Source organism: Moschus berezovskii, chromosome 18 (genome assembly GCF_049115385.1).
Source record: "Moschus berezovskii isolate FMDL1 chromosome 18, NW_MosBer_1.0, whole genome shotgun sequence".
Lineage (NCBI taxonomy): Eukaryota > Metazoa > Chordata > Mammalia > Artiodactyla > Moschidae > Moschus > Moschus berezovskii.
Genome location: NC_142477.1, coordinates 49376043 through 49448131, shown reverse-complemented (window position 1 = coordinate 49448131; position 72089 = coordinate 49376043). Strand labels below are relative to the sequence as shown.

The 72089-nt window shown below is 41.5% G+C and overlaps 1 protein-coding gene across 2 annotated transcripts; it reads right to left on the bottom strand.

Annotated features, from left to right (window-relative positions):
• Positions 1 to 35546: 35546 nt before the first annotated feature.
• Positions 35547 to 47531, bottom strand: ISL1 (ISL LIM homeobox 1). 2 transcript variants are annotated; one of them, XM_055422071.1, is made up of 6 exons: positions 47276 to 47531; positions 46262 to 46451; positions 43293 to 43552; positions 41211 to 41497; positions 39840 to 40007; positions 35547 to 37852 (listed from the first exon to the last, which is right to left on the bottom strand). In XM_055422071.1, exons 1-6 carry the CDS (start codon positions 47301 to 47303, stop codon positions 37736 to 37738), a joined length of 1050 nt encoding a protein of 349 aa, XP_055278046.1. In that variant the 5' UTR covers positions 47304 to 47531; the 3' UTR covers positions 35547 to 37735. The 2 variants fall into 2 exon arrangements, with proteins under 2 accessions (XP_055278046.1, XP_088683807.1); XM_088827681.1 differs by having other exon boundaries at positions 35547 to 37109.
• Between the last annotated feature and the right edge of the window lie 24558 nt (positions 47532 to 72089).

Sequence of the window (72089 nt, the reverse complement as noted above, 5' to 3'; positions counted from 1 at the left end):
AATTAAAAAAATACATTAAAATTTTTTTTCAGGTTCCAAACAGAAGCCCCAAAGTCTATGTAATAAGGGAAGTTATTCCCTTAGCTATATAATGAAAATGGCTAATAATTCTAAACTGCAGCATCACATTAATAACTAAACAAGATAAAGTTACTAAAGTATTTACTTGCAGATCACGACACAGGCATGAATAAATTTGAGAATTAGGTTGAGGCAAAACATACTCAGGATCTACCAATAGAAAAGTCTCTCAGACGTCACTTGAGAAAAGAAGTTTTAGCCATCTTTTGTTTTTACAAATCCAGCTATCTATTTTCCACCCTACAGAAGATTAAGAGTAGCAAATCAAAACAATGGTCAGAGAAAGCTCCAAGCAACCATTGTAATGGTTATCCCTCACCCCCACTTTTCCTCTTTGATAACTATACATTGCTTTTTTGATGCTAAAACTGAAACTCCAATACTTTGGCCACCTCACGTGATGAGTTGACTCACTGGAAAAGACTCTGATGCTGGGAGGGATTGGGGGCGGGAGGAGACGGGGACGACAGAGAATGAGATGGATGGATGGCATCACCGACTCGATGGACATGAGTTTGAGTGAACTCCGGGAGTTGGTGATGGACAGGGAGGCCTGGCATGCTGTGATTCATGGGGTCGCAAAGAGTCGGACACGACTGAGCGACTGAACTGAACTGAACTGAATCTGTTTCTGTTTGGCAAATGAATTCAGTTGTGTCAGTTTTTGATGCCACATTTAATAAATAAACATGAATTTGTTTTTCACATTATCTTTTCATTTCTGATGTCTAGTGTTAGTAATACATATGACATTCTCAGTGTTCTGAATCAAATAAGACAGTATTGATGTAGGTACCAACAGACAACTCATCTTGTAAACAGATGAGGTAAACTTACGGTATCAATAAATACAGTACAGTACTGTAAATGCTTTTTCTCTTCCTTATGATTTTCTTAATAACATTTTCTTTTCTCTAAGTTACTTTATTGTAAGAGCACAGTATATAATATATATAATATACAGAATATGTTGTTAATCAACTGTGTATGTTATAGGCATAGGTTCTGGTCAACAGTAGGCTATTAGTAGTTACGTTTGTGGCGTATCAAAAGTTACATGCAGATTTTCCACTATTTAGCGTGTTGGTGCCCCAAACTTCCAAATCCTTCAAGGGTTAACTGTATTTGTTATTGTTGCCAAATCAGAAGCAAGTACCATAAGAGCAAGACACATTTAGCGTTATCTTGCTGAAACTGAGGAAGTACATATACAATCTATTTTTTAAAAATAAGCATGAACCTCCAATGCAGGTCCTCCATGCAAATAAATCCCTGCACATTATATAGACTTGAGGGCCTCAGATTATTAAATAACTATTTTGCAAGATTATTTTAAAGACTAAAAAAAAAAAGCAAAAAACTGAAGTGCCCATAACACTGTAATATAACTGTATTCATTCAATACATTCTGTATAAGGGGGCAGAGAGGTATACAATTTAGAATGATTTTTTCACTTAAAAATTTTCCCATTTTAATGTTTTGCATTAAAAAAGGCTTCAACTATTTTGAAACTTTATTTATATGAATTCCTCATTTTTGTAACTCTAACTGTGTTAGTCACTAGTCGTGTCTGACTCTTTGTGACGTTATGGACTGACTATAACCCGCCAGGCTCCTCTGTCCATTGAATTCTCCAGGCAAGAATACTGGAATGGGTTGCTATTCCCTTCTCCAGAGGATCTTTCCAACTCAGGGATCAAACCTGGGTTTCCTGCATTGCAGGCAGATTCATTGCTATCTGAGTCACCAGGGAAGCCCTCATTCTTGGACAATGCCAAATGAAGCATTACTACCTGTGAGTTAGAAATGCATACATCATTTGCATGCAAAATGCATCCAATTATTGTAATAAGTAGGTTTGGGGAAACAGGCTCTTATGCATACTGCTGAGGTGAGAGGAAACTATCAGTCTACCCAAAAGACAAGTTGATAACTTATATCAAAAGGTTCAAAATGATGCTCACTCTTTCATCCAGGAACTAGTAAACATATAATAGGATTAATAAAAAGATTATATTTATTATATATATTAATTAATATATGTTAATAAAGATTACATTTATTATTTTATTAATAAAAAGAATTCACCTATTAGAGATATTAGAAATATCCTAAAGCTTTGTGAATAGGAAAATTGCAAGCAAACTGTAATTACGGTTCATTCAGATGAAAGAGTATATATCAATGGATGCAATCCAAAAAGTACATGTAACTGTCATAAAAACATGATCATAATTTAATGCTAAGGGGAAAGGAACAAACTGCAAAGTGCATACTATACACTGTATGATAGGGTATATGATGCTGTTAAAGTGCAGCACTGAACATGTCAGCAAATTTGAAACACACAGCAGTGGCCACAGGACTGGAAAAGGTCAGTTTTCATCCCAATCCCAAAGAAGGGCAGTGCCAAAAAATGTTCAAACTACAGTACAGTTGTGCTTATTTCACATGCTAGTAAGGTTATATTCAAAATCCTTCAAGTTAGGCTTCAGCAGTACGTGAATCAAGAACTTCCAGATGTACAAGTTGTGTTTAGAAAAGGCAGAGGAATCAGAGATCTAATTGCCAACATTCCTTGGATCATAGAGAGAGCAAGGGAATTCTAAAAAAAAAAAAAAAAAAACTGCTTTATTGACTATGCTAAAAGCTTTGACTGTATGAATAACAACAAATTGTGGAAAATTCTTAAAGAGATGGGAATACCAGACCACTTTACCTTCTGAGAATCCTGTATGCATATCAAGAAGCAACAAGTAGAACCAGACATGGAAAAATTGGTTCTAAATCAGAAAAGGAGTACATCAAGCTATATATTGTCACCTTGCTTATTTAACTTATATGAAGTCATTTCAGTTCAGTTGAGTCACTCAGTCATGTCTGACTCTTTGTGACTCCATGGACTGTAGCACGCCAGGCCTCCCTGTCCATCACCAACTCCCAGAGTTTACTCAAACTCATGTCCATTGAGTCGCTGATGCCATTCAACCATCTCATCCTCTGTCATCCCCTTCTCCTTCCGCCTTCAATCTTTCCCAGCACCAGGGTCTTTTCAAATGAGTCAGTTCTTCGCATCAGGTGGCCAAAGTATTGGAGTTTTAGCTTTAGCATCAGTCCTTCCAATGAATATTCAGGACTGATTTATTTTAGGATAGCCTGGTTGGATCTCTTTGCAGTCCAAGGGACTCTCAAGAGTTTTCTCCAACACCACAGTTCAAAAGCATCAATTCTTCGGGACTCAGCTGTCTTTACAGTCCAGTTCTCACCCATACATGACTACTGGAAAAACCATAGCTTTGACTAAGCAGACCTCTGTTGGCAAAGTAATGTCTCTGCTTTTTTAATATGCTGTCTAGGTTGGTCATAACTTTCCTTCCAGGGAGTAAGCATCTTTTAATTTCATGGCTGCAGTCACCATCTGCAGTGATTTTGGAGCCCAAGAAAATAAAGTCAGCCATTGTTTCCACTGTTTCTCCATCTACTTGCCATGAAGTGATGGGACCAGATGCCATGATATTTGTTTTCTGAATGTTGAGCTTTAAGCCAACTTTTTCACTCTCCTCTTTCACTTTTATCAAGAGGCTCTTCATTTCTTCAACTCTCTGCCATAAGGGTGGTGTCATCTGCATATCTGAGGTTATTGATATTTCTCCTGGCAATCTTGACTCCAGCTTGTGCTTCATCTAGTCCAGTGTTTGTCATGATGTACTCTGCATATAAGTTAAATAAGCAGGGTGACAATATGCAGCCTTGACATACTCCTTTTCCTATTTGGAACCAGTCTGTTGTTTCATGTCCATTTCTAACTGTTGCTTCCTGACCTGCATACAGATATCTCAAGAGACAGGTCAAGTGGTCTGGTATTCACATCTCTTGAAGAATTTTCCACAGTTTATTGTGATCTACACAGTCAATGGCTTTGTCAATAAAGCAGAAGTAGATGTTTTTCTGGAACTCTCTTGCTTTTCTGATGATCCAGTGGATGTTGGCAATTTGATCTCTGGTTCCTCTGCTTTTTCTAAAACAAGCTTGAACATCTGGAAGTTCACAGTTCACGTATTGTTGAAGCCTGACTTGGAGAATTTTGAGCATTACTTTACTAGCATGTGAGATGAGTGCAATTGTGTGGTAGTTTGAGCATTCTTTGGCATTGCCTTTCTTTGGGATTGGAATGAAAACTGACCTTTTCCAGTCCTGCGGCCATTGCTGAATTTTCCAAATTTGCTGGCATATTGAGTGCAGCACTGACACAGCATCATCCTTTAGGATTTGAAATAGCTCAACTGGAATTCCATCAACTCCACTAGCTTTGTTTGTGGTGATACTTCCTAAGGACCACTGGACTTTGCATCCCAGGGTTTCTGGCTCTAGGTGAGTGATCACAGTGTCGTGATTATCTGGGTCATGAAGATCTTTTTTGTACAGTTCTTCTGTATATTCTTGCCACTTCTTAACATCTTCTGCTTCTGTTAGGTCCTTACCATTTCTGTCCTTTATTGAGCCCATCTGTGCATGAAATGTTCCCTTGGTATCTCTAATTTCCTTGAAGAGATCTCTGGTCTTTTCCATTCTATTGTTTTCCTCTATTTCTTTGCATTAATCACTGAGGAATGCTTTCTTATCTCTCCTTGCTATTCTTTAGAACTCTGCATTCAAATGGGTATATTTTTCCTTTTCTCCTTTGCTTTTGGCTTCTCTTCTTTTCACAGCTATTTGTAAGGCCTCCTCAGACAGTCATTTTGCTTCTTTCCATTTCTATTTTTGGGGGATGGTCTTGATCCCTGTCTCCTGGACAATATCACAAACCTCCACCCATAGTTCATCAGACACTCTATCAGATCTAGTCCCTTAAATCTATTTCTCACTTCCACTGTATAATCATAAGGGATTTGATTTAGGTCATACCTGAATGGTCTAGTGGTTTTCCCTACTTTCTTCAATTTACGTCTGAATTTGGCAATAAGGAGTTCATGATCTGAGCCACAGTCAGCTCCCAGTCGTTTTTGCTGGCTGTATAGAGCCTCTCCATCTTTGGTGACAAAGAATATAATTAATCTGATTTCAGTGTTGACCCTCTGATGATGTCCATGTGTAGAGTCTTTTGTGTTGCTGAAGAGGGTGTTTGCTATGACCATTGGGTTCTCTTGGCAAAACTCAATGCAAAGTACATCATGAAAAATGATAGGCTGGATGAAATCCAAGCTTGAATCAAGATTCATGGGAGAAATATCAATCAACAGCCTCAGATACTCAGATGAAACCACTCTAATGGCATAAAGTGAAGGGGAACTAAAAAGCCTCTTGATAAGCGTGAAAGAGGAGAGTGAAAAAGCTGGCTTAAAACTCAACATTCAAAAAACTAAGATCATAGCATCTGGTCCCATCACTTCATGGCAAATAGAAGGAGAAAAAGTGGAAGCAGTGACAGATTTTATTTTCTTGGGCACCAAAATCACTGCAGATGGTGACTGCAGCCATGAAAAGACATGGGCTCCTTGGAAAAAAAGCTGTGACAAACCTACACTGTGTATTAAAAAGCAGAGACATTACTTTGCCAATGAAGGTCCATTTAGGTAAAGCTATGGTATTTCCAGTAGTCATGTACATGTGTGAGAGTTGGACCACAAAGAAGGCTGAGCGCCGAAGAAAATTGATGCTTTTGAACTCGAGTTCGTTCGAATTCAAGGAGATCAAACCAGTCAATCCAAAGGAAATCAACACCCAGTATTCATTGGAAAGACTGATGCTGAAGTTGAAGCTTCAATACTTTGGCCACCTGATGCAAAGAGTTGACTCACTGGAAAATACTCTGATGCTGGGAAAGATTGGAGGCTAAAGGAGAAGAGGAGGGCAGAGAATGAGATGTTTGGATGGTATCTCTAACTCAATGGATATGAATTTGAACAAACTCTGGAAGATAGTGAAGGACAGGGAAGCCTGCCATACTGCAGTCTATGGGGTTGCATAAAGTCAGACACAGCTTAGCAACTGAACAAAAACAGCAACAACAGTGTATACTTTTATTTTTATTTTTTTAAAATTTTTTAAAAAGTGTATACTTTTAAAACCTATAGGCATAGGTAAAAAATCAGATTAAAATGCTATAAGCTTGTGATAATAATTGTTTGGAATGATGATAGATGATTTTCAGTTACTCCTTTATTGTTCATTTTAATTTTCTTTTTTCTTTTTTGCCTTCACCATGCATTGCTTTCATAATAAGAATATAGAAACAAATGTATTTTCAAAGAACCTGAATATAAACAAGACCATTTCTTAGAAAACATATAAAATATATATTTAATAATCTTACATTTCTATAAGATTTTGTGAGTAATACTTTCCCATACAGTATTGTCTGAAGCCTTTGTGATATATCTATTATTCATCCCAATTAAGGATGAAGAAACTAAATTACTTCAACAAAATCATCCCACTGATAAATGACAAGTGTGTCATTAGTTGCTTCAGTCGTCTCTGACTTTTTGCAACCCCATGGATTATAGCCTACCAGGTTCTTCTGTCCATGGAATTCTCCAGACAAGGGTACTGGAGTGGGTAGCTCTTCCTTTCTCCAGGGGATTTTTCCAACCCAGGGATCAAACCCAGGTCTCCTACATTGCACGCAGATTCTTTACCATCTGAGCCACCAGGGGAGGTTCTGTCTTAAATGCAGTTCTGAGTTTAAGGCCATGGCCTTTTCCAACTGCACTGAGAGCTGCCTTCCACTTAATCCCTGCATGGCAGTAAAAGAAGCCAACCAAGTATTAAAATATAGTAACCAGCATTTCTGCTCCAGAGGCTGGTAGGAGCAAGCCAGTATATCATTATTTTTCATTTAATTGAGCTTTTTTAATGACAAATTTTGACTGCAAACTCTTTCCAGAGTGAAGAGTTCAAATTAAAATGTCAGTTTTGATTCAGTGAAGATGCTTTACTTTCAAAATATTTAAGGAAAATATTTTCCTTAAAACCAGGATGATTGGATGTTAGGGGATATGAATATCATAACAAGTTCCACCATTTAGTAAAAAGATTTCAGGCCTCATTAGAGATCCTGAAACTTTGTAACACAGGAAAACATTCATCTCATTAAAAATATACACATGCATGTATAATATATTTACCTAAATATTTAAAACGTATGACTCGATGGACATGAGTTTGAGTGAACTCTGGGAGTTGGTGATGGACAGGGAGGCCTGGCGTGCTGTGATTCATGGGGTCGCAAAGAGTTGGACACGACTGAGCGACTGAACCGAACTGAACTGATGCAATAAGTTCAAGATCTGGATACTTTAGTTTGTCAATGCCTATGACAAACAATCCAAACTGCTGACAAGCAGTCTCCAACAATTATTGACAATGACAGCATCTATTAGACTTCTGGGCACTAGTAGCTGTCTCACTGATGAACTGCTATGCATACTGCTACGTCTCATTTCTTTCCATACATACATATTAACTCCTTTGAAGTTCTTTTTTTAAATAGGAGATAGATGTAGACTTTTGAGGTTCATTTTAGTCTAGATCGACATTCTTCAGACAAAACAAAATCTCTCATTATTAAAAAAAAACACCCACAATTTTTAATACCCCCAGCATCCTACACCAAAATGGTAGATCATATCACGAATAATTTTATTAGAGTCAGGCCCTGTGGGAAGTTTTCATTTGACTTTAAAACTTCACCCATAATTGGGTAGAGATCTCTTCAACCACGGTTCAAAGATCACCACGGTCTTAAGAGGAGAGGCTTTTGCACAAATTCCATTTCACTTCCCTTTCTTTCTCTCTTCCAGGATCTAGAATGATCCCACCCAATCTTTTTCTCTCTCAGCAGAATCACCATTTGCCTTCACATTTCTCTGCAATGTTCAATGAGGATAAGGAAAGGGCTTCTTTAGTTCTTCCTACTCTGAGAATTTCTAAGTACTCTTCTGCAACCCATGGAAACCAAATCAAAGCAGAAGCTGTAGTTTATTCTGCTGTCCTAGCATTGCACTACCTACCCTGCTCTCTCTCACCTGTCCTGTTAGCCTTCATCTTTATTTTTCTCTCTCTCACCACTAAGTCTCCTTGAGATTTCTCCAACTTGATAAAGGAGGTCTCCCAACAAGGTCTTTCTCATTGGGAGGGTGATAATCCAGAGTCTGGATGATCATAATCTCTGCTGCTTGCTTTGTTTTACTATGCAGACCACAGCAAGACCCTTCCTTAGACACGCACATGGTTTATTAAGGGTTTTATACATACAAGGTTTAAAAGTGGTATCCTTGCATGTATAAAGTCATTCAAAAATCACAATAAAACTATTTTAACTGATTTGATCCCATTGCCAAAATACTTAAAAACAAGTCATCTACTGAATTTAACCAGAATGCTTTGAAAGTGAAAGTGAAAGTCTCTCAGTCGTGTCCAACTCTTTGTGATCCCATGGATTCTCCAGGCCAGAATACTGGAGTGGGAAGCCTTTCCCTTCTCCAGGGGATCTTCCTAATCCAGGGATCGAACATAGGTGTCTTGCATTGTGGGCGGATTCTTTACCAACTAAGCCACAAGGGAAGCTTTAACCATTGTGGAAGATCCACTAGAAACTGAAGCAAAGAGGGTTTAGTAATGTTGAATTCCAGAAGGGTTCGCTTAGTCAATCCCAAATTCAAGTAATAATTACTTACAGAGAACTTAGATTCAAGTACTATTTGAAATTCATCAAATATTCCACCAGCAACATAAGACAAGTTAAAGAAGAGATCAGGAGAAGCATATATAAAAGAATTTAGAGAAAAAAAAACACAAAACAGTGTATAATTAAAAGGCAATCACCAAGGTAAAAGCAGAGATAGTAAAGAAATTCTTATAAGTGAAATACTAGACAAAGATGGTTTGGATGAGGATATGGAACTCAAAATGAACTATGTGGAGTAAAAAAAAAAATAACATTTCAGGAAAGGACACGAGAAAGGACACAAAGCTGAAACTGATAACCATGTAAGGGACTAGAACTAAACATTTTAAGTAGTAGATGACTTGCTCATATATCTGTTTCAAACAGTCTCACATGGGGAAATTCAAAGTAGCCATAAATCTTCCCTTCCAAGAGCTAAAGTCTGTCTCTTTACTGCCTGGATCAGAGTTGTCATTATGGCTTCCTTTGGCCAGTAGAACCTTACCAAGCATGCCACAGCAGAGAAATGAGTGAGAAACACTTGCATCTTGGAGCTTGCCTTTTATTATACTGGTATCCGTTATGACCAACCTAGATAGCATATTAAAAAGCAGAGACATTATTTTGCCAACAAAGGTCATGGCATCCCATCCCATCACTTCATGGTAAATAGATGGGGAAACAGTGGAGACAGTGTCAGACTTTATTTTGGGGGGCTCTAAAATCACTGCGGATGCTGATTGCAGCCATGAAATTAAAAGACGCTTACTCCTTGGAAGGAAAGTCATGACCAACCTAGACAGCATATTAAAAAGCAGAGACATTACTTTGTCAACAAAGGTCCATCTAGTCAAGGCTATGGTTTTTCCAGTGGTCATGTATGGATGTGAGAGTTGGACTGTGAAGAAAGCTGAGCGCCGAAGAATTGATGCTTTTGAACTGTGGTGCTGGAGAAGACTCTTGAGAGTCCCTTGGACTGCAAGGACATCCAACCAGTCCATTCTAAAGGAGATCAGTCCTGGGTGTTCATTGGAGGGACTGATGCTAAAGCTGAAACTCCAATACTTTGGCCACCTCATGCGACGAGTTGACTCACTGGAAAAGACCCTGATGCTGGGAGGGATTGGGGGCGGGAGGAGAAGGGGACGACAGAGAATGAGATGGCTGGATGGCATCACCGACTCGATGGAGGTAAGTCTGAGTGAACTCTGGGAGTTGGTGATGGACAGGGAGGCCTGGCGTGCTGTGATTCATGGGGTCGCAGAATTGGACAGGACTGAGCGACTGAACTGAACTGAAACTTACAAATTAGCCTCTTCAAATGAAAATAAAATGAGCTATAATATATAACCAATTGCTGCTGCAATCAAATGGATAAACTGACTGTGGGCTTCCCGGTAGCTCAGCGGTAAAGAATCTGCCTGCAGTGCAAGAGACACAGGAGACACGGGTTCGATCCCTAGGTCAGGAAGATCCCCTGGAGGAGGAAATGGTAACCCACTCCAGTATTCTTGTCTGGAGAATCCCATGGACAGATGAGCCTGATGGAAAACAGTCCATGGGGTCACAAAGAGTTGGACATGACTGAAGTGACTAAGCATGCCTGCAAACTGACTGTAACCCCTAGTGGCATATACACTAAGAATAAAAAGATAACAAAGGTTCCAGTAATAATATTATTAGAAAAGATGTGTTTGTTGTTAATCTGAAACTTTTGTGTGATTACTACAGGTCAAAGCAAATGACTTATTATAAAGTATTCTTCTAACATTCCTCATATCATTGAAAACTGGGATTCAGGAGAGACTTAGGGAAAAAACATACTGACATAAAACAAACCCTGTGGTGCTGAGTTTGAATGGAATGTATCTATAGATCTTTGAGGTGAGAGTATCTAAGAAAATAAAATCTTCTCTGGCACTTTCCTTTTAAAAGGCTTAGAAATGTGGCCTAAAAGCAGTGCAAACTACCAGTATCCAGCATGTAACTTTAAAATATGGTTTCCCAATGAAAGATATCAAAGCTCCACCTCAGGTTTGGGACAGGAAGTATCCTAGATGATCCTGACACATTCTGTCATACTAGAAAGCAAGTAATATTTTAAATACTATTGAGGTCATGTCAGAAGAACTCTGGAGCCAAACTGAAGAAGTCCCCACCAGGCAAAGAAAGAATTGAGAATCAGTAACAATGAAGTGACTTAGCAGCAGCAGCAACAGTAACATTGTAATGGACTGGATTATGCCAAACATGTTTAAATTCAGAGTAATACTAAATAAACTAAATAACTGAATTTACTGTATGATGCTAATGAACAAATTCATTATTTTTAAAACTGGTAAATGAGGAAAAGAATCATGTATCCTGCTTTTCCTGTCTAGACTGTACCACTTTTTAAGCAACTAGCAGATGAAAGAAAATGTCTCTTTATAGAAGTATTTCAACAAGTTAATGAGAGATGATAGAATATCCTCATTTTGCAATTTCTGTTAAATTAATGGATCAAGGCATTGCTCATCAGTGGTTGCTAACATATTAATAAGAGAAGCAAACAGATATTAAGTGCTCTGAATGAAAGAACACATCATTGCCTAGATATCGGTCTTGGAAAAAAAAAAAAACTGGAACAGAAATCTTTTAAAATCTCTGGATCCAACTATAAATAACTAGAAAACATGCTAAATATGTTTCATATGCTAGTATGCAGAAATGGTATGGACCTAACAGAAGCAGAAGATATTAAGAAGAGGTGGCAAGAGTATATAGAAGAATGATACAAAAAAGATCTTCATGACCCAGATAACCACAATGGTGTGATCACTCACCCAGAGCCAGACATCCTGGAATGTGAAGTCAGGTGGGCCTTAGGAAGCATCACTATGAACAAAACTAGTGGAGATGATGGAATTCCAGCTCAGCCATTTCAAATCCTAAAAGATGATGCTGTGAAAGTGCTGCACTCAATATGCCAGCAAATTTGGAAAACTCAGCAGTGGTCACAGGACTGGAAAAGGTCAGTTTTCATTCCAGTCCCAAAGAATGTTCAAATTACTGCATGATTGCACTCATCTCACACACTAGCAAAGTAATGCTCAAAATTCTCCAAGTCAGGATTTAATATTACATGAACCAAGAACTCCCAGAGGGTCAAACTGGATTTAGAAAAGGGAGAGGAACCAGAGATCAAATTTCCAACATCTGCTGAATCATAGAGAAAGTAAGAAAATTCCTGAAAAACATTTACTTCTGCTTCATTGACTATGCCAAAGCATTTGACTGTGTGGATCACAAAAAACTATGGAAAATTCTTAAAGAGATGTGAATACCAGATCACCTGACCTGCCTCCTGAGAAATCTGTATGCAGGTCAATAAGCAACAGTTAGAACCAGACATGGAACAATGGATTGGTTCCAAATTGGGAAAAGGAGTAAGTCAAGGCTATTTTTGTCACCCTGCTTATTTAACTTACATGCAGAGGACATCATGCGAAATGCCAGAATGGATGAAGCAGAAGCTGGAATCAAGATCACTGGGAGAAATAATAACCTCAGATGTGTAGATGACGCTACCCTTATAGCAGTAAGTGAAGAAGAATTAAAGAACCTCTTGATGAAGGTGAAAGAGGAGAGTGAAAAAGCTAGTTTAAAACTCAACATTCAAAAAACAAAGATCATGGTATCCAGTCCCATGACTTCATGGCAAATAGATGGGGAAATAATGCAAACAGTGAGAGACTTTATTTTCTTGGGCTCCAAAATCACTGCAGATGGTGACTGCAGCCATGAAATTAAAAGACGCTTGCTCCTTGGAAGAAAAGCTATGACAAACCTAGACAGCATATTAAAATCAGAGACATTACTTTGCCAACAAAGGTCCTTATAGTCCAAGCTCTGGTTTTTCCAGTAGTCATGTATGGATGTAAGAGATGGACCATAAAGAAAGCTGAGTGCAAAAGAATTGATGCTTTTGAATTGTGGTGATGGAGAAGACTCTTGAGAGTCCCTTGGACTGCAAGGAGATCCAACCAGTCCATTCTAAAGGAGATCAATCCTGGGTGTTCATTGGAAGGACTGATGCTAAGGCTGAAATTCCAATACTTTTGCCACCTCATGAGACGAGTTGACTCACTGGAAAAGACTCTGATGCTGGGAAAGATTGGGGGCGGGAGGAGAAGGGGACAACATAGAGTGAGATGGCTGGATGGCATCACTGACTTCATCACCGACTCTATGGACATGAGTTTGAGCAAACTCTGAGAGTTGGTGATGGACCGGGAAGCCTGGCATGTTGCAGTCCATGGGGCTGCACAGTCAGACAGGACTGAGTGATTGAACTGATGGTAAATGATACCATAGGAAAGAAACCAGCAAAATGCAGAGTAAAGAAAATTTTGTAGAACAATCTAGTTTTTTGAACAGAGAGAGAGTAATGGAGAGGGAATATGATATATTAAAAGAGATATACCAGCCAACATTATTGTGATGCTATTGTTCAGTCACTAAGTCATTTCTGACTCTTGTAGACCCAGAGCAGCACACCAGGCTTCCCTGTCCTTCACAATCTCCCAGCATCTTATCAGAGTCATATCCATCGAGTCAGTGATGCTGTCTAACCATCAAAATTCTAATTCAAACAATCGGTAGAAAATTGTACACAAACACTCACACTGATGAAACAGTTACCAATTAAAACACAACTGGCTATTTCATGATATTATAAAAGTATGGTATCATTGTATGTCCTTATTTAGCAATACAAACTGAAATGTTGCAGCTTCCCTGGAAGCTCAGCAGTAAAGAATCTGCCTGCTAATGCAGGAGACACAGGAGATGTGGGTTTGATCTCCGGAAGATCCACTGGAGGGCATGGCAGCCCACTCCAATATTCTTGCCTGGAGAATCCCATGGACAGAGGACATAGGGTCACAAAGACTCAGACATGACTGAAGCGACTGAGCACACACGCACTGAAATGTTACGGATGAAATTTTATGATGTCCAAGATCTGCCTCAAAACAATACAGAAGACGGGGAGTGGTAGGGGTACAAGTGAAATGAGACTCAGTGGAGGAGAGTTTACAATTGTAGAAGTAGGGTGATGGGGTGGTTGCAGAGGTGTTCACTATCTTGCATTGCCTACTTTTGTATTTATTTAAATCTTCCCATAAAAAAAGCAAAATGCATATATACATTGATACAAAGGCCCCAATCTCAGAAATTCAAATGTAATTGGCCTGAGGCTCAGGTAGGAGAGGGAGAGAGAGAAGAAAAAGAGGAAGTAGAAATAAAGAGGGAGGAGAAGAAGAAGCAGGGGGAAGAATAGAAGAGGAAGAAGAAAGAAAATTACAGAAAGGAAAGAAAGTGAGGAGGAAGGGAAAGAGGAAGGCAAGTAGGAAGGAGGAGGGAACTCTCCCCGTGACCCTATTGCAGGAGCATCCTGGGCAAAGAGCTACTTGTCTACCCTCCAGCCATCCCTTTACTTCCAGTCCCCCAGCCATCGCTCAGTTTCTCAGTGGATCGTGGCAAAGAACCTGCCTGCCAATGCAGGAGATAAGAGACACGGGTTCTATCCCTGGCTCAGGAAAATCCCCTTGAGGGAGGCATGGCAACCCACTCCATTATCTGTACCTGGAGAATCCCATAGACAGAGGAGCCTGGCAGGTTACAGTCCATAATGTCACAAACAGTTGGACATGACTGAAATGACTTAGCATACGTGTGTTAAATATGCTGATTCCTGGACCTCCTCTCAGGTTGGGGAGGGGCCTGGGAGCATGGACAGTTCATAAGCTCCACAGGTCACTGGCTGTCAACTTAGGGTGAACTCCTCTGTGCTCATCAGAGCAAGCCTTCTGTTGTTTCCTGCAGACGTGGCTCTCAGGCTACTGGTTCTGAACCTTTATTCTGCTCAGCCCTTTCTCCATCTGAAATGCCTTCTCCTTCAGTCAATTCAGTTCAGTCACTCAGTCCTATCCAACTCTTTATGACCTTATGGACTGCAGCACGCCAGGCCTCCCTGTCCATCACCAACTCCCGGAGTTTACCCAAACTCATGTCCATTGAGTCAGTGATGCCATCCAACTATCTCATCCTCTGTCATCCCCTTCTCCTCTTGCCCTCAATCTTTCCCAGCATCTGGGTCTTTTCAAATGAGTCAGTTCTTCGCATCAGATGGCCAAAGTGTTCAACATCAGTCCTTCCAATGAACATTCAGGACAGATTTCACTTAGGACTGACTGGTTGGATCTTCTTTCAGTCCAAGGGACTCTCAAGAGTCTTCTCCATCACCACAGTTCAAAAGCAATAATTCTTCGGCACTCAGCTTTCTTTATAGTCCAACTCTCACATCCATAAATGACGACTGGCGAGACCATAGCTTTGACTAGATGGACCTTTGTACACAAAGTAGTGTCTCTGCTTTTTAATATGCTGTCTAGGTTGGTCAGAACTTTTCTTCCAAGGAGTAAACACCTTTTTATTTCATGGCTGCAGTCACCATGTGCAGTGATTTTGAAGCCCAAGAAAATAAAATCTGCCGCTGTTTCCACTGTTTCCCCATCTATTTGCCATGAAGTGATGAGACCAGATGCCATGATCTTAGTTTTCTGAATGTTTTGCTTTAAGCCAACTTTTTCACTCTCCTCTTTCACTTTCATCAAGAGGCTCTTTAGTTCTTCACTTTCTGCCATAAGGGTGGTGTCATCTGCATATCTGAAGTTATTGATATTTCTCCCAGCAATCTTGATTCCAGCTTGTGCTTCATCTAGCCCAGTGTTTCTCATGATGTACTCTGCATATAAGTTAAATAAGCAGGGTGACAATATACAGCCTTGAGATATACTCCTTTTCCTATTTGGAACTAGTCTATTGTTCCACGTCCAGTTCTAACTGTTGTTTCCTGATCTGCATACAGATTTCTCAAGAGGCAGGTCGGGTGGTCTGGTATTCCCATCTTTTTCAGAATTTTCCACAGTTCATTGTGAACCACACAGTCAAAGGTTTGGCATAGTCAATAAAACAGAAGTAGATGTTTTTCTGGAACTCTCTTGCCTTGTTCATGATCCAACGGATGTTGGCAATTTGATCTGTGGTTCCTCTGCCTTTTCTAAAACCAGCTTGAACATCTGGAAGTTCATGGATCACGTATTGTTGAAGTCTGGCTTGGAGAATTTTGAGCATTACTTTACTAGCATGTGAGATGAGTGCAATTGTGTGGTAGTTTGAGCATTCTTTGGCATTGCCTTTCTTTGGGATTGGAATGAAAACGGACCTTTTCCAGTGCTGTGGCCACTGCTGAGTTTTCCAAATTGGCTGGCATATTGAGTGAAGCATTTTCACAGCATCATCTTTTAGGACTTGAAATAGCTCAACTGGAATTCCATCACCTCCACTAGCTTTGTATGTAGTGATGCTTCCTAAGGCCCACTTGACTTCACATTCCAGGATGTCTGGCTCTATGTGAGTGATCACACCATCATGATTATATGGGTCATGAAGATCTTTTGTGTACAGTTCTGTGTATTCTTGCCATCTCTTAATACCTTCTGCTTCTGTTGCTGCTGCTAAGTCACTTCAGTCATGTCTGACTCTGTGCAACCCCATAGATGGCAGCCCACTAGGCTCACCCATCCCTGGGATTCTCCAGGCAAGAACACTGGAGTGGGTTGCCATTTCCTTCTCCAATGTGTGAAAGTGAAAAGTGAAGTCACTGCTTCTGTTAGGTCCATACAATTTCTGTCCTTTATTGAGCCCATCTGTGTATGAAATGTTCCCTTGGTATCTCTAATTTTCTTGAAAAGGTCTCTAGTCTTTCCCATTCTATTGTTTTATTCCCTTTTCCTTATCTTCATCCAAATCCTAGTCTATGAGAAGTAAAGTTGCCCAGTCCTATGTGATTCTTTGCAATCCCATTGACTGTAGCCTACCAGGTTCCTCCAGCTGTGGCATTTTCCAAGGAAAAATAATGGATTGGGTTGTCATTTTTTTTCTCCAGGAGATCTTCCCAACCCAGGGATCAAACCCATGTCTCCCACACTGCAGGCAGACACTTTACTCTCTGAGCCACCAGGGAAGCCCCTCCTCTATAACCCAGTTCAACCCCAACCCTAACCCTATAACCCAGTTCAAAAGTCACCCATCCATGAAGGCTAATCCCTTCAGCTGAAGTGATTCCTTCCTCTTTTGGAGTCAATTTTCCCCCACTACACAGGTTTGTATCAGTTTATATACCCCTACTCAATAATAAGCTGCTTTGCATCAAAGGGCCTTTTTTAAAACATACTCTTATAATCTCATTGAATTTAGACATTGTTTTTGAGTTCAATAAATGTATATGAAATCAGTGAAGCAATGAAAGCATAATGGCTGATGGTAGCCAGAATACTTATCTATACACTCTCTTCTCTTCAGGACTAGTTACCATCCCCATTCCACCCTCAATATACAAAGAAGTGCCTCTCGAGGAAAGGTGGTACTAGCAGGAAGGCAGTTCACGATAAATGACTATCAGCATCTCTCTAGAATCAGCTATAAAAGCTTGATGGTGGTTTAATCGCTAAGTCATGTCCAACTCATAAGACCCCTCAGACTATAGCCTGCTAGTCTCTGTCCATGGAGTTTTCCAGGCAAGGATACTAGAGTACGTTGCTGTTTTCTCCTTCAGGGGATCTTCCTGACCTAGGGATCAAACTTGGGTCTCCTGCATTGCAAGCGGTCTCCTGCATTGCAGGTGGATTCCTTACCTACTGGACCACCAAGGAAGCTCATAAAAGCTCGACTACTTCCTAAATCAAAATTCCATGCTTATCATTTTTACCAACTAAGGAAACTGGTTTAAAGAAATATATTTCAAAGACTATTTAGTGTATGGTAACTGTGTCCAAATATCCTGATGCCTTGTTTTATAAAAACTTAAGTAAATATGCTTTTCTGTATAAATGTGCTTCAATTTTAGGAGACTTCTAAAGAAAAGGGATATGGATTTGTAAAGACTTCAGATTCTCAAAGGAAAGAAAAGAAAACATCTTTTAAACTTTGACTGGGAGAGTTATCGTTATAAATTAATGCCTGGCACTCACTGAGTACCTACCATGCTCAGCAGTTTATCTGATTTCTCTCACTAAGTCTTCTCTGAGTTAGGATTATCCATGGTTTGTCAAGAAGAACAGTGAGATACGGAGAGTTTGAGTAACTGCCTGTGGTCACCCAACTGGCAGAGTGGAATTCACGGCCCCATACACTTGATTCTTTCCTCCTACAGATCTCGGCTTTCTTAGAACTCTGCTGACTATTGAGAGTAAAATGACAAATGCTGGGGAAAGGGATGAGGAAGAGGAGGAAGAGTGGACTAGAGAATGAGAGAGGAGATGAATGAACAGAGGGCGTTAGTGTTCAGTTATATTCAGTCGTGTCCGACTCTTTGTGGTCCCATAGTACTGAAGCATGCCAGGCTCCTCTGTTCATGGAATTTTCCAGGCAAGAAAAATGAGGCAGGTTGCAATTCCCGTCTCCAGGGGATCTTCCTGACCCAGGGATTGAACTTGCATCTCCTGCACTGGCAGGTGGATTCTTTACCACGGAGCCACCTGGGAAGCCCACTGAGGGTTTTGCTGTGAGATGAATCTTGGTTCATATCTGTACTGAACTCCTCTGATCTTCAGCTTCCTTCTCAGTAACAATATGGACCATCTGGAGCTGCTGTGAGGAGTGTTTAAGATGGTGCATATGAGGATCCTGACTCAATAAATGGAAATGTTGGTTAAAACAGCCAGTATGGTCAACTTTGGTCTTGTCATGAATAGAGTGTCCTTGTAGATCTCTCCTCACTAGAGTATCAACTAATTCAGTGAAATGAACTGAGTGATATTTCATCCTTCACAGATTCTACTGAAATCACATTATATCACCTAATTTGTTGTTGTTTTGTCAAAAATATCTTAAAGCATTATATATATATATATATAATATTATATTATACACTTTATATATTACATATATTTATATATAATATAGTATATTACACATTCTTTATATATATTTATATTATAGATAGATATATTATTATAGTATATAAATATATTATACACTCTTTATATATATATATAAAGGGTCACCCTCATTTAACCCCAAACTCATGAGCTGAAATGCTCTTAGCAACCTCATTCCACGTGATCTATCATTTGCTCCACTCTGTGCCCAAGTCTTGCCCAAGGGGATAAGGCCCGGAAGGGTCAGTTCAGTACACATAGTACACCTGTCACAATCAGCCTCTCTAGCAATCCTTCTGCAGCCTCCTTTGCTTCACCCAGGGATAATGATGGTCATTATTTCCCTCAAGTAATCCTTTCTAGCGGCTCAGACCTGGCAGAAGGGAATGGTTCCTGGAGGGACACTCCACTTGCCATTCCCCATCTGTTTTTTCCTCCCTGATTTAAATGGTTTTACCTTAAACTAAGGAGTAAGTGTCTACCTCTTAGGAGTCCAAGAAAAAAAATTCTTTGCTAACTCCTCCTGTAACATCTGTGTGTGTGTGTGTGTGTGTGTGTGTGTGTGTGTGTGTATGCGTATCCTCAGTTGTGTCTGACACACAGGCTCCTTGGTTCATGGAATTTCCCAGGCAGGTCTACTGGGGTGGGTTGCCATTTCCAAGCCAGAGGATCTTCTTGACCCAGGAATTTAACCCAGATCTGTGTCGCCTGCACTGGCAGGTGAATTTTTGACCACTGCGCCACCTAGGAAGTCCCACCACCTGTTTAGGAGGTACTTATGAGGTTTAACAGAGTGGTCTGAGTCCATGGTTGAATTCCGAGGTGATTCGATACTTAGAGATGCAAAGTCTTCTGCCTTTAAATCAGTGTGGACTTTGAGTAATTGAGTCAATAGAGATACTGAGGGAGAGTCCACAATTGCTGATGATTTATCATTTTGTTTACCAATGATAGCCACAGACATTATTCATAGAAAATTATTTACCATTTCTACACTGTTTGTGAGAAACATAAATTACTAACAAAAATAAATTTGTATTTGTCGGTTTCTGTGCATAATCTTTAGTTTTCGAAATAAAATGTTCCACTAGCACCTTCCTGGACCTGAATTGAAGAAAAAAACTAATAAAACTGAGTGTTTATTTATAACTGAGGAATAATTTTGCAGGTGTGTTGACAGAATGATTCAGATACCAATACGAGCATATCTATTTTTTCTGGCAAATAATATAGTTCTCCAAACTCCAGGATGGCTGAAAATCTCTTGCTCTCTGGGGGAATCTTTCACAAACTAATGTATGAAGATATTTTATTCTCCCTTTTATTCACAGAGAGCTAGGTTTGGAGAGCTGACCCTTTTAATGTATACAACATTTCTTAAAACTTAGGCCCGTTTATGTTTTTCTAAAAGATATGCTCCAATGTTCACACTTTTAATAATATGGCTATTTTTTACATACATACAGAAAATATGAGACATAAATATGATATTAAAAGTAGAGTCTTCTTGTTATGGAACCAGCACTAAAAAAGGATTTTTATTGTTAAAATTTTCCTGAAAGCACTCTGCATTTATAAGATTAAGCTGCTGTGAGGTCTGCTTTATCTATTCCTGAAATTATTTTGTCAGTCTCTTTAACTATCTAAGTATCTTTTACAGTTAGAATTAAAAACCCAAACCTATCGTTAGGATTCTTATAAATCCTCTGTAGAAAATCTGTTTACCAAGGAAAAGAAACAGAACAATTCTCAAGCAGAGGATGTCCTACAACCGGAAATGATGTAGAAATAATGTAAATGACACATTTTTCCAAAATGTACATTTTCTCTCTTAGAAGGATACAGAGGAAAACAATTCTAGCTCAACATGCAGGGAAAACTTGGTCAAGCGCCCAATACACTGGCTTAAGCTTTCTTCAGTGCTCCTGTACTGTTCTTCACTGGTTGCTGAGTAACATTAGCATAATCCTGAATTATTAAGAAAATTAGAGGTCAGATTTGCTTTACAGGAGAATTCACCCTAGCTGAATCAGGCCTGAGAGGGTGGTAGCATTCCAGATGTGAGCCTGGTGGTAGGTATAAAGTGCACCCCATGTAGAGAATTTGCACAGTAAGGAAAAAGACAAATTACCCAGAGCTATTACTGTCATTAGTTCCATCAGCCTGGGAAGCCCTCCCACGGCATTTTCAGTGGCGTGTGTGGAGCAGGCCTGGGGCTTATCACATCTCGCAGGGGGTCGTCTTCTGCTGGGCATAGTCACATAGCTTGACATTTCAGTTAAAAAAAAAAGAAAAGTCTGGGCCTTCATTCTCCATGCAGGCTTCTGTTTCTCAGCTCCACAACCAGTAGCTCAAAGGAAGGGAGCCAGCCCAGTGAAGGTGCAATCATTTATCTGATGGCGGAATTGTTAGCCTACACTGAGGCGCACACTATTCTTTCACACAATCAGATTTCAGCCAAGGAAATAAGCCTGTGCCACTGCATTGTACCAGACGCTCCTCTGGGGCTTGTTTCATTAACCTCTTGAATATTTTGCCATAATTAGGAGTCTATGCCACAAGAAAGGTGATGAAATAATTAAGCACACACAATAAATGTTAAATGGACTACTGCATTAAGACTGTGTAATGGTCACCAATGAAAATGGCTTAAAGAAGCACTGATGGAATAGGGCCATTTTCCCAAGGTATTTTTGATTCTGAAAGTACACATAACTTACTATGGGATATTCAGCAGAAAGGGTAGAAAACAATGTATATAAATATATATATATGATATTGATATAATCTGATATTCACTCATACTTTAACATATATACAGTAAATATAGGTATACATATACATTATAATCATAACTATATAAGAATCTGTGCTTATGGGAAGTTATATGTAAAAAGGGAATAGGTTGTGCTAGGTAGGGTGGTATAATTTTTTAAAACTGTCTTTTAGTCATTTGCTAAAATCCTTTTAATGTTGCATATTCTCCTCAGTTAAAGGAGGCCACAGATGTTTATGTATACAAGGATTCTCATGAAGGAAAATATAACCAGAGAAAGGAAAGCAAGTGTAAAAAATAAAAATAAGAAAAAAACACAAAGGCTCAGTATCTATTTCAATAGGGAACAAAGAAAAAGACGCAAAGAACCAAGTACATTCATTCAAGGGAAGAATACTTTTCTCACACCCTTCAGAATACAATAATCATCCTACAGAGCAGGCACACGTCAAACTAATCTAACAAGCCATTCCTCAGTTCAGTTCAGTTCAGTCCAGTCGCTCAGTCGTGTCCGACTCTTTTCGACCCCATGAATCACAGCACGCCAGGCCTCCCTGTCCATCACCAGCTCCCGGAGTTCACTCAAACTCATGTCCACAGAGTCGGTGATGCCATCCAGCCATCTCATTCTCCATCGTCCCCTTCTCCTCCCGCCCTCAACCTTTACCAGCATCAGAGTCTTTTCCAGTGAGTCAACTCGTCGCATGAGGTGGCCAAAGCCATTCCTAGACATGTGGAAACAAGTTCTGAGAAGCTAAGTAACATGTCCAAGGTCTAACAGCAAGTGTTCACATCCAAGACCGCTGCCTGATTCTGTCTTTGCTCTTCATCGTACATCTCTCTCTCTTCACATCATCATCATCATTTTATTAAGGTCCAGTCATGACTTCGAAATAGGCCTCTTTTTCTGTTCTTCTCTAGCCCTCAATAAAACAGTACGATTCTCATCTGACTTTAGCGGGTCTGATATTCACTTGTACTTTAATGTATAAACAGTAAATAAATATTTGAGTACCTTCTCTGCAATGGGCTTGTTCTGGGACTACAAGGCTGAAGAAAACAGACACTCTGGAGGCTTACACTCAAGTGGGAGATACAAGCATGCAAGGACGCAAGTGTAGTCTATGATGGGAGCACAAAGCTGGGGCATATGACATCCTTCTCTTGAGGAAATGACATCTGAACTCAGAAACTGAGGGGTAAAGAGGGATTAGACTGATGAGGGGTGCATTATCTAATCTACTCTCATAGCTCAGTCACTAAAGAATCTGCCTCCAGGGCAGGAGACCGTGGTTCAATGCCTGGGTTGGGGAAATCCCCTGGAGAAGAAAATGGCAACCCACTCCAGTATTCTTGCCTGGAGAATCCCATGGACAGAGGAGCCTGGCGGGCTACAGTCCATGGGGTTGCAAAGAGTTAGACCTGACTTATTGACTAAACCACCACCATGGTGCATTATAGGAAATAATTCCTATAAAGGGCCAAAGTGGGGGACAAAAAAAAAAGACAAAGCCAAACAAATATGGTATATCCTAGAAGCTGAAATTGACCCAGATAGCTGTATCTGGCATCAGTAATATCCACACTTTGTTGTTCCTAAACAGTATTCTTTTTGACGATCTGGAGGGTTTGTTTTTCAAGGAAGAAAAAATTATTCATGATGTCAAAAAGCAACATTTAAAGCTTGTTAGATTTTTCCTCATTCCATGTCAACAATACAAACTTCTTGTGAATTAGTACATCTAAATTGAGTTTTGTTATGAAAATTACATACGCAACTTAATTTAAATATCATTGTGCCTATTTTGGAAATCCTGAGACCTTGGGCAAGTTTTCTTGACGGGTCATTACCTTCCTCTTCTGCAGAAAATGAACTTATCTTAACTGTGTGTGGATGAGAAAGGGGAGCAATATAAGACTAGCACCTAATCCGGTGCCTGGTACATAGAAGACATCACTAAATAACAACTATAGTAGAAGACTGTGGGACTTCCCAGGTGGCTCAAGCTGTAGAGAACCCACCTGCGAATGTAGGAGCTACAGGAGACTCCGCTTTGATCTCTGGGTTGTGAGGATCCTCTGGAGGTGGAAATGGCAACCCACTCCAGTATTCTTGCCTCTGGAGAATCCCAGGGACAGAGGAACCTAGTGAGCTCCGTCCATGGGATGCAAAGAGTCAGACACAACTGAAGCAAATGAGCTCACACATACAGTAGAATACTTTAGAAAGCCAGATACCCATAAAGTATCATTTTAGTGACAAGAAGGAGGAAAGGGGGGGAAAAAAAAGAAGGAAGAACCACTTGCTTTTCTGCCTCACACTTTGTTCCCAATACCAACTATTTAAATATATGATTATTTTACTAACAGCAAACTTCAACCTCGTTAATAACTCAAAAGCCCTCCTGTTCTCTTACTCCATATGCATTCATGTTGCCTATAAGAATATGTGCTATAAAAAAAAATATGTGCTACAGATCAATAGCTACAGATCGGAATGGAAGCCTTGATTCATTGAGGGTAAGGCTTCTAGGCACAGTTAGAACATGCCTAAACTTCACAGGATGGGTCACAAAAGATCTCATTCACTGCCTGTGTCATCTAGCCACAAATCTGGCTTATGCACGGCTTGCTATAGAGCTAATTGAATGCCAAGAGGTTTGGGGACTCATGTAGAGAGTCTAACTTTCGTGAATTTATTGGCATGTTTCCTTCTGAGAGTTTATTGCATTGTGTCAAGACCAAGACATTTATTTAACTCTATAACTTTCTAGACTATGATGCTCATACAGTCTTGCTAAGCAATAGTGAGCGATTCAGAGCTGCCATTCTGAGATGGTGGGTAGTGGGGAAGAAAACAATTCTCATTAACTCTTAAGCATAAAAATAGATTTATCATCATTCATTTTGAAGAAAAATGATTTTCTCTCTAATCAATAGGTTCCAGAAAGCCACTTTTCTGAAAACGAATGTAGTTTGGATTGCTGTGGCATTTTTTTTCCACAAATAGAAACAACCAAGACTATGTCTTTGGAAAAAAAGACAACTAATATCAGGTGATATCAAATTAATTTAGTTATAAGAGGTAAATTACATTTACATTATTAATATACTTTTTACATGATATACATTTTATAAAGTTCATCAGATGAACACAAATGATATTTCATTCAGAAGAAAACAGAAGATTATATTGGAAAGTATTTTATATGCCAATTCTGGATTCCACAAAGAAAGGAATAACTAAAACCTTTACAGTTATGGAGGTGTCTTCATTTTATTGTTTGATGCACTTTAACACAATCTCAAAATCAGAGGTCAGGGTTGGGGAGAGATGGGATCTCTCTCATTTTAGGGGAAAACAGTAAGAACTCACCAAGACTTAACATTTTCAAGACTGACTAATTCAACTATCCCTACTAAAGTCCTTTGCTCTGTCTTTACACACTTTTCCATACTATATCTTGTGCATTTACGCATCAGATGAGCTTTCTTATTTCCTCTATGTTGGCCCTTAGAATCACATAAGTCTTTCTCTTCTTCCTCCATTCATTCCTTCCTTTAATAAAGATTTTATGTTTTACCTTCTTGTGTATACTCCAAGTACTGGATTAAAAGTATTTAATCTTTTAAAATTATCTAACTATTAATACATAGTATGTTTTTATGTTAATAGATTTAGACTTTACTTTTCCCTCCAAAGTGTCTACATTTTATGCACATCTGTAGTGGTACATATACACCATACCATTTCTCAGAGAGCAAAATAAAACTAACAGAAATATATATTCTTGGTAGGCAACCACTCCATGAGAGGCAAATTATGGCAGATATTACCACTGGCTTTCTCTTCCCACAGACACCTCTGTGATGCAAACCAACATACCATCTGATTCTGTGGTGTTTTCAGACTGGCAAAACATCAGCTGGATGATGAGTTACACAACAAAATATATGAAGGCTTTGCTTCTTGCCACTTGAGTTTCTAAGGCCCAAGTATTTTTTTCCCTTACTTCAGGTGATTTTTAAACCTGTTGCTTTTTTCCAAAGTCCTTTCAGCTGAGTTTTCAATAGCATGATAATATACAGTCCAAGGAATCCTACTTTCTGATGAAACATCATCTATCCTAGCCTAGTTGTCAACAAAACCAAGCAAATTATTAACCCCGCAAAGAGTTTTACAACATGCCAATATGCCTTTCTCTTTCAGGTTTTTGCCTAGGTTCTTATAATTACTGCATAATGACATCTCCATGCTTACTCTCTTTTGACAGCTTAGTTCTAGCCTCTGGGATTTTAACATCTAATTGGTTTGTCTGCTTAGATTGTGGATACTTGAGTCTTCCTGAACTCAGCAAAGCCAGACGGCCAAAGGAATTAAAAACATTTTAGGTAATTCTGTCCTCCAGAGCCCTTCTAAAATAGAAGTACCAGGCTCTGGTACTTCTGTCACTCTTCACAGAACTGGTAACTGGACTCAGAGAATACTCTGGTTATCAGAGCAGCACTCTATAGAATCACTGCACTCAATAAATGTCCAATAACAATGGTGAAGAGTTAGATGAACTATATTTAAAATATTTTCCCCTTAATTCCCCTCCTAAATCTGGCTTCCATCTTTGCCTCTTTATGGTATCCAATGATCTCAATTCAGCCAAGTTCAAAGGCATTTTCTCTGTCCTTATCTTCCTTGATCTTTCTGATGTATGGGGCACAGCTTTTCATACCTGCCCCTTTGAAGGCTTCTGGCTTCAGTTCCTGAGACACTTCTATTGTCATTTAGTTTTCTTCATCACCACCCTGATCTCTTCACTTATTTCTCACGTTGCTTTGTCTTTTTTCCTTATACCTTTCCAGTCACTTTTCTTCCAAACATATCTCTGATGAATTACTGTTTTCCTTGTGTCTTCTGGCATTTTTTAAAAAATTCTACAGAAATTCTTTTGTTTTCACTAAGTTATGTAAGGTAATAATTTATAGCTACCTCTCTAACATTGATCCATTTCTTTCTGTACATCAAGGGCACATTAAAACTCAAATATACAGTTTCAGTATACTGAACTGATACAGTACATATATTATCTCATTTTGATTTTTTCCAGTGCTCACTATCTCTTCAAATGTCACCTCTTCTGAGAAGTTGTACTTGATCATTCTACCTCAAATTCTGTCTCCCTTTCTAAAATATGCTTGATTTTTCTTCAGAGCACTTATTATTGCCTTCACTGTAGTATGCATTTATTTGTATGTCATTTGAATGCATCACAAAAATATAAATTTCATGAAAGCTTCATGTTTATCGCTATATAGCCAACATATAAAACAGTACCTAGGATGAAGTAACTACAAGATCAGAATTATAATGGGTTAATGAATGAGTGAATGACTCAGTAAACAAATACATGATTAATTTAGAATCTGTCATTCAGATTCAGAACTTTAGAACCATCCTTTGATTTCTCAATACCTCAATGCTCTAGCCTATATCCTATTGTATTAGGGTAAGGCTAGGCTGAAGTAATAAATAGACCTAAAAATAACTTAGTGGCTTAAAGAAGATAAAAAATTACTTCTCACTTATAGTTTGAGCTATTTCAGACTCCACTGGGAAGCTGGGCATGCCAGACACTGAAATTATTTAGAACATTAGTTATTTCTATCATGTTGAGCCACCATACCCATAGGGCACTTTCATCATCTGTCCTTTCAAAGCTGGACTTTCTTGGGCTCCAGCTAGTTAGGAGGAAAAAGAAAACATGAATGAAGCACATCCCCAAGCCTAGAATAACCTACATTATTTCTGCTTAGATTCCACTGGTAAGGATGCAATCATGTGTCCCCTCCCCCAGCACACACCTGTAAGGGAACCTGGGATATGAGCCTATTATTCAAGAGCTTATGAAAGGGGATAAACACATTCTGATGAGACAATTGCCAGCCTGCTCCACATCAGTTAGTTTCTCAGAATATTTTTCAGACCAATTCCTTCTGTTCTCTTCCTGCCAAATCAAAAAAGTCCATCCCCTGCCTGAACCACTGTGATCCTTGACTTGTTATTTTTCTAGACTTTCGTCTTTCACCTCACAAGCTTATCTCATTCCTAAATCCAAATGACTTTTTAAAATTATAACCGCCATTTTTAATCTGTTGTCTCAAAATGCTGTGGCTAGCAATTCTCACATACATCAAATCAGAATTATTTGCTATGGATTTCTGTGCTCATCATCCTCCAGCTTCACTAAGTAAAGAAGAAATGAATCCAGCATATATGACATTTGCTAGTCCACACTCATGGGTCTGTTTCTCCTAAAGGTTCTAAGAAAGAAGTCTTAAATTTTCAGTTATATAACATCACAATATTTTTTCTTCTTCAAGGCCCTGGATCTAAGCGACTTTCAGATCAGTGTTTGATGATGGAATTGAAAAGTCACAAAGTAAAACTGCAACCAAGACTTGCCTTGAAAGCAAACCTGCATCACTAGAATTTAGCCTAAGCAATTAAATTCCCTCAAGCAGTAGTTTCTCTATAATTCTTGTGTAAAAGCACATTTTTAAGGCAAAGGTTCTCACTATGTGATCTGGGGACCTCTTAGGAGGTATCTCGGAAACTTTTTCAGGGGTCTATGAGGTCAAAAGTCTTTTCATAATAATAATGCTAAGACATTTTTTACCTTGCAACGTTCATTTTCTTATGAGGACATGAACTTTTCCAGAGGCTACAGGATGTATGATATGACCACAGTTGGAATGAGGAAGCAGATATAAGAATTAAGCTGCCTTCTTTAAGCCAGTTATCTAAAAGGTTTGCAAAAACAGACAACTATATACCACTCTTCTCACTAGATTTTTTTGCTTTGTAATCTATACTTCTTTTTCATTAAAAAGTAATTTATTTGATCCTATGGCATATTATTTTAAGTAATAAATATTTCAAAATTATCACTTAAAATTTATAAAGTAAACAATGACAAATATAACTCACATAAACCAAAACTTTTTGAGATCCTCAATAATTTTAAAGAGTTTAAAGGAGTCCTGAAATCAAAAAGTTTAAGAGTTCCTTATTTAAGGAGATTAGGGACAGTGTTGCTAGTTGTCAACTGAACTCACCACCTTCGCCATTCGGCATCTCATGTCACTTCCTGGAAGTACGGGAGAGTGGACCTCACTGAAAACGTGTATAAAAGTTTCCATTTTCTGATCTAATGTAATCCTCACTAAAGCCATCGAGGACAAAGTATTGCTTCTTTGATGTTCTGCTCTTACACATATGAGGGAAAGACAAGGGAATTGAGAATTGCGCTGAGAAACAGGTAGAGAGGTCATTACAAAAACAGGCTCAGCTCAGCGGCTCTCATGCATAACTAATGACTGTAAAGTGCTTTACAGATAGAAAAGTGTCATGTCACGGCAGAAACAACCACTATGCATCTCGTGCTCTAGGAGAAACAGCCTCCTTCCCTGATACTTCCTATAAAGAAGACTTAAAATATTCTTTGTCAGTACAATGATTCTAGAAGAGTTTAACTTGAATATAACCAAAACAACATTCACAATGAACAACATTCATCATTTATATACTCTCTGACCATCATTCAATTCTGTAATGTTACAGATTCTATTCTAATACAGCCACTTGGCTTGGCCCTGAGAAAACTCTATACTACAGCCAAAGGCTGCCATAATACACATTACAAATGCACACATTTATCCACAAGAATGATTTCACAGAGTCCATCACCACTACAAAATGAAAACAAATAAACAAAGCATCACTCAAATTCCAGTAAATAATTCATTAAAAACAAGTTCCTATATGGTGAGTAAGAAGTATTTCTAGGACCAGCTTTGGTCCTAGATCTTAGTGGTAGAGAAGTTATATGATTTGCCTGGCAGGAAAATTTCTAAACTATCAGGTAACTAATAAGGGTTACTCCCAGAATTCTAAAAAATGGGGGAAATATTTTCAGGCCTTTAAAAAAAAAAAGGTGTTTGTTTTTAAAGTCAATTCTAATCTTACCACTTCATATGCTCATTTTCACCTGTGAGATTAATATATTATGTAGGCCCATATGTGATTGAAATTACTTCTTCGGTCGTTTTGGCCTTGACATACTTGCTATAAAGACATTGCTGGGTGAAATATCTCCAAGCCCTGTTTTGCAAATGACACAAAAGGGCATTTTCCATTAACATTAATGAGACCTATGAATCCACTGATGGGATAATAGAACTAAAAGGTGAATTTTTATTGGTGATATACAATCCTTCATCCAAGTGTTCAACTTCTGGTAAATAGGCAGATAATTTGGTCATGCATAAAATGCCACAGTGACAAGTATCTCTGAAGTTGCAAAGTCTTCAAAGATACAGCATAGTCTTAAAATAGGAAATGTACTTTGATACAAAAATAGAAGTCTAAGCAATAAGTCTCTAAAGTATTTCCATACATTACTGAAGAAAGTAAAAGAATGATTTCAGAATTTACTCTGCATTTTTACTCTCCAAAAAATGATAATCAGTTTCATTCTCCAGAAACTGCAATAAAGTATTCTCTACATTTAATCATTTTAGACATCTGCATTCATCGTTAATGGAAGAAAATTATTGTATTTTACAAATAAAGTCACTCATTTTGTTTGATGAACTAAATCTTAAATGTTATTTAGGTTGCCAGTTTATTTTTACTTCAAGTATTTCTTCTTGAGAACTTATATCCCCACAACAAAGATTTTTGGACAACTGTTACACAATTTCAAGTAACAATCAATTATAGTCTGTGAATTTAACGTGAGATTTTAACTATTTGGCCAACAGGCATTTTCTTTTTTATTGCTTAAAATAGACTCTTTCAAAGTAATATATGCTCTCTTCCCAAATATAACTCTTTTTTTTTCTATTTCCTGATAGTTTTCTCCCAAAGTCAGATATTCCTTTTACTATGCTAAACCTATTTTTACAACAAACCTCCTGTATATAATAAAAACAAATCAATATTTGATCTAATAAGTAATTGTTGAAATTTATAAGACAAAATGTATTTTTAACTAAGTGTGGGTATTTTTTTTTTTTTACTAAAGGTAAAAAATCTTATCTAAAACTAAGTGAGACTATATGCAATCTAAATTATCAAAATAATTGCAGACCAGTACCTGCACAAGTAGCATTTTGCTAGCCATGTCTTTGATGCACCTTGAACAACTGTTTACTGTGTGATATTACAGAAATGCTGTGAAAAAATAGTTGAAACATTTTGAAGAGATTAATTGAAAAGCTATTGGGAAAAAGTAAATTCCCCCCTAAAAGTTCATTCCCACCATATTTTACCTTATCATATTCAGTGGCCTGTCTAGTATTATCTCCATATACCTGCTAAGTTTAACAAGTTTCAAACAACACATTGTATTTGTGACAGTTCAAAATAAACAGCAATTCTTACCCATGAGAAAAAGGAGTCAGTGCCTGAGTTACAGTTAAGGATTATTTTCTAGAGAAAAAAAAAAAAATTCTTTTAAGCTCCCTATCTTTCATTTCACGAAAACTTTAGTTTTGTCTTTTTTCATTTGACACTTTGGTGAGACTGGGACCAGCCAGGGAAGAAGATGATGTGAACTCATCTACCTCAAAGCTGGGATATGAGGTTGTCTGTATTACCATCACATGAAGCACAGAACCAATTTTCCTGACCTCCACTGATGGTTAAGTTTTTAAACAGAGGCAGTATTATCTGTTCCATGCCAAGGACACATACACATGTACAATGTTTGCAAACTAGAATGGTGAGTAACCAGATGTAACTAGAAACTCTCCCTTCTTTTTGAAACAAGAGAAAAACCCCACAGGGAAGGACCAAAATTATAATTAACTTAATCGTACTCAATTAATTTGAAATGCAAGCCACAAAATCCTTGATTATAAATCCCCAAGCTGGGTTTTTCGTCATTCCGAAAAGGGCAAGCGCTTGTCCCAATGGTCCCCCGACTCCCAAGTGGACGGCAGTGTTAGCTGCTCTGTGGTGGAAGCCAGTTGGACGGTAAAGGCAGGATTCCACGGTGTGCCCAGTGAAGTGGTCACGAAAACACAAGAAAGTCACGCCACTTTCTGTGCTTGCTGGGAAAAGAAAGGGCGCTCGCCGCTCAGGGACACCCTGTCCAAGCTGGTGACGCATCTTTCTCGGTACATGGGGTGGGGGGGGAGAAGCTTATTACTGAACTAAATGTTTTTATCGATCGCCCTTGAGTCAGAGCCCACTGACCCCGAAGACCGTAAGTGGTGATAGCGCAGAACTGTCATTTCCAGGCAGCAGGAGGAGACACCGGAGCAGTCCAGGACACCTCTCGCTGAGATTTCTCCCACAGCCCCTCCACCCCCTCGCTCCCCGGGTTCAGATCCAGAAGCGGGCAGCTCTGGGGTCTCCGGCCGGCCTCGGCCCCGGGCGATGCGGGCCCGGGTAGCCGCCACGCGCGCGCGGGGGCCCGAGGACACCGCGCGGACGGCGGAGCTGGCGAGACACCCCACCCGGCGTCCGAGGCCCGCCGCCACGCAGAACTGCCCGGTTCGGGGGCCGAGAAAACAAACGACTGCTTCGCGGCCCTCCCCATCAAACAATAAAGCGAGCTGTAAAGCCTCAGGTGCTGTGTTTGTTGTGCCGTCTGCGCCGCGCGGTGGCTCCGGCCGGGGCGAGCCCGGCGCAGTGGCCCGGGGAGCGCCTCTTCGGCTGATTCCAGGGAAAGATAAGGAGCCGCCGAGCCACCAGCTCTGTCTAGACTCGCGACCTCACAAGTCAAGCGCCTTGTTTGGATTAGCCCTCCAGATCTGCCAACCTGATCAACCCCTGAAAGAGAAGGGGCCAGCAACACCCTTTTTTCCTCTCCGGTGCCACGATTGTCCCTACGTTAAGGGATCAAGGGCTGGCTTGCCCGCGGGAGTCACAAGGCTGGTTAGACCGGTGTTGGGTACCCCCCGCCCCACCTCCCGTTCCTAACACCCAAACCAGAGTGCAGCCCGGCTCTGCCCTGCTCTTTGGACGTGAGAAACACACCACTGGGGAGAACCCCCTAGAAAGACCGGAAAAATAAGGTGCAATTCAATCAAATCCACAAATAATATTGCCTTAAAATGAGCACCAATTTTTGCTCAGTGGAAGGGAAAGAGGGTCCTAGGCGTGCAGGGGGGCTGAGCAGAATCTCTGCTTGGGGCTGTCCTAAAGCTCAGGTCAAGGTGCCTTTCTTCCCACCTGGTGAAAAGCAATCTTACCCAACAATCCCCCTACACCCATGCCCCACCCCCAAAATCATAGGCGTCTTCTTTTGAGGGAAAAAATGGTTTTCTTTTTAGAACGCTTTGCTTATCATTGCTGAGCGCTTTTGCAGAGGCATAATTATGCAGAAAGACTTGCAAAATAAATTGTAAAAAAACCTAAAAGAATCAAGTAGCCTTTAAGAGCGGTTCCTGGGAGAGCCTGGCTTCTCCAAAACACAAGAGATTGGGTTCTCTGAGCCAACAGCTTAAGCGCCATAAAAATTAAAGGATGTGATAGTAACAATGCTCCCAGCAAACACTCAGCAGCCTCCCCTCCCGCCCCTCCCCCTCCTCCGCTCCCCGTGAACCAACTTCTCTGTCTACACTTCAGAAGTCTCCGGGAGGTGTGGAGAGATCCTCCATCACGACTTGGGACATTGTAAGCTGTGAAGTTTATGTTTGTGGCGCCTGGGCTCAAACAGCCATTCAGTGGCTTGCTCGGTTATCAAGAAAACAACAATCAGAAAAGATCAGTAAACAGAATCGGCTGCCAGCGCCCTGAATTAACTACTTGCGTTTTACTTTAAAAACAAGTTAATTGTTTTTATTTTAAATAGTTAATGAGAATTCAGGATTTGGAGTCATTTTTGAAAATAAAAACTTTAAAGACAAAAAAGGAAAAGAAAAAAATCCTCTCTTCCTTTCTCCCAGTGCCCACAAAGAAAATTTGACTTGCCATGTTGTGACATAATCTTTAATTGTTGATTAGCAGCGAGGAAGTAAATAGTCCTTAATGAATAGAACCCAAGCATAATTTGGATTATAAATCTCCTTTACAAAAGTGGACTAAACTGAACTTTGCAGATAAGAAAATAAGTACTTTCTGCTCAGATAGTTTACTTGTATTAGGCATGAGATTAGACCCAAACTGGCTGTGTTTCATCCAAACTTAGCTCTTCTGGTGGTCTGGACATAGTTTCTACTTTTTTCCCCTTTTTTTAAGGAAAAGGAAAAGGGAAAATCCACATGGGACTTTTAAAAGAGATTTCAATGAGACTGATTTTAAGGGTTAAAAATTCAAGGTGCAAGAAAAATATCAAGTACTTTGAGGTACCTTAAAAAGCACATTGTCTTTTAGTCAAAAGGTAAGACAGACCAGAAAGGAAGTTAATAGATGAGTTTAACAAGTTGATCAGAGTGAAGAGCAGACCATCACAAAAGCTTGACTTCCAAAAAAGTTGTGAACTGGGAAATGGGTACACACACCCCCACACAGAAGCTCAAATAACCGAAAGTGTTATTTCAACCTAGAAAAAAAAATCTCTTCAAATATGATTCTAACTTGAGAGGACCTTCTTTCTAAATGGTAAGAAAACCCAGGTCCATTTGATGAAAGGGAAAGACACAAATAGTAAACTGTAATACAGGATGTTATTGCTCTGAAACAATAGGGAGAAAAAATCCAGTCATTCTGAGTATAGATGTTGATATGGATTCCCTGATTTAAGGAGAGTGTCCTGGATGTTTTTTGGTTGCATTCAATTTTAGCTTGCAGAAGCTGGAGGAAATGAGTCATAATGTCCAGAAGGAAGAATTCAGAGTAATAAGGGGAGGGAGGATCAAAGATAATGGCAAACAGGAGGAATTTCATTAGAAGAGCACCACTCAAAACTCGGTCTCCAGAGGTGTGCAGGGAAAAGGAGGAGTACGTGCTGAAGATGGTTTGCAAACAAGAAGACATCTCATCTACACGTTTTAGAGAACATGCTGAGGAGTCTAGAAGGGAACACACCTTTCACATGAATAATACAAGAACTGGAACACTATCGACCAATCAATCCATTCTCAGCCAATAGGCAGCAAATATCTTGAATCTAGCAAGTGAAACAAAATCATTCAACACTTCCCTCACAAATTACTGTACTTAAATTCGAGCTGTGGACTTCAGAATAGACAGGGATAGATACAATAATATCTCCCCTTATCCCCCACCCCACACACCTAATCTTAGAAATAAATGTCAGTATGAAAATCTATCACAAAGATGTGTGCCTCACTTAAGTACCTCTACTGCATTCAAATCCTAATTTCCGCGTCTCTAAGCCCTACAGTTTTCAAGTGTCTACTAAAGGCTATGCCTGGGGAAGAGGATTTAAGTTTTCAAAGCAGGGCCTGGGCAATGGATAACTTTAGGCTCCTGACACCAGATTCATGTTGTACCTGCCATCCTTGCACATATCCCAGGTATGACGGTGAGGAAAAACTAAAATAGAAAAGACAGGTGAACACAAACAGTGAATGGGAAGTTGAAAAAGTCCAGTTTGGTGCAAGAGACGAGAGGAGTGAGACAGGAAAGAAAAGAAAAATAAAAGGAGGGAGGGAAGCCTTTCTCGATCCCTGTGAGATAAGACATAACTCCTGTTTTTCTCAACAGATGACTACAAGCCATTATTACTGCCGGCCAAATTATTACCCCTCTGTCAAAAATTAGACACAACAATCAAAGTAATCAACGGGCATGTCTAATGCACTGTAGCATTTTCAATGCAAAGTTTGTTTTCTCTCTGCCCCCACGTTAGAGCCTGTAATTAACCCGTTATGTAGAACGAGGCCAAACAAAAGCTTAATTGAAGCCCGTTTCCCGACTTGCGGCAGGTTCGGAGCGGGTGAAACCGACTTGAGAAGTGGGGAGCCGCGGGGCTCTTCCGTCTCCAGCCCGGCCTCTGCCCCACTCGCCAAGGGTCCGTAGGGGTGCACGCCATGAGACACACCATGAGGGTACGTTAGCTTTCGTGTTTATTACAAGTTGTCAGATGTTTAAAAAGGCATTACACTCGCGCGTACAAATGCATCCCGTTTCTAAAGAGACAGGGTATCATGGTGGGGGAGGGGGAAGCAGAGGGGACAGCGTTGATCCCCCAATCCTAGCTCTATACCCGCAAACGAACCGAGAAGCCTTCGAGCAAGGCCATTTCTCCGTCCCTGGGTTCTGCCTCTAGCACAGGAGCTACAGCTCAATGCCAGCGGTAAAGGTGTGAGCGCGCACGTCCACGAAACTCAGACCGCCGACGGGGCGGCGGAGCACGCGACGCCGACCCCTGCGCATAAAAGGCGGTTCCCGACCGAGCCCCAGCAGCGCTTCTCCACCCTAACCCATCACCCTCCTAAGGTTTGGGGGATCGGAGTTGGGGGAGAAAGAGAAGAGGAAGGGGCGGGAAGCAAAGAGGTTGGAGGCGGCGGTGGGAGGGAGAGGCAAGGAGAGACCCACGCTGGCTCGTCTGGGAATTGGTGAGAAAACTCCCCTCTCTTGGCCTGGTCTTCTGCGCAAATAAAGCAGCATTTCTCTATCGGCTGACAGCCGCCACTGGTAAATAATGGTCATACTTCACTGGCTAGGCAGAAAGCCTCTCTTTTAGCGAGAGCTTATACTTGAAATATGGGTCATTTCAATAATCCTAAGCAGGCGACTTTGGTAAAAAGCACTCTAAGATAAAAATAGCGACTCGATCAAAATCCTTTTTTAAGCAGGACCTTCTTCCTATTTTGGGTGGGGTGGCATGGGATAGGATGGAGGGTAGGGCAAGAAAAGAGGAGGAAAGAAAGGTGGGGAACAGGACTGAGGACATTTTCAAAAAGCCAGTAACATTATCACAGCTGAGAGTTATAAGCTTCCGACCAGTTTTCCCCAACGATTGAAATGCAAATTTGCAAGCTCCACCTTAACTATTTGCAATAAAATATCACACCTATTGTATGTCAGTTTCCCATTCACATGCAGGCCTTAATTTCAGACATTTTAATGACTTAACTTGTAAACATATAAAAGAGGGACCCTGGATCATTGCATTTATTTATTTATCTATGCCAAACATTTATTGGTGAAATAGTCCTGAAGATATAATTCTACATATGGCGCTTTCATTTCACATATTTAAGAAAAAAAAAAAAGACAAAACAAATAGAATTAGACATATAATTCAAAGACCACGGTACAACCTTTATCTTTTGCTTTTTTACTTCAGCAAACAAAAAATAATGTCAAATGACATGAAAAGTGGCAAGTCTTCTGACAATAAATAATAAATTACTTTATAATTTTTGCAATGCAAGAGCAAACAAAAAAAAAAGTTTCCTTTTTTTCCTCTTTATTTCCAGAGAGAGAGAAAACAGTCATTTTAACCAATAACTATACACATCTTTGGGGGAAAAGTTCTTGGACGGACACAAGTCAAACACAATCCCGAGACGCTTGTGGCAAAATAGAGGTAACCTTGTTGCAATGCTTTATAAGTTGGTTTTTAAATCTGAATTCAAAAACCTTTAAAGTCGCTTCAGACTTCTTGATAGAGGATGGATCTCAAAAAAAAAAGAGGGGGGAGGGGCAAAAGGAAAAAAGAAATCAGCTACAGGACATGCTAGAGACCCAGGATTTCAATTAACCCCTTGTTAAAGTCAACTAAAAACATCGCAAACCAAGCAGCTCCACCTTCTTGAAAGAACTCTTTCAGCCAAAGAGGCCAGTTTCTCTTCCTGCTCATTTGCTGGAGCTCCTGTTTGGCAAGGCAATGACCAATATAGAAACAGCACCATTCAGAATAAGATGGACTAGAAAATCTCTATTTCTGCTTTTCTCTAGATGTGCAGTGAAATGAAAATGCTTTTTTTGAGATCCTTGAATATAAATCCTCTACGTTTCAAAAACGTCTTTTTTTCTTTCAGTACTCCTAAGGTCATTGGATAGCGTTATGTTGGGTTTGGGTTTTGTTTGCTGTTTTAATTCTAGTAAAATCCCATGATTGTCTTCACAGTGTTGCTACCATATCACCTTGTCATTAAAACAGACTTCGTGCATTTCATGGAGCATTCATTTCTCGATTCAGTTTTCATTGACTGGGTCGTTAAATACTTTTGTTTCGGAGTTCAACATTATAATTTCCCACTTTCTCCAACAGGGAAAAAAAATACGTCTGAATGAATGTTCCTCATGCCTCAATTGGACTGGCTACCATGCTGTTAGGTGTATCTGGGAGCTGAGAGGACATCGACGCCACTTCACTGCCAGTGGAATTAGAGCCCGGTCCTCCTTCTGAAAAATTAACCTGCACAGAAGGTTGAGACATGAATAAAGGAGGCTATGATCGTATTCACAAAAGGATTATAAACTCATCTTGTGTGTGTGTGTAGACAGATAAGAGATATCCACATATATAATTGAATTTTAACAGGCTTAAAGAAAACCTATAAGGAAAAAAAAGTGAGAAGAAATCCTCTCACTTTCCTGTCTTCCAAGAGATCTCTGTTTTAAATGAAACTGAATTCCCAACATTATGTTGCATTAAATTATTTAAGAACTAATGTGTTTCCCACTGTAAAATGGCACTGCAACTCTACCATGCATGCTGAAAATAAAATTATCCTGCCGGCTACATGTTGCCCTGGGAGCAGGCGAGTTCTCAGTCTCCAGGCATCAAAGCCTCTCTTCTCGAGTTGAAAAATCCATAACGCAACGCTTAGATCCTGTGACGGGAGATTCAGAGGAGGCTCCAGAGAACAATGATTAACTCCTCAGAGAGTTCACAGCAGGGGCTTTCTTCCTTCTTGTTGGTCCTGCTGCCTTTTGGCCTCTTTTTCTCTTTCAATCAGGCTCTTCCTTCCGAGAGGAGACCCATATATTATAACGTCACCCACATTATAAATATCTGGCTCCTTCTCTTAAGTCCAAAGTATTGTGTTGCTGTTGGAAACCTTCTCCACTCTGCTCTCAACACTCCCCCCACTCTTTGGCTGCTCTCAGCTGACACTAAAGATTCAGAAGGTGCAAACGCTTGGCTGCCCTGAAACCTCCCCTTACTTGCCTTCTATGATCCAAATAACTGGCAAGATTAGTGTGACATTAAAAATCAGCTCTTTTTCCTAATTCCAGGGTCGACCTTTCTTCCTACCTTATTGAACTTTCCCACTGTGTCGGTCAAGGGACTTTTCAAATTTGCCTCCTTTAGACTGGCCCATTTGCAAACAGACACCTGGGCCAAGCCCTTTTTAATGCACTGCCTGTGGTCCATTACCCAACTGTTGCTACAAAGAAAGAAAATGCCCTCCAGGTAAATGTGAGGGTAAAATACTAACCTCAATTCAAGCATTATTTTCAAAGAAGGGAACAAGTATTTAGGATGGATCATGTTTTATAGAACAAGATTCTATAGGGCTGTTTATTATTTAAGAAAAAAAAAGCCTTATGAACATATGTCATATCACAAGGACATACACTTAATAATCTTAGTTATCTTTACCCTTAAGCCTTTTGTAGGTGAAAGGTAAGTTCATTTTCTCTTCTCTGGATGTGTGAAACATATTAATGCTAAGAGAGGCTATTATATTCTTATCTGATTGATAGAACTCTGGTTCCTTTTGCTATACATGCCCCACAGAATATGACTGTATGCTATTTGAACTTATACCTTAAACCCAGTCCAACATTTTAGATTAAGAGACAGTCCCAGAAAGGGATATAATTACAAAAAGCATCAGTCACATCTCTGAATAACTGAATTCTTTATTGATATATTTGAAAATTGCAACTATGGGTGCCCGCTAACCACTGATAATAAAATTGATTATGTATCACAACATTGATTATTATTATAATCACCTTGACTTAGGGCCTTAACAAGATCATTTTCTAGGAGCTGAGGAAGGAGTATTTACTAGCTGCTGATCAAAATGCCAAGGTGATCTCTAATGTCCCTTTTGACTCTACAAGTTGGAGATGTATGATGCTGCAACCCAGTACACCCCTTGCCACATGTGTCTATTGAGTTAGGTACCTTGAAGCTAATCCCTAAGAGCAGGCCTGATTGATAGAAAATTCAACGTAAATGGTCAAATTACGAAGTCTCATAGACTGGACTCACAAGAGGCCTGTTCTCCTTGCATTCCTTCCTTCCACCAGGTCTCCCTTGGCTCTCTCCAACCCTGGGGCCACAGTGGCCCCCTCCCCACCCCCAGAATCTTCAACTGTGTGACAGTTTGATCAGAATCTCCTTTCTTTGGAGATTCAGCCTCCCCACTCTGGGAGCTGACACTTACCAGTTGCTGAAAAGCCGGCTGATCGATGTCACTCTGCAAGGCGAAGTCACTGAGTACTTTCCAAGGCGGCTGGTAACTTTGCACCTCCACTGGGTTTGCCTGTAAGCCACCGTCATGTCTCTCCGGACTGGCAGCCACCATGGGAGTTCCTGTCATCCCTTGGATATTCTGTGAATAGGGCCCCCCCAAACCCAACATGTTAATGAGCAAACTCCCTCCCTCCATTGTCTGTGCAGGCTAAACAAATAGACCCTGGTATTATCTTATCTATATAGTTGCCTTTATTGACTCAGTTAATCTGCTGCACCTATGGATATTAGCCAGGGTTCATTCTGTTTTTCTGCTTCTGTGGGCTGAGCTATTAGCTATGCTGGAACCTTAGGAAGTGAAATTCTGTCTGAACTTTCTTCTTTCCCCTTATATTCAGGAGTCATCTCAGTTTCCTGTCTGCCTTCCCAAGCCGCAGCATCTCAGCAGAAAGCTGGAGCAGGATGGGCCTCCCTTCAGCCTCTAGACATGGTGGTTTTCTGGGCAGTTTCAGTGAATCAGACTTTTGGTTAGATTTTCTCCAGGCAATTCTCTGGGAGCCAACCCCCACTCCCAAGCATTTGGGTCTGGCGGCTATTGTGCTGTTATGCAGTAACCAACTTCGAAAGTGCCCTGGCCCAGGCTTGGCTGGTCTGCCACATTTAATGACAGCAGGTTTTATGGCATTTAAAAATAGGGCCTAAGCAGTAAAAAGGAAAAGCTAAAAAACAAAACAAAACTCTTTAACTTAACCAGGAGGCCTGCCTGGTGGGTGCTGTCCTGGCCCAGGGATGCCAGGGGCCTGACATCTCTGGAGACCTGGGCTTGACCTGGAGCAGAGGGTGTCCTATTTTCACGGGTCACGTTCGGGGACTTTCCTGGCCTGGGGGCTCTGCAGCAGGTCTCCCACCAAGGGGCGCCCAGAGGGACCCTGGATTAAATAGGAAACCAAGGATTCCTCCCTTCCTCCCCTCGGGTGTCTGAGGAACTGACAACCAGAACTTTGGCAAACCACCTCAAGGCCTCTCTGCCCACGGTGGGGGCGACTGCCCCTCCCGATCTGGGATGGGGCAGGGGCGAAACTGAAGGGCGCCAGAGCCCACCCATGTGGGCTGGGGGCGGGTGGGCCTCCAACACGCAGGAGGGGCCTCCTGGAGCAGCTGGGGCCCTGGCGGGTGGGCCGGGGGCGGTGGCCTCTCTCCGGGGTGCGGGTGGGAGTGAGGGGCCGCCAGGGCCAGCTCCTGCTCAGGAGCCGGAGGGAGAGAGCCGGCCCATCTCGGCAGACTGCAGGCACGCCTCCTCCGCTTCCCCCTCGAGCCCCTAGCCCGGACCAGGGCCACTCACAGTTTTATCATTGGGCTGCTGTTGCTGGAGCTGCTTCATCATGATGCTCCGCTTCTTGTCCTTGCACCGCTTGTTCTGAAACCAGACCCGGATCACACGGGGACTGAGGCCGGTCATCTCCACCAGTTGCTCCTTCATGAGCGCATCGGGCCGGGGGTTGGCGGCATAGCAGGTCCGCAAAGTGTGCAGCTGCTTCTCGTTCAGCACAGTCCGCACGCGGGTGGTCTTCTCGGGCTGCTTGTGGACGTGGGGCCGCAGGGCCGGCTGCCGGGCGGAGATGGGCTCGGCTGCGGGGCAAGGGGTGTGGTGAGCGCGGGCCCGCCTGCCCGCGCCGATCCGGGGAAAATGGGACAATGGCCAGCGCTTTGCGACCTCGACAGACAAAGCAGAGGCGGCAGAGGTGGCGGTGCGCGACGCAAAAGGGAGAATGAAATCTCGCTCTCTAATCTTAAAAGGTCAATGCTAAGTAGTCTGGACCCGAGGAAGCGGCCTCCGCCCCTGCTCGAGTCAACACCGCGGAGTTAGCAAAGGGGCGCATCTCTCAGGTTCTGTCTCCCGGTTCACAGCAAGGGTGGCACCGTTCTTCCCAGTTTCTCCTCCCTTCTCGCCTTTCCTAGTACCCAGATCGGGGCCCAGGTTCCCCTCCCCCCCACTCCTTGTAGGGCCCTACAAGGGAAGGAAAGGCAGAACACCCAGTGACAGCGAGAGACACTACCCGCCGTGGGATGGCTGCAACTAAGGCGAAGAATTCTGCCGGAGCGTTGAACTTCAGTCCCCAGCGGACAGTTATGTCAAGAGGATAAAGAAATTTGGTATTTCGGTCTCTCCAGCTTCTGATCCTTCGTACTCTACCTCGATCTACTAAATCTACCTGGATGGTTCCCGATGCTATCTGCTCCCCAGAAAAGGAAAACCGAAACTCTTTAGAGCTGCCCGGCCTCTAGAGAAAGGACAGTTGGGGCATGCTCCTGACCCCTTCCCAATACTCTGCGTGTCCCTCAGCAGAGCCCAGGTTGCACTAACAGAAGTTGCCACCACTGGCTTTGCTCCCCTGCAAGCTAAGTCACAACCCCTCCCATCCCCCCGACAGAATTCTTCAGTTCAGTTCAGTTCCTTAAGAGCTGCCAGAAAGCAGAGGGGAAAGAGCTGTAGATTTTTCACCACCAGGGTTCCGGACGGATTGATACTTTAAAAAATACACCGGGGCAGTTCCATTCAAGACCGGAAGGCAGGTTTGGAAACATTGTCGGCCTTCTTACCTGTGGCCCCCACTCCGGGCCAACCCTGTTCTATTTCTACTCTCCTTCCTGGGGCAAGGGCCCTCAGATCTGTATGTTACAAATCTTGCATTTTTCCAAGACCCCCGGGGTCAGGTCAACACCTATGAGGTCAACTCGGTGTCACAGCAACAGGCCCGAAGATGAAATTCTCACCAAATCAAGTAGAATGAACGGTTTAAAGAGGCAGGCTCCCTTTAAAAGGCAATTACTACAGATTAGCTTGTTGACAGTTTTAAATCACGGCTCTGTGCGAAGGCTTGCAATTATTAAAACTGTATCTTTTTAGACCCCTGTCTCACAAAGGGATGAAGATACACTTTAAAAATATTTTGGAGTGTGGGGCAGTTGGCAAGGATAAAAGGAATTGAGGGGCCAACTTGACTTAAGCTTCCTTCATTGGGTTAAAGAAGGAAGCTCCAGGGGCCCAGAGCTCCACCCCTTTAATTAGGCGGCGGCCGTGAATACCTGGAGGGAAGCTGAAGCCCGTTGTCAGAAAGCCACGGTTTGGAGGCCAAGGTGAGCTGGAAGTACTGTTTGGGCGTGTGTATACATGCGTGCACAAGCGGTGCACATTCGCGGGCACCCGCACACAGACACACAGGCGTGTAGTGTAGGTGTGCCAGGGGAGTCAAGGGACACACTGAGTGCATTGAACGTGGCCGCAAAAAGAGGGAAGCTCTGTGCAAACCACACCCAGAACCCTCCGTGTAACCGGCAGCTGCAGCGGCCGCCGCGTGGGTCCCAAGATCGCGGCGCCGCGCTGGCCTCCCCGAGGAGGGCCTCCCTCCACTCCCAGGAGTACCTGCCATTTGCAGCGGCCGCGCCGGGTGCAAGGGGCTGAGCGGGTCGCCGGCGCCCAGGCTGGCCCTCTCCACCACGTCGTGGTCGGCGCGGCAGAAGAGCCCGTCCTCCCGCAGCGCGAACTCATCCCCGGGGATAAGCTGGCGGCTGCAGGCCACGCAGCGGAAACACTCGATGTGGTACACCTTGGAGCGCGCGCGCATCACGAAGTCGTTTTTGCTGAAGCCGATGCTGCACTTGGCGCATTTGATCCCGTACAACCTGCGCGGGAGTGGGATGGGGGGGGCGGGCCGGGAAGGGAGGGAAGCAAAGAGAGAGAGGGAGTCACTTCAGGCAGGCGCTGCCCCGGGTCTAGGGTCGCTGGCGACCTCGGCCACAACGCCCTGAGACACTGAAATCAGCATTAGCAGTCAAGCTGGGAATGGGAGAATGGAAACGATTCGATTTCTCTCTTTTCCCGCTCCGTTTCCCTTGCCTATGAACCTGTGTCTCGGTCTGTACCTCTTAGTTGAGAACGCCCAGTCCAAACTAGAGAGAAATGTTTGATGTGTTGGAAGCCTGGGCGGCTGCTCCAGCGACCAGTACCCGGGTGGTTCTTGCTGCTCTTGGCAGGAAGGAATCCCGGGGTGAATTCCGGGAGCCACTGGTCCCACATTTTCACCTTCCTATCCCCCAATTTCTGCTGCTAGAAACGTCTCTAAAACTGCAACCTGCATCCTCCTTTCAAAAGAAAACGAGGTTGGGCAATGAGATTGTCACCCCACAAAACATACACAAATGCACAGGCATTAGAACAGAATGAAACCTCTGAGGGTTTCCAGAGTCCTTTCTGCATCAGGGAGCCCACTGCTGTTTCCCCAGCTAAAGATTTTTTCCTCAGGCAACAATGTTAGCAGAAAGTTTCCTCTCCATTCTTCCTCTTATTTATTTTTAAATCTGCTTGGGTTCCTTCCATCTTCATCCAGTCGCTGAAGCATCTATCTCTATTCCGTCTGTCTGAGAACCCCGAGCTGCCAGAAAAAGGAAAAGACCCACTGCTAAGGTCTTCCTTGCCGCTCACCTTTCCTTACCAACAGACAGTCCTTGTAGGTTCCATCTAGAGGCCCTGCCCTGGCCCCCTCTCCACGAATCACTAATAACCAGAGCCGGGGGCATATTCCTACAGAGAGAATGGAGGAGAGGCAAAGACCCACACAAAGAGGGCAGTGGGGGGAACCTCACTCCCCCAAGGGGAAAAAGGTTTTGGGAAATCTCAATGGTCTCTCTGTTCTCTTGCAACTACAGGATTTCAAAGGGACACACACAGTTGCACGCGGGCGAGCGCACGCGCGCGTGCACACACACACACACAGTTGAAAGAGTGGAGAAGAAAAGGTAAAAGCAATTGATTCCTTCCACAAGCATGTATGCAGAATTAGGCAAATGCAGGTCTGAATACAGCTGAGCAAAACACGACCCCCACAGGAGTAAAGATACTTCTGCAGCGGCCCCCTCTCCAGAATCTGGAGCTCATACACCAATCAAGTAAACAATTGAAAACGGCTCATTTGTCAGAGGTTAGAAGGTAGATTCAAAAGTTTTCCTTCCCTCCGCCTACTCCATGTGAGATCTGCCATTTCATAGGATGAGGACTTTACCTTGCCTGTGACCAAACAATTGGGAAAATCCCTCCCCCTTCCTCCAGTTTCCCACTTCCCCTCTTTGCTCTCATTCTCCTCTCCCACCACTGAAGTATTAATAAACTTTTCCCCCCTGCACTGTTCACCTTTATCTATTAAAATTCTGCTCTCCACGGTTTCAAAAATAAGAAAAAATACTGAACACCAAGTGAGGAGAAAAAAAAAATCGTTAACTGCATACTTAAATCCTAACTAAACTTGAAGTTCTCAGCTCTGTAACTTCCAAAGCTAATTACTTGTTAATAGCCACTGGACAATTTATTTTTAAAGATAATATTTTTTATTATTCAACGTAATAATGAAGGTGTTATCTCTTCTGTTCTTAAAACAATAATATTTTCTTTGGAAATTCTACTTCCTTCCTTAAGCAGAAAATGAATTTTCTGACATATGTATACACAAGTCTGAGAAAATTTGAGACTGGCAACGCATGAAGTTTAGGTGCAGAATAAATTGAAAGAAAAAAAATTCAGGACGTTCCTTATGTGATTTTTATTCTTGTCAGTATGGGCAATTCGCTCATTTTATCAGTTACCAGATTTTAACGTGAGAAAGGAAGCTGTTCAATTATCTAAATATACCGATTGTTCATAGACAGATGATGGGCAATTTGATCTGCTCTGTCTAGTTCATCAGCTCAGATAAGATAAGACAGTCAGATGTCACCAAAGGGTTAATATTTAAAAAGATTAAATCTCCGGGTCGTTTTTACAGAGAATATTTGGGTTGGTTTTTAAATTTTCCAAGCAGGATCCCTTACCCAAAAAGTAAAGGGCAACACCTCTATTTGCTCTTGCAAAGTACACTTTTAAACATGCCTAGGTCAAACTTTTGTTTTACCTATTGCATTGATGTCCTCAAAGAATCTGGAAGTTACTAATAAGATACTGAATTAAAATAAAAAGGAAAAACACTGTATGATAGAATAAAATCCAACCTTTTTAAAAAAGTTTAGAAACCCGAACTTATCCATCCTGAATTTTTTAAGTTTGTTTGGACGGGGGAGGGTAACAGGAAAATAATTTCAGCATTACAAATTCCAAGAGCAATTAAATAAAGCTTCAAACCACATTATTATGAAAACCACTACTGAGTCTCATTTATTTCCCTTGAAAAGTAAAATGAACAGCATAGTTTAATTTACGTATTACATTTACAGGGGTAACTTCTGCACGCTAGTACCCATTAAGGCATACTTTGGCAAAAGACAAAGCCACACAAAATAATAAATAACGAATGGGGAGAGGAAGGGGACTCTCACAAAATTAAGTAAACGGTATAAATGGCGTACCTGATATAATCTCTTTTACAGTAGGTTTTCCCATCTCTAACAAAGCACGTACAGCTCTCGTCCAAATACTGATTACACTCCGCACATTTCAAACATGCCGCATGCCATTCCAAATCCGGAGAAACCCTCAGAATATACTGATCGTGAATTTGATTGCCGCAACCAACACACAGGGAAATCAGACGTTTTTCTGAAATGAAAATAAATACATGATTGACTAACCGTTTACTTCCTACAGAGATAAACACACTTTTAGTGTCGTTCTCTTATAGGGCGTACTCTGGGAGTTTTTTTTTTTTTTCTTTCTTTTAAGAGTATTGCACTTTGGGATGGTAATTGAAGTGTGCCATCAAAACCTTGACTCATTTTTAAAAGGAGGTGGAATATATATAAAATGCAGATTTGAATAGTCTGCATTTGCAAGCCTAGGACGCAATCAAACCCGTTCATTTTGTATTTCTTTTTCCTCCCTCCTCCCTCTCTGCCATAATCATTGGGAAAGATTATGGATAAGTCAAGTTAAAGAAAAGGTTTTGACTAGAAGCGTTAAGTGAACGCAGGGATGTCTATATTTTCCATGAAGCACGCTCTTAAATAGCACATAGGACTGGATATTGTTAGCAAGAGCAGACATCAATACAGTTGTCACTCGTTCTCTTTTGCAAGTCTAATGCTAATTCACATCTCCGGGTATTGTACGTGCTGGCAGATCTTTGCAAAAGAATAACCTTCTCGGAGAGCTCCGGAGTCCCAAGGAGAAAACCGCCGCTTAGCACCGGAAGGCTAAGATTTTGGAGGACACGCAGGCGAATTCAAACACAAGGTACGATCAGTTTCCCGAAGATCGGAACCGATAGCAAGCATGCAGGCGTGGCGGCAACAAGAAAAAGCCACCTTTTCTCTCTCTCTCCAAGCAATGACTCCAACTCCGAAGAGCCCTTGGCACCCGTGCCTGAGAGAGACCCCCGCACAAGAACAGCACACCGAGCCCCACAAGGTAAAATCGCCTCTTACTTTTTGGTGGATCTCCCATGTCTCCCATATCTGTAACAGGGAGTAATGTCCACAGTGAAATGGTGGTTGTACAGTTGGTGAACAGCCCACAGAGAGGATGCTGGAGCTGTGGCTAAGGGGGAAACAGTGGCCCCTGGGGTTGCCAAGGCTGAGCGAGCCCGCTGCCCGGCTGCGCCGCGCCCTCGCTGCTCGGGGAGTCCAATTTAAGCCGGCGGAGGTGGCGGAGCGGAGGCGCTGCGGCGGCGCGGACTCGGCGCGGCTCGGGCACCTCTCTTCCTTATCTCTTACTCAAACTTCTCTGCTCCAACTCAGCTCCATCGCCATTGGTCTGACGCAGCGCGCGGGGACGTCAGGCGAGCGCCGCGCCCATTGGCTGCGGGGCGCGCGGCGCAGCTGTTCTGATTATCATATTTCAGCCTCGCGGCCGCCGTGCGCCACTGACCGCTCTGCAAGCCCGCGGGAGAGGATTAGGGCTCCCGAGGCGACTCGCTCGGGGCTCAGAGCGCTCTCCCCGGGTGCTCCGGCGGCCCTGGCTTTTGGCCTCCCTTCTCCTTCTGCCCCGCCTTCCCCCTTGCTCCTAGCCGGCCGCGCCGCCAGCGCCCTCGCCTCCTGTCGCGCTGCTCCTCCGCCCTGCGCTCCTGGGGTCCCCGCAGTCCGGCTGGCCGCGTTGCGCGCGGGTCTCACTTTTCCGCCTCCGGTGGCGAGTGGCTGGTGGGTAGGTGTTCTAGATGACGAGGACCCTTCCGGACTTTAGGAAAAGGGCGACTTGGAACAGGCCGTTTGGCTCGGTTTGGTCTCGCGCTTTGGCACACAGCTCTGGGCCCGGCCGGGCTTGGTTGCCAGGGCGGGTGAGTTCCCGAATTGTCTGCGCGTGGCGCGCTGGGAGCTGCCTAGGGGAAGACGCCGGTCCTGGGATGAAGGGACCCAGAGGAATTGTTCGCTGTTGCTACCCCAGTACCCCGTAAACCCCTTACCTCAGATCTCCAGAGACGCGGGGTGGGGGTAAAGGGGCGCTTCTTATCTAAGCGGAGAGTCAGGTTGGAAGTGCACAGGTATAACCAAGTTGACTCCGCGGACTTCTCTGTCTTTCGGACCCGCGGGGTCTGCTTTGCAGTTTAACTCTAGAACTAACCCGAAGCCTAAGTGCAAAGTGGTCTTCCAGTAGTTTAAAATTTGCAAAGCTATTACGCCTATCCGAGTCCTCTCTCTGCCGGTTTCCTGCCTTTTGTTTTTAAGCAACTGTGTGCAGTTAGCTGGTGGTGTGTAGATCATTGTAAGGACAAGTCTCCACGTCTCTAGAGATTTTAAAAATGCGTCAATCTAAGGGCCTGAATAGGGAGGGGTCTAACACAGAAGAACAGCGAAATACCTATTTCATTTCACTGGCTGTGTTTACCTTATCATTTTCTCTTGAGAAACAACCCTGGAGAGAGAAGAATGGTGACTTCAACTCGCCGGTAACCCTCTTGAATAATTTCTTACATGTTCCCATCATATCTTACTGTCTCCCCAAAACAAAGTCACGGGGAGGCCACGAAGAATACCCCCCGCCACGAAGAACCCCCTCCACCCCGTCCGCATCTCCAAAAGCTTCTAAACATTGATTCCTTATCTAGTGTGACTGCCAGTTTTATCTGAAAAGGTCCGCAAATGCACCCAGTAGTAGGTTTAATTTCGGTGTCTCATTGCCTTGAGAAAACCCGCTGTGTTAGGAAACTCCTTTCTTTGTATCATTCGTCAGATCTAGCCCTCGATAAGAGCTGTGTGCTCTCCGCCGGCCTGAGTGGCTCGGTTTACAGCGGTATGCTTCTCCAGAGCGCAGAGAGAAGCAAAGATGCTGAATTTCCTCATGATATGGCTGGGGCTTTACCAAGAACATGCTTTTGTTTTCTCTCATGGAAAATTTCTAACTGCATTTCATCTCTTCTATTTTTATGATAAGTTATATCAGTGTGGGTGTGTGAAATCGAAAGTTAGATGTTGATACATTTACCAGGTTGGGGGTGGTGGGCAGGATATTTCTGTTTTTGTTTTTTTGCTCATAGTTTCCTAGTGTCTCCGGTATTATATGTGTGGAGTCTTTTGTAGGGCTGCTTTGGTAAAACTGATGCTGATAATGACAACAAGAAGCAAATCGTCCCAGTATATGGGCATGTTTCCTTTACAGATAACCAAGTTGACACCAGTTTTGTTTTGATTTTAAAAGGTACTATATCCCCAGAAAGTAAATAGAGAATTTTAACCAATCATATTCCATCATGTCACCTTTATAACATGGAATTAAACAACGGAAGCTGCCAGAAGCCTGATGACTTATATTTGAAATCCAGAAAGCACCCTCACTATCCATCCTTCTTCAAACACACACACACAGAGACACAGACTAACTAAAGAATTAGTGCTGCTGCTGATAGCAAGTCCAAAAAGAAAACCTGGTATATGGCTTGGAAAAGCATTAGTAACTGGCAATTTCATCATAATGATGAAGACAACGAGTGTTTCTTGGGCCCATACTGTTACTGAAAATAGTATTTCTTAAGTTCTTAAGCTGTTGGAGGTAAAAAGATCATGCAGAAGATACCCTCTGTCAAAGGGAGAAATCTGAGGAAACCCAGTAGTTATATTGCTTTGCGATGGATGTACTCTGGAGGTCTGTGTTTTGCTAATACATTTTGCATTAAAATCAAAGTTAGGATAGCAGGCATTATTGTTCCCTTCACCTTGAGATTCAAATTTGGTCACAGATTATTCCCCTGTTTCTTTAAGTGATTTCTATACACATTTAATGCATCAAACATGTCTAAAAAAATTGTAATGTTTTTATAGAATACATGAAACTGATTAGCAATATTTCCCCCCAGTATTTGATCACAGGAGCGACCTCTTGTGTTCAAAGCGGGGATTAGACCCTCTTGTCGAAAATGGACTCAATTTTGACCTTTTGGTATTCTGTTAGGTAAAAAAAAAATCTCTTAAAAATAGCAGTTTTGTGAATCCCCTCTGTAAGCTCCTTTACTGATGAGAAAGAAAAGAATATGAGTACTTAGTTACCATTACCTCCAGGCCACCCCAAATATACTTTAGTGTCCTTGAATATAAAAAGGATGCTGATTTATTAAGTTCTATATAAGCCTGTGGCATCTGCCCACATGGGCTTATAGTGCTTTTCCACCTAAAATTCCTAGTGGGCTTTATGCCTGCGTTTTGTGTGTTGTTGCTTTCTCTGCTTTGATTAAAATTTAAACGTTCTGCACCAAAAATGCCAAATACAGATTCCTATACAAATAACATGTTCTCAAGATACATTTCAAATATTAAATAGGTTTTTACTGCAGTTGACAAATAGCATTACATGTTTAGGATTTATTTCCCAACAACTTCTGGCAGATGTAAGTGGAGTTGTAATTTTGTTGTTAAAAAGTTTTCTTGGGGGGAGGGAATTATGTACAGTAAGGGAGAAAGCTTTTCCTCACTAACCAAGATTAGGAAGGAAAGGCAACTTTGATCAGCTTTCCCTGAACTATGGATTTGTTTGGGAACTTTTTCCCAGGGAGGTGATGCTGTGTTTAGCTCACACCAAGATCAAGTTTGTGACTAACAATTGGAATGCCAATTTTCCACAAATAAGGTGTTCTGACAGAAAAAATATAACTGAAGGACTTATATTTTCTGATATCCACAAATATGTAATTTGGGGGGTCAAAATGAAACATGGATGTATTTTATTCACCTCAGAAAATGTGGAATGGAATACATGTATATTTATCCCACCCACACTTTTTGTTTTTACTTTTCCTGTGTAGTCTAATCATGTAGAATAAAGATATACAAACCATCAGTATCTTAAATCACATCCAAGTGTCGGATAAATTATATGTGTATAAAGGGAGTCATGATTAACTATTTTCCAACCAGAACCCGGTGTGGATATTTAGAGCTACTTTGCCTCTCTTCCAGATTCTGGTGGTGGCTTAATGATGAATCAAGAGAATCTGCACTCTAATTTCACAGAAAAGTGAAAGCAGTGTTCTGTTTGTACCACTGGATAGGAAAGGATTGTCTCTTCTTTCCCCTCTCCTTGCCCCCCCCCCCCATAATGCTGAGCAATGATAATAATAAAGGTAGTTGTTAACAACAACACTTTAGTCTTGATTCTTACTGTATTGCCAAAGACTCCTGCTGTGATTGTGGTTTTGTTCAGTGTCAGTTGCTTTATTAACCGGTTAAAACAATCTGGGTGAATTAGCATGAATTTTCTTCCACACGCAGAGCTTCTTAGCCTGAGTTCAGGTAGTTTGTGTCTGTCACCAGCAGTCCTGCTCTTCTTTAATGGCAGACGGCAGCCCGGGAGGCCGCGTTCCTGTGCGGTCTGCTGCTCGGTTCCCAGCCAAGATAGAATTCCACGCTCCCGGCAGCGGCGAAGCCACAAACCTCAGATCAGTCTTGAGAATGCGAGGTACCTCAGATCAGTCTTGAGAATGCGAGGTTCCGCATCTCATTACCGGTAGGACTTCGACCAAGCGAGGACAGAAATTTGCACCCTTCCGTTAAAATTGTGCTTTTGGAAGTATTTACTGTAATTTCACAAAAGCGCCGGCCATGTCAGGTGAAACCCTTTCCTTTAAAAAGTTTTTTGTTTTGTTCTTTTTTGAAACCCTATGTGACTAGGAACGGGCCATTTTTAACAGGACCAGAGTTCTGCGTGGAGCCCAGGTTGGAGCCAATGATTGCAAAGGGCTAAGAGGTTCTTACACCAGGATGCGTTGAACCCTACCTCTGGCAAAACCTTTGTTGAAAGTACCGGATTCTCACTGGGGGGTAATTGGAGTCCTGAGGGCGACAAAGCTTTATCCCCCAAGGTCCTGGGCGGTTCAGCTGAAAGCTACCACAAATACACGGAATCTAGCAAAGCACCCACGGACCCACCCGAGCTCTCAGGAAACCCGGAGCGAATTAACTCAAGTGTAGCTGATCAAATGACATTCTTTCTGAAAGAAGTGACACCATTTCCCCCACTGCAGTGCTGTCGAACCGGCAGGTCTGAATTTAGCGCCAAAGGATTGATTTCCAACTCGTACTGGAGGTTTACTGGGAAGGAGAGGGGGAGGGGAGGCGAAGGTACCTTGTTGGAGGTCAAGAGGAGGAGGAGGAGGAGGAGGGGCAGCAGAAAATTACCAGCTCAGCGCGGGAGGGAGTTTGAGGCCAGGAAATCTACCCGGGAAGCCTTAAATAACCTTCTCTCACGTCTCAGAATTCAGCGCTCAAAAAATCAGCCTCAAAATAAGGTGTCCTGGGCTGTAGTCCTCGGGTGGGCTGCGGAGGCGATGTCAAGAGTTATTGCTACTTTCTATGAATTAAACCGGTGGCTAAAGCGTGTCAGGGCCTTTTAATGTAGCTTGAGAGGAGAGTGGGTGGGGGCTGTTTTTAAGTGGAGAGGCAATCATTGGTGGCATCTACCCGTAGATCGTGAGAGAGAAGGTGGTTTCGGGGCTGGAGAAAATTCTGCAAACCCCAGTGAATGGCTAGTCAGTTCGGAAGGTATGATTTTAGGGAAAATCTTAAAGGTGGTTGTCTGATTCGACTCCGTGGAGGTGAATGGGAGGCTTTGCTCTCGGCGCGTGTGCCTTTAGAATTTTGTACGCCTCCTGATCCGTGCTGTTAAGGAAACTCATTAATTCTCCCCAACTTTAGGTTGAAAGGAGAATTTGCTTCGCTCCTCTACCTGCTAAATTACAACTGAGAAAGGGGCTCAGGAGACGACCCCTTTTAGGAAGAACGTCATTTGATCAACTCAACCGAGTTAATAACTGGTCTCCCGGAAGGGGTCAAGAACGCCTTCCCTTCCCACCGGCGCAGCGCCGGGTCGACCACTCCTACCCCAGGTAGCCTCTCACCAAGGCCCAGGAAATCCTGCCTGACTCTCCTTTGAAGGAACAGAGCTTTGCGATCAAGTTTCTGGTATTTCCTAGAACCCCGCTCGCCCGCGTTCAAGCGCGTAGGTCGTACAAATTTAGCCTACCCGAAGTCCTAGGATAAGAGCAACGAGAAACAAAGAGACCACCCCCCTCCCCTCCCCCACCAGCAACCTCTGTCCCTTGGCCTCCTCCCTTACAAATTTCCGATTTGCAAACCTCTGCTGGGAACCCCCAACCTCCGCCACCCTCAAGGTTCTGCGCTTAAGGGCATTTTTCAATGTGTCTTGCCATTGAAAGGCGCGGAAAAATCAAACGAGATACACACCCGGCCCTAATTCCTATTAGACTTAAGGAAAACAAACAAAAAATAACGTCCTGCAGACTTCTTTCAGCCCCAGCCCGATTGGCGAGCCTAGCCCCCAGAGGCCACTTCCATACTCTAAATTTGTTTGCCACCCACCTTTGGGAGCAGAGTCCCCTGATGGCCTGTCTCTCTCGCGCAGTGGTGGGCCCAGGTGGGGACTCGAAAGATGAACCAGGTCTCCAGCTCGCGGTGCCAGAGCTCTAAAAGGGCAGGAGTGTCTGTCTGCCATCTGGGGGTGTCCCTGCTGGGAGACCCTCTAACCCTCTAGACCAGGAGTGGAGAAGAAAGCGCAACTCCTGCTTGCGGACAGACGCAAAGACTAAACCCTTTGGGAAGGTCAAACTTTGTGTTAGGTTTTCTCCCTTCTCTGTCCATACCCCAATCCCCACGGTTTCCCTTCAAATGAATACTTGGAAATGAAAGAATCAAGGTACCACGTTAACTGCTTCAAACTCTTTGTCAGATCACCTGTTTATGCCATCTGCCAGGGGCTCAACTTGCTCTGGGCGCCTACATTCCGGAAAATTGTGAGGACGGCGTTCCCTCTGCTTTGCCTTGGTGGCAGCGTCCGGAAGTGGTGGCGCAGTTACTGATACAGAACGTCGGAGTGACTAGTTTAATTCTTTCTATCATCTCTAAAACATAGGTAGCCCCAAGTATTAGTTAGCATTTTTTCCCTAGGTTTATTTTACTCACTTCGTGTGGCAAATGTTTGAATTGGAAAACAAGAGAGAAACCCCACAGCGTAGATTCACTTTCTGTGTTCTCCTGTCAGGCGGGAGACCCTCACAGGCTGATTAGCCATAGAGGCAGGCTTCTTTGTTGATTTAAGAGTTCATCAGGCAAGACGCAACAATTACCTTGTTGCCTTTTTGTGATTCTCTATTGTTGACTTATATCTGGAATGCCTCCATTGTACAAAATTCGATCCAAAAATGAAAAAAAAAAATTAAGGCAAAAGGTAATGACAATAGAGGTCTCTTTTAACTGACTTTTGTGTGTAGATTGTACATACCTCCCAGATGTACGAAAAACATTACAAGTTATAACGTTTTTTATATAACTGTGTATGTTATACTTATGTGCCAATGATAGCATTATTTAATATTGTAATTCCAGAAAGAAATGTTTGAAATGTCACTTCATACTACTCTGTAATACTCTCCTTCCGAGAAAATAATTAGCAGGCTTCAAAATGATATTCAGGGTGCTTTGTAATAAGAACAAAGTGTGAAACTTCATGGACCAGAATCCCATCAAACATGATGGTTCATAACTAGGTTGCTACCGTTTACTTCTATAAGGAGATACCTTCTGTTTTGCACAATTGCATTTTATTTCAGTTGTGCATTTAAAATACATATTAAACATTTGCTATTCTGAAATTTCCAATCACGTCATATCAGCAAGAAATAAAATAAGTCCTAGATAATGTCTAAGGATGACTATGATGAACTTTTGTGGTTTGACAGTATTGTGCTCTTCGTTATTTAAATGTAAATATTAATATATTAATATTACTAGTTTCATCACCCCATGATTTATAAGATATTCATATAAAGTGAAACAGTGAATATTATGTTCTATAATGCTTCTTAGAGTCTATTATCAAAAGATAGTAACAATAAGAAGATTCACTTGCGTATATGTAGCTATCCACTCTGCTCTCAGAGCGTTCAGTTTAGTTACGAAAACATTGAACTATTATATCATGTGTGCTCTTACTTGAGTGTAGTTAATGTTTTGCCAGTTTTAAGAATCCTCCCCTCACTCTCCAGATATATGTAATAGCCTAGGAAGATCACTGCATCAAATGTAATGCAAAATGGGATACTGTAATATTACCTATAACTAGCATCCTGCTGACTTTCACTTGTTTATCAGGACTCAAAGTATGTTATGTCTCACTTTAGAGTGTGGTACAATGTGCTATTTTATCTTCTTTGCTCAGTGTTAAGATTTATTATTCACTCTCCTTTTTATGAGCTGCATGAACAACTGGTGGTAGTGATGTGAAGCACTGGGTATAGTTTCACTGGCTTTGGAATCTCCTATGCTATATGGAAGAACAGAAATCTTATCTTTTTAGGTCTTAATGGTGTGTTTCTTCCAATCCTGAGATATTAATTTAGCTGAGCCAAATGTCACGTGATGTGCCTCTCTGTGATCCTGTACCCAAGTCATTGCAGATCTGCTGATGTGACTTTGGATATGCTGTGCCAGGGCAATATAATCTTTTGAATGATGCCAGCAGCGAGGAAGAAGCATGAGTACAGCTCTCACAGTGGAAGAAAAGGTAAGTGGATGGAAAATCACTCCTTTGAATAAGGTGGTGGAGAAAGAATTGAGTGTACACAGCTTTATCAGCCATCAAAAGAGAGGATGAAAATAGATATTAGCCTAAGATGAGTAAAGTATTCAGTTTTGAGACGGGTAAGAGAAAGCTTAGTGAGGAAAAGAAAAAACTAGAATAAATGTCAAGAGAAATGAAAGGAACAGGCCTTGGTGACCCAATTCATCTAGCACTCAGATCTTTACTAGCAGTAGATGGAGGTTGAGAAAGTAGATTGAAAAAAATAGACTTTATAGTTACTTTAATCTGGCATTTAAACTTTAAAACTCTTTTTTAAGGGGGGAAATTTTTGTAGACTATTTGGAAATAATTTTAAAAAGTTGTACTGCATTTTTAAGTATCTTATATTGGTTGGCCAAAAAGTTTGTTAGGGTTTTTGTTACAGAAAAGCCTGAATGAATTATTTTGCCAAACCAATACTAGAATGCTTACCAAAAATAAACCCATTGTTGGTAAACTGAATCAGCATAGAAAAGACAAACTAAAGTTACTAAAATACCATAGAATGGATTCCTACAATTTTTCATGTAACTGGTTTCGTTAACAACAAGATTCAGGTCTCAAAAAAGAGAAAGAACTAGAACTGAGAAGGAATTTTCAAAAATGTCTTCAGTGTTTTCCAGAGTTTTGGTCGGTTGTTGCCCTTTCTACAGGTTGGATTATACCAGAAAATGTAATTCACATATTTGGAACTGCTCACTTAAACCATAATAAAAACTAAAAGATGTGAAAAAACTGCTCTCTGCTCAAATTCATGCCAGGGAACTTGAAGGGCTGCCAGAAAATCACTGCTCTGTTAGCATTTCTGACCTGGCTTCACAGTCTCCCAGACTTCATTCTTTTGATGTGAGAAGAATGTAAGCCAAAACCACAAGGAAAGATTCTTTGCACCCATGCCCTTGGGAAGTGTTGGGGTGTCCAAAATGTTGGAAAGGTTCTTAGATGCAGTTGTCCTCACAGAATCTATTTTGGAGGTCATGAGGTCAGAATGTCTGCCCATGCGCACAAACCAGCAAGCCCATAAAAGCCGGTTAGGAGGCAGCAGTGCCCCATAAAAGGTCATACCCAGTCAGAACCCAACAATGTTTGAAAAGCGTCTGCTACAGAGAAGAAATGTGAGACTGACAGCATCGACTTCGGCCACTGCAGCAGCAGTGAAGAGAGATGGATGGGGATTAATCATGGTAAAATACTGAGCAGAAGAGACAGCAGATTCTGCCAAGCATGAATACTTCTCCACTCCCGTGTTTTGCCAAGTACACTCTTCAAAGTACAGGCTGATTGGCCAAGGTCAGGTTGATCTTTGCTAGGCCAAGAGAAGTAGCTACTGAGAGTATCCTCATGACAGAAGACACTTAAAGATTTTTATCGTTAAAAAAAGAGGAAAGTTATTTGTGGTTCAACAGTAGAAATACTCCTGATAACAGTTGGTTATCAAAATTGCATTCTGTCTCAGCACCCGTACCATTCATTTTGGGGTAACACTGATTTATAAATTTACTGGTTGTTATTGGCCTGTGGATCTTCAGGACTTTTCATGTATATCTCTTATGTTACTAGATTCAGCATTTTGCCTCATTTCATAATCTCTCCTCATCAAGACATCCTTTGTATAAGTAAAACCTTTAGATAACAGCCTTTGAAAGACTGAATAGGTAACTCTGAATAGTGACTCTAGGCAAGGCTACCAAGAATGACATAGCACCACACGCCTCCCCCAGTATCTATCAAGGGACCTAATATAAATTTTGTAAGGATTTATTTTGACATTTTTAAAAAGCTTTTTAGAGGTTTTTGTTTAGTTTTGTTTCTTGCTTCTTAATTCAAATACCAAAGCTTTCTGTTAAGTTCAATTCAGTTCAGTCGCTCAGTCGTGTCCGACTCTTCATGACACCATGAAACGCAGCATGCCAGGCCTCCCTGTCCACTGCTAACTCCCGGAGTCTACTCAGACTCTTGCCCATTGAGTCAGTGATGCTATTCAACAATCTCATTCTCAGTCATCTTCTTCTCCTCCCAACTTCAATCTTTCCCAGCATCAGGGTCTTTTCAAATGAGACAACTCTTCCTATCAAGTGGCCAAAGTATTGGAGATTCAGCTTCAACATCAGTCCTTCAATGAATATTCAGGACTGATTTTCTTTAGGATTGACTGGTTGGATCTCCTTGCAGACCAAGGGACACTCAAGAGTCTTCTCCAACACCACTGTTCAAAAACATCAATTCTTCAGCATGCAGGTTTCTTTATAGTGCAACTCTCAAATCCATACATGACTACTGGAAAGATCATAACCTTGACCAGATGGACCTTTGTTGACAAAGTAATGTCTTTGCTTTTTAATATGCTATCTAGGTTGGTCATAACTTTCCTTCCAAGGAGTAAGCGTCTTTTCATTTCATGGCTGCAATCACCATCTGCAGTGATTTTGGACCCCAAAAAATAAAGTCTGCCACTGTTTCCACTGTTTCTCCATCTATTTGCCATGAAGTGATGGAAATGGATGCCATGATCTTAGTTTTCTGAATGTTGAGTTTTAAGCCAACTTTTTCACTCCTCTTTCACTTTCATCAAGACACTCTAGTTCTTCTTCACTTTCTGCCATAAGGGTGGTGTCATCTGCATATCTGAGGTTATTGGTGTTTCTCCTGGCAATCTTGATTCCAGATTGTGCTTCATCCAGCCCAGCATTTCTCATGATGTACTCTGCATGAAAGTTAAATAGGCAGGGTGACAAAACACAGCCTTGATGTTCTCCTTTTCCTATTTGGAACCAGTCTGTTTTTCCATGTCCAGTTCTAACTGTTGCTTCCTGACCTGCATACAGGTTTCTCAAGAGGTCTGGTATTCCTATTTCTTTCAGAATTTTCCACAGTTTATTGTGATCTACGCAGTCAAAGGCTTTGGCATAGTCAAGAAAGCAGAAATAGATATTTTTCTGGAACTCTCTTGCTTTTTTGATGATCCAGCAGATGTTGGCAATTTGATCTCTAGTTCCTCAGCCTTTTCTAAAACCAACTAGAACATCTGGAAGTTCACGGTTCACGTATTGTTTTTTGAGCATTACTTTGCTAGCATGTGAGATGAGTGCAATTGTGTGGTAGTTTGAGCATTCTTTGGCATTGCCTTTCTTGGAGATTGGAATGAAATTGACCTTTTCCAGTCTTGTGACCACTGCTGAGTTTTCCAAATTTGCTGGCGTATTGAGTGCAGCACTTTCATAGCACCATCTTTTAGGATTTGAAATAGCTCAACTGGAATTCCATCACCTCCACTAGCTTTGTTCATAGTGATGCTTCCTAAGGCCCACTTGACTTCACATTCCAGGATGTCTGGCTGTAGGTGAGTGATCACACCATCGTGATTATCTGGGTTGTAAAGCTCTTTTTTGTACTGTTCTTCTGTGTATTCTTGCCACCTCTTCTTAATATCTTCTGCTTCTGTTAGGTCCATACCATATCTGTCCTTTATCGAGCCCATCTTTGCATGAAGTGTTCCCTTGGCATCTCTAATTTTCTTGAAGAGATCTCTAGTCTTCCCCATTCTATTGTTTACCTCTATTTCTTTGCACTGATCATTGAGGAAGACTTTCTTACCTCTCTCCTTGCTATTCTCTGGAACTCTGCATTCAAATGAGTATACCTTCCCTTTTCTCCTTTACTTTTGGCTTCTCTTCTTTTCAAGCTATTTATAAGGCCTCCTCAGACAACCATTTTGTTTTTTTGCATTTCTTTTTCTTGGGGATGGTCTTGCTCCCTGTCTCCTGTATAATATCATGAACCTCTGTCCATAGTTCATCAGGTACTCTGCCTATCAGATCTAGTCCCTTAAGTCTATTTCTCACTTCCACTGTATAATCGTTAGGGATTATGATTTAGATCATATCTGAATGGTTTATTGGTTTTCTCTACTTTCTTCAATTTAAGTGTAAATTTGGCAATAAAGAGTTCATGATCTAGCAACAGTCAGCTCCCGGTCTTGTTTTTGCTGACTGTATAGAGCTTCTCCATGTTTGACTGCAAAGAATATAGTCAATCTGATTTCGGTGTTGACCATCTGGTGATGTCCATATGTAGAGTCTTCTCTTGTGTTGTTGGAAGAGGGTGTTTGCTGTGACCAGTTCATTCTCTTGGCAAAACTCTATTAGCCTTTGTCCTGCTTCATTCCGTGTTCCAAGGCCAAACTTGCCTGTTACTCCAGGTGTGTCTTGACTTCCTACTTTTGCATTCCAGTCCCCTATAATGAAGAAGCATCTCTTTTGGGTATTAATTCTAGAAAGTCTTGTAGGTCTTCATAGAACTGTTCAACTACAGCTTCAGCATTACTGGTCAGGGCATAGACTTGGATTACCATTATATTGAATGGTTTGCCTTGGAAACAAACAGAGATCATTCTGTCGTTTCTGAGACTGCATCCAAGTACTGCATTTCGGATTCTTTTGTTGACTATTGTGGCTACTCCATTTCTTCTAAGGGATTCTTGCCCACAGTAGTAGATATAATGGTCATCTGAGTTAAATTCACCCATTCCAGTCCATTTTAGTTCGCTGATTCCTAAGATGTTGATGTTCACTCTTGCCATCTCCTATTTGATCACTTCCAATTTTCCTTGATTCATGGACCTAACATTCCAGGTTCCTATGCAATATTGCTCTTTACAGCATCGGACCTTACTTTCATCACCAGTCACATCCACAACTAGGTGTTGTTTTTGCTTTGGCTTCGTCTCTTCTTTCTTTCTGGAGTTGTTTCTCCACTGATCTCTAGTAGCATATTGGTCACCTACAGACTTGGGGAGTTCATCTTTCAGTGTCCTATCTTTTCACCTTTTCATACTGTTCATGGGGTTCTCAAGGTAGGAATACTGAAATGTGGTCCTTCTCCAGTGGACCACATTTTGTCAGAACTCTCCACCATGACCCGTCCGTCTTGGCTGGTCCTACATGGCATGTTTAAATATGTGTGGTTTATTGTCCATCAATTATACTTCAATAAAGCCATTAAAAAATCAACCTCAGGAAAGAAACTGAGTGTTGTTTTGCCCCATTCTTAATTATTATCACTCCTATATACTTTATACTTTCATATACTTATAAGGGAAAGGGCAAATGCACAGTATTGTGCATGATGAAATAAGATGCTTGGAGAGAACTAACTTACCTCAACCTCCTCCCTGATTGGAGTTTTGTCAGCAGTAGTCAGGAACATCAATTTGAATTTTCTAATACCTAATATTATAATTTTAAGCACTTTCCCTTCCTCTTGTATTGTCACTATTAGGGATTCCAAACTTCAGTTTTTCCAGAAGGTTTCTCAAATATCTTGCTTTCCCCAAGGTCAAATTAATTCTATCACTTCCAGCACTTTGTGGATAATTTTTTTTTAATGACAAATCACTTTCCACTTTGTTTAGGCATAAGTATTTCCACCATCATCAAAAAGGCCTAAGAGAGAGTTCACATCTAGTCCATTATTATAAACTATTGGTTTTCTACAAATCTTTCATGTATTCTTCAATGGTTTCCATTCCAGGCTGCTGGAGTCCTGCTGCCCTCAGCTGTACTCCTCCATATGTTAATGCCTGAGTCACTGAACAAAATTCCTGGGCACTTTGTTCTATTGCCCAGTGGGTCCTAGAGTCAGCCTGATTTATGTCTGAACTCTTCTTTCCCTTTAGGCACTGCCTGTGACACCTGACTGCGGCCCATGACTTTCCAGCCAGGCAAACCACCTTCCTCTTTCTGTCCCTGTGGATGGATCTCAAGCACAGTCCCAGTTCCCTTCTTCCTTGTAAACTTAAGTTGTTCTGGGATAACCTCAATATCTGATCTTCAAGTGATCACGTTGGCTCTATCCTTAATCACTCAGAAACACATGGGCTTTTTTGTGAGATGGAAATAAAGGAAGAGATAAATGATTTAATGTGATGGTGCTTAAATATAAGATTTATGTCTCTTCATGTTTTGGATTTGGGGTTTAAACATCACTGATCAGGGAAGGGTTCAGCTATTTTCTTTGTCTCTGACTTTTATTTGTGGCTCATATACCACAGGGTAGGACTTGTACCACATGAATGAACAAATACCTGTCTTAAAGTCAGAGAAAGGTAAAAGGCATTTGGGGGCAGAGGAGATGGGATAAGATCAAGATCACTCAGTTCAGTTCAGTTACTCCATTGTGTCCAACTCTGGGACTCCATGGACTGCAGCATGCCAGGCTTCCCTGTCCGTGACCAACTCCTGGAGCTTGCTCAAAGTCATGTGCATCGAGTCGGTGATGTCATCCAACCATCTCATCCTTTGTCATCCCCTTATCCTCCCACCTTCAGTCTTTCCCAGCATCAGGGTCTTTTCCAATGAGTCAGTTCTTTGCATCAGGTAGCCAAAGTATTGCAGTTTCAGCTTCAGCTTCAGTCCTTCCAATGAATATTCAGGACTGATTGCCTTTAGGATTGACTGGGTTTGATCTCCTTGCAGTCCAGTGGATCTCAAGAGTCTTCTCCAACACCACAGTTCAAAGCCATCAATTCTTGGCACTCTGCTTTCTTTATGGTCCAACTCTCACATCCATACAGACTACTGGAAAAACCACAGCTTTGACTAGACTGACCTTTGTTGGCAAAGTAATGTCACTGCTTTTTAATATGCTGTCTAGGTCAGTTATAGGTTTTATTCCAATGAGCAAGGGTCTTTTAATTTCATGGCTGCAGTCACCATCTGCAGTAATTTTGGAGCCCAAGAAAATAAAGTCTGTCACAGTTTCCACTGTTTCCCCATCTCTTTGCCATGAAGTGATGGGATCAGATGGCATGATCTTGGTTTTCTGAATGTTGTGCTTTAAGCCAACTGTTTCACTGTCCTCTTTCACTTTCATCAAGAGGCTCTTTAGTTCTTCTTCACTTTCTGCCATAAGGGTGGTGTCATCTGCATATCTAAGGTTGTTGATATTTCTCCTGGCAATCTTGATTCCAGTTTGTGCTTCATCCAGTCCAGCATTTTGCGTGATGTACTCTGCATACAGAAACAGATGATATTAAGAAGAGGTAGCAAGAATACACAGAAATACTGTAATTAAAAGATCTTCACAACCCAGATGATCACAATGATGTGATTACTCACCTAGAGCCAGACATCCTGGAATGTGAAGTTTAGTGGGCCTTTGGAAACATCACTATGAATAAAGCTAGAGAAGTTGATAGAATTCCAGTTGAGCTATTACAAATCCTAAAAGATGATGCTGTTAAAGTGCTGCACTCAATACACCAGCAAATTTGGAAAACTTGGCAGTGGCCAGAGGACTGGAAAAGGTCAGTTTTCATTCCAATCCCAAAGAAAGGAAATGCCAAAGAATGCTCAAACTACCGCACAATTGCACTCATCTCACACGCTAGTGAAGTCATGCTCAAAATTCTCCAAGCCAGGCTTCAGCAATACGTGAACCATGAACTTCCAGATGTTCAAGCTAGTTTTAGAAAAGGCAGAGGAACCAGAGATCAAATTGCCAACATTCAGTGGATCATTGAAAATGCAAGAGAGTTCCAGGAAAACATCTACTTCGGCTTTATTGACTATGCCAAAGCCTTTGACTGTGTGGATCACAATAAACTGTGGAAAATTCTGAAAGAGATGGGAATACCAGACCACCTGACCTGCCTCTTGAGAAACCTGTATGCAGGTCAGGAAGCAACAGTTAGAACTGGACATGGAACAACAGACTGGTTCCAAATAGGAAAAGAAGTGCATCAAGGCTGTGTATTGTCACCCTGCCTATTTAACTTATATGCAGAGTACATCATGAGGAACACTGGGCTGGAGGAATCACAAGCTGGAAACAAGATTGCTGGGAGAAATATCAATAACCTCAGATATGCAGATGACACCTCCCTTATGGCAGAAGTGAAGAAGAACTAAATAGTCTCTTGATGAAAGTGAAAGAGGAGAGTGAAAAAATTGGGTTAAGGCTCAACATTCAGAAAGCAAAGATCATGGCATCCCATCCCATCACTTCATAGCAAATAGATGGGGAAACAGTGGAAACAATGGCTGACTTAATTTATTTTTGCGGGGGGTTGCGGCTCCAAAATCACTGTGGATGCTGATTGCAGCCATGAAATGAAAAGACGCTTACTCCTTGGAAGGAAAGTTATGACCAACCTAGATAGCATATTAAAAAACAGAGACATTACTTTGTCAACAAAGGTTCGTCTAGTCAAGGGTATGGTTTTTCCCGTAGTTATGTATGGATGTGAGAGTTGGACTGTAAAGAAAGCTGAGCACAGAAAAATTGATGCTTTTGAACTGTGGTTGGGCAAGACTCTTGGGAGTCCCTTGGACTCCAAGAAGATCCAACCAATCCATCCTAAAGGAAAACAGTCATGGGTGTTCATTGGAAGGACTGATGCTGAAGCTGAAACTCTAATACTTTGGATACCTGATGCAAAGAGCTGAAAAGACTCTTATGCTGGGAAAGATTGAGGGCAGTAGGAGAAGGGGACAACAGAGAATGAGATGGTTGGATGGCATCACTGACTCAACGGACATGAGTTTAGGGAAACTCCAGGAGTTGGTGATGGACAGGGAGCCCTGGCGTGCTGTGGTTCATGGGGTCGCAAAGAGTCGGACACAACTGAATGACTGTACTGAACTGAACTCTGCATATAAGTTAAATAAGCAGAGTGACAATATACAGCCTTGACGTACTCCTTTCCCGATTTCGAAGCAATCTGTGTTCCATGTGCAGTTCTAACTGTTGTTTCTTGGCCTGCATACAGATTTCTCAGTAGGCAGGTCAGGTGGTGTGGCATTCCCAAATCTTTAAGAATTTTCCAGTTTGTTGTGATCCACACAAAGGCTTTGGCATAGTCAGTAAAGCAGAAATAGATATTTTTCTGGAACTCTCTTGCTTTTTTGGTGATCCAACGGATGTTGGCAACTTGATCTCTGGTTCCTCTGCCTTTTCGAAATCCAGCTTGCACATCTGGAAGTTCTCACTCATGTACTGTTGAAGCCTGGCTTGGAGAATTTTGAGCATTACTTTGCTAGCATATGAGATGAGTACAATTGTGCAGCAGTTTGAGCATTCTTTTGCATTGCCTTTCTTTGGGATTGGACCTTTTCCAGTCCTGTAGCCACTGCTGAGTTTTCCAAATTTGTTGGCTTATTGAGTGCAGCACTTTTATAGCATCATCTTTTAGGATTTGAAATAGCTCAACTGGAATTCCATCACCTCCACCAGCTTTGTTCGTAGTGATGCTTCCTAAGGCCCACTTGACTTCACATTCCAGGATGTCTGTCTCTAGGTGAGTGATCACACCATCGTGATTATCTGGGTCATGACGATCTTTTTTGTACAGTTCTTCTGTGTATTCTTGCCACCTCTTCTTAATATTTTCTGCTTCTGTTAGGTCCCTACCATTCTATCCTTTTTTGTGCTCATCTTTTCCCTTGGTATCTCTAATTTTCTTGAAGAGATCTCTAGTCTTTCCCATTCTATTATTTTCCTCTATTTCTTTGCTTTGATCACTGAGGAAGGCTTTCTTATCCATCTGTGCTATTCTTTGGACCTCTGCATTCAATTGGGTATATCTCTCCTTTTCTCCTTTGCCTTTAGCTTCTCTTCTCAGCTATTTCTAAGGCCTCTTCAGAGAACCCTTTGGCCTTTTTGCATTTCTTTTTCTTGGGGATGGTCTTGATTACTGCCTCCTTTGCAATGTCACGAACAACCATCCATAGTTCTTCAGGCAGTCTGTCTATTATATCTAATCCCTTGAATCTATTTGTCATTTCTGCTGTATTATCACGGGAATTTGATTTAGGTCACCTGAATGGTCTAGTGGTTTTCCTTACTTTCTTCAGTTTAAGTTGGAATTGACAATAAGGAGTTCTAGATCACTGCTGCTGCTGCTTCTAAGTCACTTCAGTTGTGTCCGACTCTGTGTGACCCCACAGACGGCAGCCCACCAGGCTCCCCCGTCCATTGGACTCTCCAGGAAAGAACACTGGAGTGGGTTGCCATCTCCCTCTCCAATGTGTGAAAGTGAAAAGTGAAAGTGAAGTCGCTCAGTCATGTCCGACTCGTAGCGACCCCATGGACCGCAGCCCACCAGGCTCCTCCGTCCATGGGATTCTCTAAGCAAGAGCACTGGAGTGGCTTGCCATTGTTAGGGTTGACTAAAAACCTTTCTTCATACCAGTTTACCCAATCATATTCAAAGTTACAAAATATGCAACACAGTATTATTGACAGTCCGCGCCATGCTGTACATTATATGCCCAAAACATTTATGACTGGAAGTTTCCAGCTTGTGACCCCCTTCATCCATTTTGCTTACCGCTTTTAAAGCAGAAGAAAGGAACATCTGGAAGGCCGTTGCCAGAAAACTGTTCCTTTTTTTCCCCTCTCTGTGTAAGAAACTGCTATTTGCTTACCAATATCCATTCCTCTCCTTCTCCTCTTCTTTGCTAATAGAATCCTAATTGATGTTTGGCTATATTCTCAGGTAAAGTACACTGTTTCCTAGCCTCTCTTGTAGATAGGAGTAGCCAGTAAGATTTACGTAGGGGTATATACATGGGTCTCCTGGGAAAACTACTTAAAGGGTAACTGACAACTGGTGTGCATCTTTGTTGCTCTTATTTTCCCTCTCTCCCTGACTGGAACTTGGGCTTTGTGCCTGGAGTTTCAGCAGCCATTTTGTGTCTTTGGAATGACCATGAGGAAGGGTTTTCTGGATCTCTTTTATTTTCTAGAGTCATCATACCATCTCTGAACTGTTGTGCTAGTTATCTATTGCAGAGTAACAAATTACCACCAATCTATTAACTTAGAACAACACTTGTTTATTATCTCATAATTTTCCTGCATCATGAGTCTGGCGTGGCCTAGGTGGGTCCTTTGCTCAAGGTCTTACAAGGTTACAGTCAAGGTGTCAGCCAGGTTACATTCTTATCGGGAGACTTGACTGGGGGAAGAATCTGCTTCCAAACTTACTCAGGTTGTTGGCAGAATTCATTTCCTAGAAATTGTAGGACTGAGGTTCCCATTTTCATAGCAGCTTTTAGTCAGGAACTACTCGCAACATCTAGTTCAGGAGTTTGCCATGTAGCCTTCTCCATAGTTCACAACGTGTCTGTTGGCTTCTTCAAGGCCAGCGGAGGACCTTCTCTCTTCAGGAAGGATGCAGTCCTTTTAACAGCTTCAGCTGATGAAGTCAGGTGATTCCGAATAATCTCCCTTTAACTCAAAAATCAACTGATTTGGGTCCTTAATTACATCTTCAGAGTCCTTTCACTTTTGCTACATACTGTCTCCTAATCACTGAAGTGACACGCCGTCATATTTAGAGGTCCTGTCCACAATCAAAAGGCATATATAACCGAGGTTGAGAACCTTGGAGGCTGTCTTGGAATTCTGGCAGGGGCTTCCTTTCAGTTCAGTTCAGTTCAGTCGCTCAGTCATATCCAACTCTTTGCAACCCCACGGACTGCAGCATGCCAGGCCTCTCTGTCCATTGCCAATTCCCAGAGTTTACTCAAACTCATGTCCATAGAGTCGGTGATGCCTTCCAGCCATCTCATCCTCTGTCATCCCCGTCTCCTCCTGCCTTCAATCTTTCCCAGCATCAGGGTCTTTTCAAATGAGTCAGCTCTGCATCAGGTGGCCAAAGTATTGGAGTTTCAGCTTCAGCATCAGTCCTTCCAATGAATATTCAGGAGTGATTTTCTTTAGGATGGGCTGGTTGGAGCTCCTTGTAGTCCAAGGGACTCTCAAGAGTCTTCTCCAACACTGCAGTTCAAAAGCATTAATTCTTTGGCTCTCAGCTTTCTTTATAGTCCGACTCTCACATCCATATACATGACCAATGGAAAAATCATAGGTTTGACAAGACGGACCTTTGTTGGCTTCCTTTACTTTCAGACAATAAACCCCATACTTCTTTTGCTGTAGACAGTCACATCTCTGATATCTGCAATCAAATATAATTCCTAACTATTACGATATCTGGAAATGTAATAGAAAATATATAAAGAAATAAATGAATAAAAAAACCCTAGTTTCAAAATTAATACAAAAGCATATATTTATAAATTTTAAAAAAGGAGTCAAAAGCAAAAGCCGTCTTTCAAACACTCCAATACCTCTTCATTCCCTTATATCAGAGACAGTTATTTTCCTATGCGATTATAGACACACTCATATGCATGTATTATATATATAACATTTAGGTTTTTAAAATATAATGTAACACATCTAATTCACTGAAAATTAATCATTTGGTACACAATATTGTAAAATTTTTACCTACATTAATGCCTTCCTTCCGAAGTCTACTAAAGTTGGGTTTACTGTTCATTGCCGCAGCAGAGACCACACATCATGGAGAACTGAGGAAGATCTTGATAAACGGTATTAGAAAGAATTGAAGGTTTGTGCTTGGTTGGGTGTTTTGAGGGGAGGGTTCTAAGAAATGGGAGTTTGCTTAGTCTGGATTGGATGCTATCAGAAAGTGGGGATAATTTTGTGATTAGGTAGCTTAACAAATCTTTTCTAGCAGGAGGGAAGACTAGAATGAAAATAAAGCTGTCATTGCTAGAGAAGCAGAGATCACTTAAATGAACCAGCCGTTGTTTGATATTTTTGTGCTTTGTACAGTTACTTGGCTTTTGTCTTGTGAGTAAACCAGATTACAATATGGCCTTGGTCTTTACGGTCATAGAGAAACCTGTCCTCATGTTAATATCTGTGAGACTGTGTTGCTGGGTCAGATGGGAAAACAACAGGCCTTAGCTGTGAGTGTCAGGCCAGCTCCTTAGCAACACTGAGGCCCAGCTGAGTCATTCTAAGTTCCGAGATGTCAGGAGCTGCTTTCCAGAGAATCAATCTACTAAGAAAAAGAAAGATACAAAATGAGGTAACAGACTGCATTGATTTGGAGATCGAACTCATAAGCCATCCATCATATTCATAATTATATATGTAGGATCATAATGTAGCTGATAACTCTAGATTTTGGGACATTTCAGGATTGTTTTAGAATATACTATGTTGCTCTGATACAAACCCCTGGATGTTTGTATATATACAAACATATATGAAGTATATGTTTTATATATGTCTTATATATATATATAAGTATATACATATACTTTTTAAGAGAAAGCATTACTCTAAAGGTATCTATAGACACATTTATAATATATAACTTGTATATACTTTGTTAAAGAAAGTATCATTAATGATCACATCCTGAATCAGTATACTAGTTAGAACTTGCAGGATTTATCTTGTAGGATTGGTCTTTGTTTCAAAGTTGTATAAAATAAACAACCAACTGCTGCTGCTAATATCAACAACATTTTCTAAAAATATGCCGAGTATGTTGTGTCCTTCTAAATATTTATCTTTTTTAATAATCTCAATAAGCTATATTTTGGGAAACTTTTTGGGTGGGCAAATAAATACTTCCAACTGAAACCAAATGAAGAACAGTTCAATTCTTCCCTAGCATTCACAGCATTCGTCTCTAATAATCGAAATATCCTTGGTCCAAAATGGATGTGGGCTCTGATGATTTTACCTCTAAAGTTGGAGTAAGTGAGCCAAGCAGCCTGTTTTCTCATTTTACTGTTAGAGAACCCTTCGAAGTTCATTCTGAACTTCCAACTGGAGTTATGTGCATTTTTTTTCTACATTTTTAGTCTTTCAAGTATTGTCTACAAAGTAATTATAGAGTTATCTGAAAAGGACTGTGGTTTGCTTGTCTAGTTAAGATGACTTGTAGTTTCATGGGGAAATAATTAGAAAATGAAAGTTATCTCTTAAGTGTTTAGATTGAATTTCAGTATTCAAAGGATGAACTCTTCCACAAATCTTTTTATTTAAAGTTGTGGGAAAAGGTGTAATATAAGCACAATGCTGTATGTTCTTTCCTCTCCAAAACTTCTGGAAAGATGCCATGCTGCTGCTGCTGTCACTTCAGTCGTGTCCAACTCTGTGTGACCCCATAGACGGCAACCTACCAGTCTCTGCCATCTCTGGGATTCTCCAGGCAAGAGCACTGGAGTAGTTTGCCATTTCCTTCTCCAATACATGAAAGTGAAGTCGCTCAGTCGTGTCTGACTCTTCGTGACCCCACGGACTGCAATCTTCCAGGCTCCTTCGTCCATGGGATTTTCCAGACAAGAGCACTGGAGTGGGTTGCCATTGCCTTCTCCGGAAAGGTGCCATAGAACATGTGTTTACATCAAGTTTCTGCTTGAGGTGAGTAGGCAATTATCATCAATCAACTTAGCAGCCAAAAGGTACCCAATTCATTATTCATTTTCCTGGTCCTTGTTCCCACCAGGTATTCTATCTGCTTCATATGCTGCTTCATATCCAGGATACCTGGTGAATCAAAGGAAAAGAGAATAAGCTTTTTGGTCTCTTGAGAAGGCAGAATGATGAAGCAAGTTGAGTTTTAGCACACCTTCCACTTTTTAAATTTAATTTAATTTTATATTGAAGTAGTTTTGTTTAATTGCTAAATTGTGTCTGACTCTTTTGCAGCCCCATGGACTGTAGACTGCCAAGCTCCTTGGTCCATGTGATTTACCAGGCAAGAATACTGGAGTGGGCTGCCTTCTCTGGGGCATCTTCCTGACCTAAGGATTGAACCCATGTCTCTTGCATTGGCAGACAGATTCTTTGCCACTGAACCACCAGGGAAACCCATACTGAAATATATAGTTGATTTGCAATATTATGTTAGTTTCAAGTATACAGCAAGGTGATTCAGTCATATATATACACATATCCATTCTTCTTCATATTTCCTTCCCATATAGGTCATTATTAGAATATTAAGTAGAGTTCCCTGTGCTATTCAGGAGGTCCTCATTGACAATGTATTTTATATATACTATTATATACATATTAAGTACCAATTCCTAATTTACCCCCCGTTCCCCTTTGGTAACCATAAGTTTGGGCTTCCCTGGTGGTGCAGTTGGTAGAACCTACCTGCAATGCGGGAGACCTGGGTTTGATCCCTGGGTTGGGAAGATCCCCTGGAGAAGGAAATAGCAACCCCCTCTAGTATTCTTGCTTGGGAAATCCCATGGACAGAGGAGCTTAGTATGCTACAGTCCATGGGGTCACAAGAGTCAGACATGACTTAGCAACTAAACTACCACCAACTGTTTTATTTTTGAAGTCTGTAAGTCTGTTTCTGTTTTGTAAATATCATTTGTATCATTTTTTTTTTTTTTTTAGATTCCACATATAAGCAAAATCATATGGTATTTGTCTTTTTTTCCGACTTATTTCACTTAATATGATAAGCTCCAGGTCCATCCATGTGGCTGCAAATGGCATTATTTTTTTCTATTTTATGATTCAGTAATATTCCATTGTATCACATCTTTTTTATCCATTCCTTTGTTGATGGACATTTAGGTTGCTTCCATGTCTTGACTATTGTACGTACGGAAGCACAAAAGACCTCAAGTACCCAAAGCAATCTTGAGGTAGAAAAACACAGCTGGAGGAATCAGGCTCCCTGGCCCTCCATTTCCTGTGGTACTGTGGTCCACATGCCTCAGGAGCCATCCTGGCAAGCTCTGAACTCTGTGGGGGTCATTTGGATGCCCACACTGTTCCTGATTGAGCTCCGGTGCCCAACATTGTGATCTGGACTATCATGCGGTAGATCCTGTTATCTCAGCGCTGACTTGTCCATTCAAGATTTGTTCCTGTCTGGCTGGTCATGTACCTGCATGCTCCCAACTGTTGACCCTGATGAGTTGAGGCAGCCCCAGATGATGTTTTATTGGTTTTCAAGCACCAACCCAGTAAAAGCATTCTGAAGGTATTTGCTTAGGATTTCATTAAGCCATGAATGCATAAAAGTCTATTCACAGGGAAGGTAAAATGTAAGCCTTAGTTGCAAGAAATAAATGAGTCATAAATAAATCTAATTTTTCTTCTCTACTCACTGCAATGCATACCTCTGTCATTAAAGATTATATTTGAGTATCACAGATTGATGTGAACAAAATGAGATAATGGATCTGAAAATAATTCTAATTTAATAGGAAGCAGTTTGGCTCTATAGGTGCTATAGTTAAGGCAGCATAAATATCATTATTTTTACTATAATTATTATTGGTGGTATATAGTAATACCATTAGAATTTATAAGTATGAA

Bases quoted from the DNA above. Each gene is read 5' to 3' on its own strand.
- ISL1 (XM_055422071.1), bottom strand. From the start codon at position 47,303: ATGGGAGACATGGGAGATCCACCAAAAA. The intron at 40,008-41,210 runs GTGAGTGGCCCT...CCCTATTCACAG, and splicing joins AGCAGCCCAATGATAAAACT to AATATCCAAGGGATGACAGG. The intron at 37,853-39,839 runs GTAAGTGTCAGC...CCTTCTGTGCAG, and splicing joins AGCCGGCTTTTCAGCAACTG to GTTAATTTTTCAGAAGGAGG.